General features: G+C 41.1%; 2 protein-coding genes, 2 non-coding genes and 1 pseudogene across 4 annotated transcripts in view; 3 read left to right on the top strand and 2 right to left on the bottom strand.

Annotated features, from left to right (window-relative positions):
- The window catches only part of LOC115824177 (antigen WC1.1-like), a gene marked incomplete at its 3' end in the record, with an annotated part of 4,367 nt that extends 3,838 nt beyond the window's left edge, over positions 1-529 (bottom strand). The window contains exon 1 of the mRNA XM_030788282.1: positions 418-529. Coding sequence (XP_030644142.1) covers positions 418-529 — 112 coding nt within the window. The remainder of the gene's footprint in view (positions 1-417) is intronic.
- Positions 530-8,669: 8,140 nt separating this feature from the next.
- Positions 8,670-8,833, top strand: LOC115824315 (U1 spliceosomal RNA). Its single transcript, XR_004025703.1, has one exon. It is a non-coding gene; the product is annotated as a U1 spliceosomal RNA (small nuclear RNA).
- A 12,733-nt stretch (positions 8,834-21,566) lies between these two features.
- LOC115824176 (scavenger receptor cysteine-rich type 1 protein M130-like) lies at positions 21,567-37,856 on the bottom strand (the record flags this gene model as incomplete). Its single annotated transcript, XM_030788281.1, has 8 exons — positions 37,745-37,856; positions 35,786-35,982; positions 32,454-32,516; positions 30,277-30,305; positions 29,982-30,109; positions 22,945-23,259; positions 22,391-22,693; positions 21,567-21,793 (listed from the first exon to the last, which is right to left on the bottom strand). Coding segments are annotated over exons 1-8 (1,374 nt in total), but the record flags the coding sequence as incomplete, so codon positions are not given.
- Positions 37,857-45,998: 8,142 nt separating this feature from the next.
- trnaq-cug (transfer RNA glutamine (anticodon CUG)) lies at positions 45,999-46,070 on the top strand. Its single transcript has one exon. It is a non-coding gene; the product is annotated as a tRNA-Gln (tRNA).
- A 16,765-nt stretch (positions 46,071-62,835) lies between these two features.
- On the top strand, positions 62,836-67,685 carry LOC115824175 (antigen WC1.1-like; annotated as a pseudogene).
- The last annotated feature ends 4,404 nt before the right edge of the window (positions 67,686-72,089 follow it).

The raw sequence follows: 72,089 nt of genomic DNA, 5'->3' as shown, positions 1-72,089 counted from the left end.
AAATTTAACCAGCACATAATTAGTATTCTGTTAAAATGCCAAGAAAAATGAGAATAGATTTAAAAAGACATAAGTTGTAGTGCAATTATATGACTGCTACACTCACTACGATCTGATGAGACTGATCTTAATGAGTGTCACAGTAAAATCACTCTCTCCCATTAAACCTGTATGTTACAATTTAGGAAAATGAGTGTTTGTAACCAAGAATTGTTCAGAGGAAAAACAACACTGTAAAAGCTACATGATGCAATGGGAAAATATAGACATAGGTAAAAGGATGCAAATGACAGGACAGAAATGTGTAATATAGAAATGTTTATGGTGTGGTTATGACTGAACACTGCATTAGAAGACTGCTGTAGTTATAGTTATTTATTTGACTGTTATGTATTAATGAGGTTTAGTAAAACCTACCTGAACAGATGACTCCAACATCTAGATAATGACCACAGCGTGGAATTGCCCCGTCATCTGTTCTACACTTCTTCAGTGTGGACCCTGACCCTTTACACTGCACTCCAGCCATCACGATTGGTCCTGATCCCTCTCCAAAACGAGGATCTCTCACTGCCTCTACAGCCTCCCCACATCCCAGCTCTCTACACACCACTGCAGCAGCACTCATATCCCAAACTCTGATATAATTTAAATTCATGCCGCACACTGTGCCCCACTGTCCTTCATGAAGAACCTCCACTCTCCCAGCACAGCGACTACCACCATTCACCAGCCTTACACTGTCTGTAGAGGAGAGAGAGAGAAGGAGGGATAGAGAGAGAGGGAGGGAGAGAGAGAAATCTTATTAAGTGGGAACTGGCTTAAAAGAGAAAAGATCATCAGTTATCACTTTGTTCAAAAAACATTCAATTATCTTCATATGACAAGATAATATCTCATCATTCTTATTTCTATGTTAAGTAAGAGACAAGCGTAGAAGAAAATTTAACCAGTTTCTCTTCTTCACAGTATTTGTTCAGTACATGTCAATTAGATTAACAGTACCACAAACAGAGGCACATTGTAACTTCATCATCACCCATCAGCCCCCTGTTATAGGACTCCTGACCTCAAAGGAAGTTCTCAAGATCAACTACTGTAATTCATCTGGTCTTAACAAAACAAAAGACATTAAACAAGTGGTCATCTTACCCATTCAGATGACGGTCTGTGTTATGTAAAACCACTACAATGCCACAGACAGTCCATGTATTAAATAAGTAAAAATTACTGGTTGTCAGCTTAAAATAAAGGAGAATTAAAAAACATTTCAAATCACTGAATTTTTATTATCAAAACATTGACTCTGCAGTAGTTTAAACAAATTTCTAAAGGCATTGTGATTGGTCTGACAACAGAAGAGACCATCTCTGTTCCTGAGGAAATTAGAGGCCAGTTCAATTGACCAAATCTCCAGTCATGTAATACTCACCAGTGCAGATGAGTGACAGCTGTAAACTAGAATTGCAGTTTGTAGTTTGTGGTGAGCTGCAGTTTCCCAGACGAGCTTCAGTCCCAGAGCACTGGAAACCAGTCAGACACTCATCACTGTCCCCTGGACCAGATCCAGAGGAGCCACTGAACTCTACCACAGAGCCACAGTCCAGCTGTCTGCAGACCACAGAGGCTTCAGACAAACTCCAGGAGTCCAGCAGAACTCTCCTCCAGGCCTGATGGAAGTAAACCTCCACCTCTCCCTCACACTCCCTCTCTCCAGTCAGCCTCACCCATCCACCATCAGCAGACATAGAGGAACCTGTAGAGAAGGGGTGAATTTTATATTTACATTTACTCATGTAGGACATACTTCGTTCCTAAGTGACTTAAAAGTGAGGCAAAAATATAATCCAAGTATGTAGCCATTAAGGAGCTGGCTGTGGTAGAAGTATCGTAAGTAAGTTTAGTGACTGACCCGATACCAGTTTAAGAACAGTTGAAAGAAGTAAAAGAGGAAAGTACAGAGAGATACAGGTAGAAACACTGCTAATGAACTTGGGCCTATAAAAGTGTAAGAGAAGAAGCTATTGCCCAGTGTGGGAGATGAGGCAGTGCTAATAGTTAGGATGCTGTTGGGCAGGAATTGGAGATAAATGTTTAACTTCACAGGAGCTAATACATGTTTCACTAACTGTGACATTAAAAATTGCACAGACTCTCCCCAACTGAGTTCTAATTAATGCTATCCAAACTTTGAGAAGTATTGGCTTCCACTAGGCAGAGACACCCCCAAAAGGGATAGCAAGCATCCGTTATCTAAATCAGACAAAATCCCAACACTTTGCTATCCTAAAACAGTTGGTCACTTGGCCTCAAAGTGGGTTCATGTGGTTTGAAGAGCATCACCGTGACCCCTCCTCCTCGTCCTTATGGAGATTTGGCCCAGTTTCATCACTCTGCATCATCATCAACGCAAAAGCCCTCGTCTGCCTCTGGATTCCCGTTGGCGACCATCCTGTAATTCCAGACTCTCACACTGGATTGTGGTCGGGCTGGATCTGATTCTCTTTTCCCTCTCCTCCTTTTCCTCTCCTCACTACCATTAGTGTAAGTAACTCTCCACTAGAACATCACTGAGACAGTTTCTTTTAGTTAAGTGTGCCTCTTCACCAGTAGTAATTCATACATGCATATGGTTGTTTCATTTAGGTACACTGGGGGTAGTGAGGTTGTTGTCTCTGTTACTTGTTTGTTTGTCATCCTGCGTGTAGTTTACAAGTTTGTGTGTGCGTGTGTGTGCGTGTGTTTGTGTGTGTGTGTGTGTGTGTGTGCGTGCGCATAGCAAATGTGCCTTAGTTTCCTCTAATGCCCATTTCATTCAACAACGAATTTATCCTGTACAGTTTGAATGTCGGGCGGCACGGTGGCACAGTGGGTAGCGCTGTCGCCTCACAGCAAGAAGGGTTCGGTTCCCGGCCGGGTGGCCAGGGTCCTTTCTGTGTGGAGTTTGCATGTTTGTTTGTTTCTCCCTGTGTCTGTGTGGGTTTTCTCCAGGAGCTCCAGTTTCCTCCCACAGTCCAAAGACATGCAGGTTAGGTGAATTGGAGACACTAAATTGCCCTTAGGTATGAATGTGAGTGGGTGTGTCTGCCCTGCGATGGACTGGCGACCTGTCCAGGGTGTTTCCTGCCTTTCGCCCTATGAGCACTGGGATAGGCTCCAGTACCCCCCACAACCCTTACCAGGATAAGCAGCTTAGATAATGAGTGAGTGAGTTTGAATGTAACTGTTGTAATAAAGGTTGAAATTTGAGATTCTATTCTCTGAGTATGTGATCAATCATTTTTTAGTTTACTGAATGTGATGAGGGGAGCAGTGGGTAGTGCTGTCGCCTCACAGCAAGAAGGTTTCGGGTTCAATTCCCAGCTTGGTGGCCGGGAGTCTGTGTGGAGTTTGCATGTTCTCCCCATGTCTGTGTGGGTTTCCTCCGGGAGCTCCGCTTTCCTCCCACAGTCCAAAGACATGCAGGTGAATTGCAGATACTAGGTATGAATGTGTGTGAATTGGAGATACTAGGTATGAATGTGAGTGTGTTTGTCTCTGTGTCTGCTCTGCGATGGACTAGCGAATTGTCCAGGGTGTTTCCCTGCCTTTCGCCCTATGAGCGCTGGGATAGGCTCCAGCACCCCCCGCGACCCAGATTAGGATAAGCGGCTTAGATAGTGAGTGAATGTGATGATCAAAGGAACTAGTTTATCAAAGTGAACTGAATGTGTTAATGCTAATGAAGAGTTCTTTCAAATAAGTTCTGGGTTCAGAGTGATGAGCTTTGAATAGAGTTGAGAATATCTGTAAATTAACTGGATTCAGATTCTCAAATAAGGTTATAGTTACAGCTTAGTGGTATTAGTTTCAAGAAAAATTTACATGGTGAACCATTCACTGTAATTGATCTATTATATTTGCATGACAATGCTATAAAAATAATAAACAAGACAGCTATGCTACAGCACCAACAACAAAGCACGTCTGTTGCACCATAATCTAAGGCTATAATGTACTAAAAGTGAGTTTACCAAAAGCATCCTCTTTATGAATCAATTATTAATGAATCAAGGTAGCTGAGTGATGATTAATCTGACTTTCTGCAGCATTCAGTCATAAAGTGTATGTAACTGTGTTCCTCATATAAACTGACCAGAGCAGATGACTCCAGCATCCTGCCTATGAGAGCATGCAGCTCCACTCCATGAAGAGATGACACATGCTGACAGGTGTGTCTCGTTGCCCTGGCAATCAAACACATCAGTCCGTACTGGGCCACTGCCCTCCCCAAACCAGTCCACCCCCACTACGGCCACAGCACTCCCACAATTCAGCTGTCGACAGAGGACGCTGAAGGCTCTGATATCCCACGATGCACCACACACTGTTCCCCACTCACTGAGGTACTGCAGCTCAACTCGACCAGAGCAGGAGTCAGAACCGTTCACTAGTCTGAAGTCTGTGTATCCTGTTTACACAAGACCAAGACAAACAGTGTTGTTTACATGTTTACATGAAGCAGAAAGGGACAGGGCATTCTGTTTCTCATGGACAAAATTGAACTTACTCACTGTGGCTAATAATAGATTATAGCACGTTCTTGTTATTTGTAATATGTATTCTTAACTATTTGTTTCATCATGTGGAAATCATTGTAAGAAATAAGAAATTTATTCTCAATAAATAACATTCGTCACTGTCCCAGGGTCAATAATTCATAATTCCCAATTCATAATTACCAGTGCATTTTATTCCCACATCGTTGTCATGGGAACAGTTGTGTCTCTGTGAAGATGATGTTTGACAGAAGTAAATCTCAGATTCGTTGCCTCTACACTGAATCTCCTCTGACCACACCTGACCCTCCCCTTTACCAAAAGCAGCAGCTCCCAGCACCTCTATAGGAACATCACAGCCCAGCTCTCTACACACCACCTCTGCATCCTGCTGGTCAAAGGCAGCATCACACACCGTGCCCCAAGTCTTCCCACGAAGCACCTCTACTCCCCCAGAGCACGGGTTAGATCCATTAACTAGTCTTACAGGACCTGTAGATTAAAAAAACAATAAGCTTTATCTGAATATGTTTTTGAATTAAATAACCATTTTTTATTTAATGATCAGTATAATTGTTCCAACTGCAACAAAATTAAAAAGAGTGTAGAATAAAAAAATTATGCTAGGCCTGATAACATTTCCCATGATCATGAATTTTTGAGATGTTTGTGAATTCATTTCACCATAAAAGTGTCTATGACCATGCCCTGACTTTTCTAAGAAATTTAGATGAAAATAAAGCCATTTAAGTGAATCCAAATCAATTAAGAAATGTTTTCACAAAATTAAATAGCTTTATCAAAATACAAAGTAAAAAGAATAAAGTTGAATGTTTAAAACAAACATAAGTATAATAATATAACTGCCTCACTCAGTAAGATAAGAGCTGACTGACAGAATGGTGAGTCTAAAGTTCAGGAACACAATAGAATGTTGGAGAATGAGATCTAAGAGTAATAATATGGACACTTTTGATTTTGACATAATAAATGAACAATCTGCTTTAAAGTTTTAAAAACAGCTTAGATCTGACAAGCAATATGAAGTAGTACGCATTACAAGCGGTATTAACACTTATTGTTAAAAAGTGTCCTCTTCTTTCTCAACAAAGTCTCTCCTGTTTATACACCAACTAAACTCAATCAGATAGAACCAGTTACCCCCAGACAGCAAGAACTACAGTTTTCACAACCCCACACACACTCAAATTACCAGCTAAACAATAACTATTAAATTCACAACTCCATACACATACAGCTGTCAATCAAGTAATAACTAAGTCATTCAGAGGACTACACACACATACAATTACTAATACAATTTACTGAGGATTAGTGAAGCCTACCTGAACAGATGACTCCAGCATCATCAGCATGACGACAGCGTGGAATTGCCCCGTCATCTGATGTACAGTCCTTCAGTGTGGACTCTGACCCTGTACACTGCACTCCAGCCATCACGATTGGTCCTGATCCCTTTCCAAAATGACCATTGGGCACTGCCTCTACAGCCTCCCCACATCCCAGCTCTCTACACACCACTGCAGCATCACCCATATCCCAAACAACGTCGTAATTTGAATTAAAATCACACACTGTGCCCCACTGTCCTTTATGAAGAACCTCCACTCTCCCAGCGCAGCGACTACCACCATTCACCAGCCTTACACTGTCTGTAGAGGAGAGAGAGAGACAGAGACAGAGACAGACACAGAGACAGACACAGAGAAAGACTTAAAATAAATGAAAAATAAGCTTTTGGAATGAAGGCTGCTCAAAACATTTCTTTCTGAGCAGACATTATTCAGTTGATAACCAGATAATGTCCTTTCTTCACACAGCCAGTAAGAGACAAGCTCTGTAAACAGTTCTCCTGAAAAATACATTATATTTCATTAAAATGCTTTTTTTTTATCTCTTGACCTTTTGACCATGAATCTGCACTTACCAGCTGTGGTGAGATGAACCATGGAGGACAGAAAAATGATCCACACACACGTCTCCATCTCTCTCTGCCCCAGACCACGCTCCGTTTCAACAACTAGTCACAGAGCACAACCTTCACCTCTGCTCTCTCACACTGACTGAAGGAACTGAGTCCTCTTAGCCCACCTAGAGAGAGGACTCCTCCCACCCACCAATCACACTCACTGTTCCCTTATTAGAGACACTGCAGGAAATCATCAAACAGCTCTCAGTCACAAATCAGAGGACGCTCTTTCAAATTCTCCAAATATATCAAAATAAGGTCTGTGTTTTTGAACAGGACTCCTCCTCCTGTCTGTAGACACATCTCCCTGAGGAGAGACAAGACACATCAGCTCTGTGAGAGAGTCACAAAACCACAAACACATTTATTTCAGAGAGGAACTACACAACTGTGTAGATTACAAATCTGTCACATATAGCAATATGTGGTGTCTGTGTGTGTGTGTGTGTGTGTGTGTGTGTGTGTGTGTATGAATGGGTGGAGGGTGATCACCACAACATGAACATGTTTCAGTGTCAATTTCTATTTAAAATACACCTCTCTAATCACACCTGAATACTGTACTAGCTCCATATCTCAGATTTCTGTACTAAATGTTTATGAAATGTTTCTCAGTGCTGAGTCACTCTGATAACAGCTCCAGCAGACGGGATAGCAGAGATCCTGTCAGTCCCAAACTCAAGGATAACAACAAAGAAACAAATAATAGAACAAATGATGATTATTAAATGCAATACCCTGTTAGAGTTCAAATATAAGATCAAAAGAAAATGAGCTTTTCTAGGACTATGTATCTCTTGTCCAGGAAAGATAACTCAGGATCATGCGCTTTTCTGCCTCGCTCACTGTAATTGATCATATAGCCCCATCTAGTGGTAAGAAAAAGTAAATGTTAAGACAAACAAAAGAAAGGGGTTGTCTGAAGGGCCTGTGTTGACAGAGGTTTTGCAGAGAGAGAGAGTGTGAGTGTGAGGTGTGTATTTGTAAGTGGATATGTACCTTTACACATTTTCAATTAATGCTCCAAAGTTAAATTGTATTATTTTCTAAAATTATCTTGTACCAGTTCTTTAGCCCCTGGTGAAAATATTTGTGAATGTGATATAGTGAGAAGCAAAATACAGTTTGACAGAATATAGAGATGAATTTGTGGGACTCATCAGAATGTTTACTATAAAAATGATATAAAAACAATAAAAGACAAATTAGTTGGTCTTTCGTACTCTAATGAATTCTGTGTTTACTATAACTTGTGTTTGTTAAATGAAGTGGTGTCTGTAAATGTAAAATACAAACTCATTGTGATGATGAGACGCACTGACATCACTGTTACATTGACAGCTTTTGTGCCTGATCAAGCCCACTGTTGACAATTAACCAGAAATGAATATATTCACACTTTTGATTGGTTTATAGTTAAATAGAGTATCTGGTGAGTGTCTTTGAGACATTTTAGGCTGGCGTGACCAGATTCATGTTGAAAAGGAAGTTATATGCTCTATTATGTTATCACACTTGTTCATTCCAAGTCTTGCACAGTTCAGTGTAATTCATACAGCGCCACCTAGTGGTTAATATGAGTAAGTGCTAAACTAAACCAGAAGTTCACCAGGACAGCTAAGCTTCCAACAGTTTTTCAGCATGTATTTTCGGGTATATATTACTGACTGGTTGATTGACTAATAAACAGGCAGGAACTTAGATAGACAGACAGAAAGTTAGATATATAGACAGAAAGTTAGACACACAAACAAACAGACAGACAGACAGACAGACAGACAGATAGATAGATAGATAGATAGATAGATAGATAGATAGATAGATAGATAGATAGATAGATAGATAGATAGATGAGTGTTTTATCAATCCCAGAGGGAAAATGTGTTGTTACAGCAGCCTAGGCAAGTAAATAACAGCCCATCACACTAGAGGGCAGCAAAAGAGTCCATATAAGAAATGAGAAGAGCAGGAATAAGAGCAAGGGCGGCATGGTGGTGCAGTGGGTAGCACAGCTGGGTGGAGAGGGTCCTTACTGTGTGGAGTTTGTATGTTCTCCCCATGTCTGCGTTGGTTTCCTCCAGGAGCTCCAGTTTCCTCCCACAGTCCAAAGACATGCAGGTTAGGTGAATTGGAGATACTAAATACTTACCTGGCAGGGGAGACACCATGATCACGAAGGTGGTTCACCCAGGGTGAGGCTTGGCCATTGCACTTGGGCTATGCTGACCTCTGCGAATTCCCCAAATGCGTGAATCTCGACTGCATAATTTGTGGTAGTGGGGGACTGCGTTTGCGCTCTCCTCTGAACTTTGTAGGGCAGCCGTGGTCTAACGGGTAGAGAACCGGGCTTGTGACTGGAGGGTTGCCGGTTCGATTCCCAGGCCCAACATCCACGGTTGTGTGCCCTTGAGCAAGGCACTTAACCTCCCCGGGCGCTCACCAAGGAGGCTGCCCACTCCTTAAATTGCTCCTAGGGATGAGTGTGTGTGTCAGCTCTGTGATGGACTGGCAACCTCTCCAGGGTGTTTCTCTACCTTTTGCCCTGTGAGCGCTGGGATAGGCTCCAGCATTAGGATATCCCTGATTAGGGTAAGGGGCTTAGATAATGATTGAGTGAGGAGTAAGAGCACAGAAGTACACACTGTAATTAGGGCTGAAATGAATAATGTGACACATTTTACACTAACGTACTGCAATGTTGACATATTGTACAGTGTTATTAATATAACTACTGTATCAACAGACCTGAATGTATTATACAAAACTCAATATAAATATGAAAAGGCTCTGAACTGTTCTATAAAAACAGCTATGTACACTTATCTACTGTTATGTGCTACAGAAACAGGTAAAAGTCTTTTATACGATCCTATGATAGATTGATATTCCTGACAGATTTTTGTGAATCTTTTGAGCATGTCTGGAGTGTTTGCAGTGAGTTTAAGGGAGAAAATGAAAACCTTCTTCAGTGGTGGGAAATGGGAAAAACTTTGATCAGTGTTTTTCTTTCTTTTTTTGCCAACAGTTCCCATCACAGTCCACAGTAAGTGTAAAATGCGAACAAGTTGGAACAGGACACATTTAACTCTGAGGATAACAGGATTAAGCAGAATGTCTGTAATTTGCCTTCAGTCTTGTGACAGAGAAAACAGGAGCTGGGGGATCTTTTTGCAGGTCAGGACTAAAGGGGCATTTATAAGACTGATAAGAGGTTTTATCTCTGCCTGTGACATGGATGTCTTCAACACCCCCCGCCCTTTTCTGTCCTAATCTGGAAGACTAATCATGTACTGTCTTCACTCTCCTAATGGGACAGAGACATCAGAGCCCACAGAGACACCCAGAATAACAGCTGACATCTATCCTGACCTGTTCAGAGCAGAGAGCTCTCACACTCAGTCTAATAATGACCATTTTTAACACCTTCTCTCTTTGACCCAGCCAGACCCCATAAAGACTGTTTGTCCCTCCAGGAGGTCACTGAGGGCGTCCGTCAACTCTCTACACGTCACACGCCTGAGATCATGGGATTCCTGTGGGGTCTAATCGAGCCTTCTGGGGTTTTGTTGCTTGTGACATCTTTACCACCTGTAGCAGTTTAAGGAGTAGTTCTCCTGACATTTTACCCACTGGGGGTCCTGTGCTGGAGGACTGGGTCTGTGGTTCTGCTCTGCACAGATTATGAAGCGCTGGCTGTGTCTTGTTAACAGGCTCTATGTCTTCTCAAGTGAACTTGTTCCATCAAATCAATCCTGCTGTATTCCAGATCAATTTATGACAGTCTCTCTTTACTGTAAGATTTGATGGACTATGTTAAAATAAATGGGACCGACAATGGACTGCTTTCACTGGACCAAGAAAACACTTTCAGCTGGGTTGATCATAACTACATATGTAAGACCTGGAGGACTTTTTGGGTTCAGTGAAGTGCTTTTGTCTCTGGTTAAATTGTTATGCACTGAAGGTTGGTGTCTGGTGAAAACAGGCAGTGGTTTGAGTCTTCCAGTCTTGGTGTAGAGGAGGACTAGGCTGTCCTGCCAACTGTACAGTCTGACCACACAACCACATCTGCATATTCCAGCTCAACCACTATGGGAATCAGACTGCATGAGAAATGTTATGTAGCCTTCTTATGTAACCTCCAAAATCAATTCAATTAAACAATTAAAATCAATTAAACACCAAAATCCTCGATTGCGTATGTTTGAGTCTCGCAATTTGTTACAGCCCCTATATTCTGATTGGCTGCTTTTTTTTCCTTTTTTTTTACACATGCAATCAAACATACCAACTCAGCACAAACAGCACAAAATAATTGTACTTGTAAGCTTTTTTGACACGTTTGTGACATGCTGTATTTTCCTATACTTTATTTCCTTTGATTGAATAGGGTGGCAAAGCTTGCCTTTTAGTTTGTTTTATGAAATATGTCTGTGTATCCTGTATCCTATCCTACATCCCATAAATGGCTCTAACAGTGTGTTTATATGAAGTGAGTTCACTATGTCTTAGTCATTGTGGGGCTGAGGAAACCAAGCACTTTCCCCTCATGCACTGAAAGCTCCCAGTGTCCGACTGGCAACAGCGATCAGGACCATGGACAGCACCAATCTGTCAAACCTGCACTGACAGCTGAAGACAGAGAGTGAGAACCTTGGTCAGCTCCACATTCACTCACAGCAGCAGAACCTGGCTGTAGTGGGGAGGTGGAGCTGTGTCTTGGTCCACTTTGTATTCTCTTTATACCATGTCATGGTAAACACTCCTATGAGTCTGAAAGATTTATTCTATTGGATTTTGTTCCAATTTTAACTAATTTAACTATTTTGATCATGTTATTCAGATTAACAAAAAAATAATAAATTAATAAAATACAAAACAAAAAACAAAACAGCAGCTGTGCCACTAATTCACAACAAAATAGCCAACATATCAACTACTATCATACAACTCACACTTGAACTCTCGGGCTGCCACACATGCTCCTAAGTATTTATATGCATTAACCCTTTCATGACACTAATTTAAGTTCAAGGTTACACAGATCAATATATTTTAATTGTTGTGGTACATTTTAAAACTGGTAGGTGCACTAATAAATAGACAAACAAAGGCTCTCTGTAGATTACTGTCAACACTGACCCTCCAGTCACCTCCTCATTTCTGTTTAGTTCAGCACTTGTTTTTTTCCCCTCACCACTAGATGGAGCTGTAAGATTAATTATAATGAGCAAGGTCATGACCCTGTGTGGCCCAGACAGGGATATGAACCTGACCTTTCCTGGACAAGAGAGAGCTGTTTGATGATTTCCTGCAGTGTCTCTAATAAGGCAACAGTGAGTGTGATTGGTGAGTGGGAGGAGTCCTCTCTCTAGGTGGGCTAAGAGAACTCAGTTCCTTCAGTCAGTCTGAGAGAGTAGAGGTGAGGGTTGTGCTCTGGGACTAGTTCACCCCAAATACCACTGTACTGGTCATGTAAAGTTGTGTGTAAGTAAATCCAGAGAACTGGACCTTCAGACGTCAGTCTCCATATGTTGTATTCATACCAAAATACTTTAATGACAACTCACTTTAACCCGTCTGTTGAAATTCACAAACTCTGCTGTTCATTTTATCATATCAACTAATGATGCTTCAGTGGTGATCAAACACTTATGGACTGTTTCATATTCATTTTTCCCCTTTCTTGGTATTTGTATTTCTCATAAGATAAGAATTTATCTTTTATCTGATGCTTTTCAAACACAAATTAAAATGTTTTTAATCTTATTAGTCTAGTGATTTTAATATACATCATGTAGCTGCAAACTCACAATTAAACTGGACATACTTCAGTTAGTCAAACAGCAAACTACAGGAATATTCTGTTGCAAAGGTCTGTGACAACTGACATTGTTCTTTGTCCACTAGAGGGCGATAGAGCTACATAGTTGATCGTATTGGCGTGCAATAGGACATCACACTGTCTTTCTCCTTGAACATCGGTCTTAAGAGGTTTTCAAACAAGATTTAATCACAGTGAAATTTAGATGTATTTGCCAGCAAAATCAATATACAATACTACCTCCAGATCTTGACCGACGGTAATTCTTTGATGGAAAAACACGGCAGTTATACCAAGTTATTTTCTCCCTCTAGTGGTGGAAAGGTGCAAGTGCAAGGTAGTTTCACGTTTTTGTGTGTGTGTGTCTGAGCGTGCGTGTGTGTGTGTGTGTGTGTGTGTGTGTGTGTGTATTGCACGTACCACAGAAACCCCTACTCATTTTGGAAATTTATTTACCTGTTGAATTTCTTAAGATACTTAAAATTTAAGCTCCATTACATCTGAAGTCACTGAGGCACTTCGGTCTGGAAGAGCCAAAATCATGAGGAAGATCAAGTGAGAACTGTTCATATAGGATCTATGACCATCACCTAAAAATTCTTGATACATTAAAATGTGAAATCATAACAACTTCAAACATACAAATCCTTTTGGTCTCTGAAACTATCTGACGAATCAGGAGATTCATATTAAACTCTTTACTGAATTTCATAAACAAACTTTATATGCATATATTCTGACAAATGTGTTGTGAGTCAGTGTACAAGTCTTCAAAAGTTGACAATGTTAAAGAAAAAGTAAAACAATAATACAGGGGATATTGTGACAGTCCGGTAAGATATACCAATTAACACAAACAAAATAAAATCTGTAAACAGGTTTCAAATAAATGTCTCCTAATCTTACACGAGTAAACAATAAAAAGAAACTATTTAAGTAAAACATCAATATCTCGGCATCAATGACAAAAGCACTTTTAAGTAAAAGTTGATACATTAGGTTTTGTTCATAAAAAAAGACATTTCTCTTGGTTTTGTGTCAACCATGGCTGCATTTCCCTGAGTTAATATTTGATGTGATTTGGGACAAAATAAATGTATGAAGATAAACACTGAAATTGTTTGGATGTGAGATCAGAACAAAGTCTGCAATACTAAAGCCATCTATTAATACTGAACATTATATTTCATACAAAGTTCCTTTATTCCCTTCTGTCCATCCTCATTTCATTATCTACTGTTTTCTCTCATTTGTATTTTGCTGAACAAACACCACCTTCTGCTATTCAGTATCTTCTATCATTTTGATCTAAGGTTGGAAATGCTCCTCTTTACAACACTGAGGTCTAAAGAGCAGAGCTACATACAAGTACAAAGTTCAGAGTCCTAGACTGACCTCTCAGACACTGGATAAATCTGTGTGTGAAAACTTTACTGTTGACTGCAGAGACGTGGAAATATGAATGACTATTTGATTTCAAGGCCTTACTTGAAAAAAAAGACATTTTAAAATGACGTACAAAGGCAGGAGGTGGAATTTCCATCTTTGTTATTTTCTCCATCTTCCTTAGAAAGTCTCTCCTTCCACATCATCATATTCCATCTCTAATGGAGCAGGAGATAAATTGAGGTCATTAATTTGTTACTCATAACATTTTTCAGTTCTATGTATAGAGTACTTTATACAACAGATATTGTGATGTTTGTCATTAGATGGGAAAGCCCCTTGTTAATAAAGCGGTTTGTAATCGCGAAAGCAACACAACTGTCACGTAGGGCTGAACGATTAATCGATTTCAAATCGAAATCACGATTTAAAACAACATGATTAGCAAATCACAAAGGCTGTGATTTAGGATATATGTTATGCAGCACGTCTGACCCAGGGTTTAAATTGTCATGTCAATGGTTTTACAAATTCATGTTGTCCTCCTTGTGTGACGGTCATGCTGACCAATCAGAAGTGCCGTGCTCCTCGTGTACCACTCACGCTAACCAATCAGAATTCACAATATACAGTCACAACAACATCCTCTGTACCTTTAGTATACCTGAATGTAACAGCTTTACATGTATGTGAATCATTACTCATGAAGAGGCACGCTTAACCAAAGGAAACTATCTCAGCAATGTTCTAGAGGAGTTACTTACACTAATGGTAGTGAGGGAAGGAGAGGAAAGGAGAAGAAGAAGAAGAGCAGGCCCAGTCACGTTCAGGTCTGAGAGACCAGAGTTACTGAGGTTGACTGTAGGAGACCCTGAGCGAGACTTCGTGTAAATGCTGTCCGGGAGAGTCTTTTGTTATCGTGGATCAAACTCTCTCAATACCTTTAAAGCAAAACTACAGACTTATCTATTTTCTCGAACTTATGCATGATATAATTTTGATTTGACTTTGCTATAGACATGTAAAGCCCTTTGAGACTATAAATAGTGTGGGGCCTAGCTGAATACTTTGACCATCACCAGACCCCTTTGGTCTCTTAGTGAGGTGTAGTGGTAAAATACGATCACAGGTATATATTTTGTTAAGTGAACGGAATGTGTGGACATTCTTTTCATCTTGTGTTACACTTCTCTCACTCAAACACTGGTTTATCAACCAAGCTCTCACACACCTGCCCCACAGTTTTAGAGAGCTCTCATTATCTATGGGCGTCAAGGTCGAAGGCCCTTGGCTGCACGGGTATATCTGTGTGTGTGTGAGACCTTGTTGTTAGTCTTCCACCATCAAGACTCCACCTGGGTGCCTCTCTGATGACCTCCTCTCTGCTTTTGCTGTATACTCTACCTTTTGTTCAATAAAGACAAAAGAGCTACCTTAAGTCATTGTTGTGCCTGTGTATTATTTTCAACACTTTTAAAAACATTGATGTCCAACAATAGTGATATTAGGCTCTAACTAAATATTATTATTATTATTATTATTATTATTATCTTCTGAAGTGGTGAGACTGGGCCCATTCATCACAGAGACGAGCAGGACAGAACGCACGGACTTACATTACAGCTGACACAACCAGAGCTCAACTCAAACTGAACCCAGAGCTGAAGTGTAGGATAGCAGGGAGTCTGGCATTTTATCAGATTTGGAGACAGGGGTGCTGCTATCCTTTTGGGCATGTATCTGCATGAGGGGAGAATACACTCCTTGGAATTTAGAAAGTGTTACATTAAGCTCTATTTAATAATTTAACATAACTTTTTCCAGTTATGGAATAGTAGAATTGAATTGGCCTACTCATATCCGCGGCATTTTATGCTTCCGAGCGATATCAGAAATGACACATTGCGAACGGTTTGCGTTGACTGACAGCTTGAGATTCTGCTGCGGGTTATTCGGCCTGTGGTTGTCTAAAAGCTCTACAGGTTCAATACATGTGATTATTCCATAGTGTTGTACAGGTTAGTTTAATTGTCTTTCGTTCAGTATAGTTAGTGAGTGAGAGAAGGAATGGTTTAAATTCCATTCTCACAGGAAACTAACCTCTGAGGTGCTCTGGGCTTCACTGGAATTGATCATTATCAATTTTTAACCAAATGGTACAGGGGCTGCTGCACTAAAACATTAAGCCTGGTGTCTGTTAGGTGTTAAGGCGAGTGGTTTTTGCTTTGGTGTGCACTGGTCCTGAACACAGAGAAGCTTGGGCCAAAGAAACAGAGGGGGAGGAAGAGAGAGAGAGAGAGAGAGAGAGAGAGAAACAGGGGGACATGGGGGAGAGTCTGTACAATGTTTAACCTCAGAATCAGTGAGACATTTATTAACCCACGTAGTGAAACGTAAAAAGTCTCTCCTCCCATTGCCACCTGACAACCTGTCCTGTGTACCTTTCAGACAGGTATACCTCATAAAGTGACCAGTGAGTGTGGGTCCATGGTAAGTGTTTCAGATAAAATGCACAGTGAGAGTATAGTTTCTCTATACACACAGCATGAAGTGAGGGTTTACAAAAACATTTCTCTGAAACTCACCTGCTAAACTGCCTTGAGTAGTGTCCACATCATCATAATCCTCTGGTGGGTCTTCCACAGCTGTCTCTGAAACAGTAATCAACACAGTCATTACTAACACCCCAAACTTACATTAAAAACACACTGAACGTGGTTCATGTTTTCTCTTTTGGGCCACATGTTTGTTCAGGTGGATATTTTCTTTCATTTGAAGATAAAGTAAAAAAAAAAATAAAATAACATGGATCATCAGAGAACTGTTAAACATCTTGTATCACTCCAGCGCTGCTATCTAAAACACTATAGTGATTTTTTTCCATTCTGAATGAAAGAGGCTCTCAGTGTGGTCATGTGATCACTGATTTCTGTCAGTGTGACTGAAATAAGAGAGAGTGACCGTATCATACTCACCAGTTAAACTGCCTGGATTCGGCCCTGATGTGATGACATCATCATAGAGCTCCAATGAGACCTCAATTCCAGCCAGCTCTAAACCAATCACAGAGATACCTTATTTTAAATATTGTCTGCAATGTGAGCATAATGTGATATGGAAATGTAGCATTTAATATAAACATCTAGAGAAATCACCTGTCATACTTCCAGACTTCTTCCCTATGGTGATGACATTTTCATAGCCCTCTGGTGGAGCCTCTGTCACATTTTCCTCTGCATTAAAATACAGAACCAAATTCCCCTCCATTCACAGCAGACACTGAACAGTAATGTAATTCCAAAGTGCATGTGTTTGTATTAAGAAAACATTATTAATCTAGAAACAGAGACACACTCATCACACTGTCTGGGTTCAGTCCTGAAGTGACATCATCGTAGCTCTCTGGAGAGTCCAGTGTCAGCATCTCCTCTGAACCAGATAAAAACAGAGAGACTTTTGAATATTGACTCGAAACCACCTGTCAACAACATTTCCACACATCTGGTTAAACAGACAGTAGACAAAACTATGTGATCCATCTATAAACACACTAACCTGTCAGGTCACTGGTAGTTTTCGCATCATCGTAATACTCGATTTTCTCCTTCAAAGACTCTGCGGAAAAAAAAACACTTCATGTACTACACGGAAATTTCGAGTGTAACACTTTGACACAGTCACACTGAATGGACTATCAGACATTTTAAAATCAAAAAGCGAGAAAACCTTCCACACAATTTGAAAACTTTATGTCGCTTGATACGCTGGTGACAATTAAGTAACAGCACTACAAGGACATGCAGACGAGACGCCGGACATTTACAGGAAAATACATCGCACAAGAAAAATATGTATTCTTTTAGCAGATTTCATAACATGTCATGCTCTTTTGTCTGATACACAGACTATTACATAAATATTACTAAAACGCTATTTTGCGTCCCACGGACAATACGCTGTCAGGCTGATCGCTGGACACTCCTCGTTCGGCTGCGTAAAAGCATGAGTCAGTCTCAAAGTTTTTTTTTTCCTTCTTTTCTTTTTCATTATGTTTTTAGCAGACCATCGAACTAATCATAGTCCCGTTCCGTCAAACGACGGTCTGCTAGCTCAGTTTTGACCAACCAGCATTTGCTAGCCTACCTGCTCACCGCTTATTTTTTCCCACCTCGACGCCTGTCAGATCAATCGATGCAGCGACCGTTCTGCCGGTGGATCTCCTGTGGACTCCCTGCGTTTCTTTCAAGTTGACGATATTTGATCTTGCCAGTTAGCTGTGACTACGCTTCCCTGAACGCGCTGCGGTGAAGTTAAACTCAGCTTCCGTCACTTTTTGAGCCGATGTTTGCTACAGCGTGACTGACTCGGGGGTCAAATAGGCTGCGCAAGCCAGGAGTGGAGACCGCATTTTGCTTTTTAAACCGGTGGTTTTAGTGCAGTTAACGCGCACGGATACTGGTGCTGTTTTAAAAGTTTGTGTCTTGTTTAACCGTACGATACAGTGTCTCATCTCCCCATCGGTTACGTTCAGCCTCCGCGTACGTGCATTTCCAAAGCGCAAACGGAATCGAAAGCATAAACTATTCCGAGTTCTGTCCCTCTGAGAGAGCACGCCCTGTTAGAGGAGAGCGGTGCAGTCGTCAAATACGAAATTATAACACACACACGTGCTCTCGTTCTCCCGCTCTCTCTCACTTGTAAGCCACAGACACTCCCCGCTGCCCCCCTCTCTCCTTCTCAGACATGTGCTATGTCCCTCTACTTTACCCGGCCCCCCTCTCTTCTCTCCTCTCCTCACACACACACTTGGGCACATAAACACTTCCGCTGCAGCTGTGACTCTCGTGGTTTTTTATGCTGAACTCTCTGGCTGAACAGGAGCAAACCCGTTTAACGGCCTGACAGATTCTTATTATCAAACTTAGATCACACCAGTAAAAATAATACCCACAGTAACACCACAGTGAATTTACAAACTCCATCTTCTCTTTCATAAAATAAGTCGTTCTTTGAGTTTTCTCTGCAATTCATATGCCCCCTCATATACGCCCCTCCCCAATAAAATAAAATATAAATCAAGAAAAAATTTATATATGTCTTGATTTATGCAAATCATAAAATCCTCCAACAATGACAAGGTTATGTCAGAGAATGTCTGGTTATGATTAGATTAAGTGTCAAACCATCATGGAACGTCCGGAATCCCATCCCTCACTTCTCCAGTCATTCTGCACACTATGGATTTGTTTCGATATAACGTTAACGTGACAGTAAATGAAAGCGACCTTAGAGCAAGGGAAGTAATTAAATTCGCTGGGGGCAGTTCTGTTATCTCAAAACACGTTTTGCTGATGTTAATAAATTAACGATGTATAGAATTTATACCTCGTAGGGCAATTGCTTCGATAATAGTCTAGTTCCGTTTAGATCTAGTTTAGTTGTAGGCTTTCACTTGAGTAGGCGATATAGGGTATTGGTTGTGTAACGTTATGTTAAAATACATGGGTTCAAAACGACCTAGCGAAGAACAGTAAGCCATGCAATTGTGTGGTCCTTTTCGTCTGCTTGAAAGTTGTGTGTTCAATTGCTACAACAATCTGCGCCATTTTTTTTAACCATTAAAAAATAAATCGTCTTTGATGGCCCCACCCAACCACTGTTTGCGCAGTTTCGAGTTACCGAGAGTAGGCTACATAGATGAACAGTATTTTAGTGTAGGCCTACTGTTAATAATCTATCTGCACCTGTAGGCCCCCCTGTTCTCCAGATCGCTTTCTTCTCCTGTCCAAGCAGAGACATCCCAGTAGGCTATAGGGCCCGCCGCCCCCCCGCTACAAATTCTGTCCCCCCTATGTCACTGCTCTGACAATCACACAGCCTGCCCTGCAGATCGTACATACATTACAGAACTGATGGATTATTGAAAAAATGGTCGTGTCGACTGCAAAGAAATACTTTAATCGTGATAGTCATAGTTACAGGATTAGTGGAGTTTACATTCAATTAACGATGTCACGCAATTAACGATGCACGCAGTCACCGAATAATTTGTGCGTAAATGGCAGTCGACTTTTAACTCGATGTACAGCGGGGAAGACTATGTTCGACCCATATCAATATTAAAGAATATTTTATTTTATTTAAAGAACAACCTAGAATGTGTTTGAAATGAAACATGATCATGATGGAATCTTTAGCAGTCTGTCTCTACATCCACGTCCCAAACCAAGCTGATGCGTGTTACAGTGGGTCGCGTGTTCAACTGGGTGTCTGTTCCGAGTGAGCAGTTATGGGAAGCAGCGAGAATTTACGAGCACTACTCTCTGCTATTCTTTTAAGAAACATGCATCTCTATTAGTCAAATAATTCATACAGGAAGATGGCATGATGGCAGATGACACACAAATACAGAAATACAGAAACTCTCTCTCTTTATGTGTGTATGTATGTATGTATGTATGTATATATATATATATATATATATATATATATATATATATATATATATATATGTATGTGTGTGTGTGTGTGCGTGTGTGTCCCTGTAAAGAGACTCCTTGCACCTCTCTGAACAGGGTCACTGGTTCTCTCAGTGAGCAGTCTGTGGTCAATCTCCTCATAGATGGCATCAGGCATGTGTTTTCTCTTAGAGAGGGCTGTGTGGGAAAACACACACACACACACACACACACACACACACACACAGTGTCATATTTGTGGTGATACAGATGCAGGGTAACATACTATTGTTTCACTCTGTAAAATGAGATGGAAGAAAAAAAGTTAATTTCTGCAGTTTTTCCTCAATGTTTGTCCTACCTCTCCTCAGAGCTCTGTTCTGGTAAAACAGCACAAACAGAAACACCAGCAGTAGCAGTGCTCCTAGAACCAGGAACACCACTGAGGGAATGGACACACCAGTCTGTGACTGAGTCTGTGAAGGACTGGTCCGTCTGCTGGTGGTTACTAGAGACATTCCAGGATATGATTTATAGTTAAACCAACCATACATCAAAACAGACACAAGTCAGATTAAATGAGACAAACAAGCATATAGATATTACCTATTGACGCTGCAGAAGTAACAGACACAGCTGTTGTCTCTACAGCACACACACACACACACACACACACACACAGGACTGAGACATTTTGTATTGAAATGTTACGAGTCAGAAGTTGATAACTGTTTAAGCTTTTGGGCCCATAATGCTGATAATGTTTCATGAGAAGAAATGAGAAGATAAGAGTGTACCTGTGGAGGTTTGAGGATGAGCAGATGGATCTGTGAAAAGGTCAGAGTTCATTTATTCATCAGTGGTGGACTTGAACTTAACTCTGATATCCTAACATGAACTCGTGGGGCATGTTTTACTGTCATTTTAATACATTTCCATTACAAATATATGACAATCATCAAACAAGCACAACCTGGGTTAAACAATTATTTGAGGTATTTCAGTGACTGGGCCCTGTCCCAATTCTTTTCAGTGCTCTGTTTCCTTGTGACCTTTCTCTCTCAGATGGCAGTTTTAATGACTCCTCTAAAAGCATTCATGTCATTTTTGTTCTGTATGACTTCAGTACACTCAGTTCTATTTAAAAGTCAGTAGAAAAGGACACAAGGTAAAGGAGACATGTAAGAGTGCTGGGACAGGGCCCAGTCATTCAAATACTTCAGATAATTCTTTGACTCAGGTCTGATGACAGTAGCCATGGGAACCACTGTCTCACTCCTACCTGTACAGGTGACTCCAACGTCTTCCTTATGTGAGCAGTCAGTGTTGTTCTTCAGGGAGAGAGAGCAGTCAGACAGGTGGATCTCACTTCCTCTGCACTCCACCCTGCTCAGCCACACAGCTCCCTCTCCACGCCCAAAGGCAGCATTCCCATCAGCCCTCAGTGCCGGCCCACAGCCCAGCTGTCTGCACACCACCTGAGCATCTCTAATGTCCCAGTCATCATCACAGACTGAGCCCCAGGTACCGTCATGATAAACCTCCAGCCTCCCAGAGCACTGGCCTTCTCCCTCCATCAGTCTGAAGGGTAGATGGTCTAGACAACAAATCGTGTTAACTGAAACATCTGACTATCTTCATATTAAATAAGGATTCCATTTTTTAAAAAATATTTGCATTCCAAATGTTTTCACTGGTAAATTGCTTACTTATTTAAGCCATTTTTAGGGACTGGTGAGTGAACAAATATAACCAAAAACATATTTTATAACATATTATATTTAAGACTGTTCTATTGTAGATCACTGATGTATAAAGGTGACGGACATATAGGAGAGAAATATAATGTAAATGGGGGTAAGCTGTTCTCACCTGAACATGGTCTGTGATGTGGAGACGCTGCACATGGCAAATGACTTCGAGTGACAGTTTTTTCCTCTGTGACCGAAGGAGAAATGTGATGATTTTTAAATAGTGAGTTATTCATTGACGCTGTAATTACTTGTAACAGCACATTCTTCTCCATTATCCTCATGCCTCACAGTGAAATTATTTCATGGTCTTCATCAGAGCACGAACACACAAAAACAATTTTACCTTTAGAAACAGAACAAATTCATTTTAACCTAGAAATTTACATCAGTAGTGAATCTTTCTTCCCCTGGGTTTGGTGAGAAAAGTGAAGGTAATTTACCTGAACAGGTGATTTTTGCCACTTCAAACGCACTACATTCGTTCTGACCCCAGGGAGAAGACGGACAGTTCCATAGACTGATGTCGTTTTTGCGGCATTGTACACGGTCAAGCCAGTTTGGAGCTGAAGCCAGTCTTGGTGTGCTTGAGTCCACACTGCCACTCTTTCCACAGTTCAGCTCTTGGCAGATTAAAGACACTGTGTCTGAGTCCATCTGGTCCATGCAGACATTACCCCAGGTTCCATTGTAAAAAACCTCCAGGTTCCCAGAGCAGCCTTCAGTCAGTCTGATCTCTTTAAACTCTGAGGACAAAAACAGGATTTGAAGTCCACATGGTTGAGTGACACTGTCACATGACCCCAATCCCAAACAGTCTTTTTCTCATACAGGCAAAGATGGAAAAAAAGGACAAATATTTTAGGAAATTTTCCATCAGTTTTCCTTTCACAACCACAGACCAGTTTATAACAAAAAGATGCATTTACTCAAACCAAATACCTCAATCTCATACAGCTTGAGTGTGTGATATTGATGATGCATTTGAGCTGAATACCTGAACACAGCACTCCCACGTCCTCCTTGCGTCCACAGTCATGTCGGCCCCATCCCTCTGACGGACAGCTCCACAGGGACGTTTCATTCCCCAGGCAGTCCACCTTATCCAGCCAAATGGGTCCAGTTCCAGGACCAAACCAGGCTGGAACCGGTCCGCTGAGGGCCTCTCCACACTGGAGCTGTCTGCACACCACCTGGGCGTCCTTCACATCCCAGGAGTCGTCACACACTGTTCCCCATGAGCCTTTGTGGAAAACCTCCAGACGCCCTGCACAGTCACTCCCAGAACCCACCAGTCTGAGGGACCTGTGACCTGAATTAAAGCATGAAGAAGACATGGTCCATCTCTAAACATAGAATTTTTCTTTTTTTTTTTTGTCTGTCTTTAAGTCGAATTTGTAGGTAAGTCAGAACAGGTACATACAGTCCTTATTTAATGTCAGTTAGTCAAATGTTTGTCTTAGTATTAAAGTGGATGGCGTTCTCCTTCCTCAAGCCATCAAACTGCTGAAGCCGCACAATGTTTTCGCAAGCGTCACAAAGTAGTACACACGTTTGTTATTACAAACCATTGTGGTTAGACTGAATTTTTAATATAATAAGGTTTATGGCAGTCTGTTCGTAAGTACGAGTTGTCCATAGGTCAAATGTTCCTAACCCAGGGACTGCCTGTACTCTCTTTTTCATATCAAATCCTCAGTACTGAATCTGCCATGTTTCAAACAGCTGTCCATAGGCATTGTGATTGGTCTGACAATAAAAGAGACTGTCTCTGTTCTTGTGGAAATTAGAGGCCAATTCAAATGACCAAACCTCCAGTCATATAATACTCACCAGAGCAGATGACTGACAGCTGTAAACTGGAACTGCAGTTTGTAGTTTGTGGTGAGCTGCAGTTTCCCAGACGAGCTTCAGTCCCAGAGCACTGGAAACCAGTCAGACACTCATCACTGTCCCCTGGACCAGACCCAGAGGAGCCACTGAATTCTACCACAGAGCCACAGTCCAGCTGTCTGCAGACCACAGAGGCTTCAGACAAACTCCAGGAGTCCAGGAGAACTCTCCTCCAGGCCTGATGGAAATAAACCTCCACCTCTCCCTCACACTCCCTCTCTCCAGTCAGCCGCACCCATCCAGCATCAGCAGACATAAAGGAACCTGAAGAGAAGACTTTAATTTTTACCAAAAGCATCCTCTGTATGAATCAACTATTAATGAATCAAAGTACCAGAGTGATAATTAATCTGAGTCTCTGCAGCATTCAGTTATAAAGTGTATGTAACTGTGTCCCTCATATAAACTGACCAGAGCAGATGACTCCAGCATCCTGCCTTTGAGAGCATGCAGCTCGACTCCATGAAGAGATGACACATGCCGAGAGGTGTGTCTCGTTGCCCTGGCAATCAAACACATCAGTCCGAACTGGGCCACTGCTCTCCCCAAACCAGTCTGCCCCCACTACAGCCACTGCACTCCCACAATTCAGCTGTCGACAGAGGATGCTGGAGGCTCTGATATCCCATGATGCACCACACACTGTTCCCCACTCACTGAGATATTGCAGCTCCACTCGACCAGAGCAGGAGTCAGAGCCATTCACTAGTCTGAAGTCTGTGTATGCTGTGTACACAAGACAAACAGTGTTGTTTACATGTTTACATGATGCAGAAAGGGGCAGGACATTCTGTAATGGACATAATAGAACTCGCTCACAAAGGACAGGTCAATAATTTATATTTACCTGAGCATTTTATTCCCACATCACTGTTATGGGAACAGTTCTGTCTCTGTGAAGATGATGTTGGACAGAAGAAAATCTCAGATTCGTTGCCTCTACACTGAATCTCCTCTGACCACACCTGACCCTCCCCTTTACCAAAAGCAGCAGCTCCCAGCACCTCTACAGGAACCCCACAGCCCAGCTCTCTACACACCACCTCTGCATCCTGCAGGTCAAAGGCAGCATCACACACCGTGCCCCAAGTCTTCCCACGAAGCACCTCTACTCTCCCAGAGCACAAATGAGCCCCATTGACTAGTTTGGGTGCTTTATGACCTATGGATTTGGAGGACAGAAGTATTTATTTGACATTTCATTTTATGCATTTCATATATTTTATCTCAAGCATATATTTAAATTTAAATCATTGGTTGTAACTGGTCCATCAATAAGGCAAAAAAAAAAAAAAAAACCCCACACACACAGCCTGAAAATTTCACTTTAAAATGACAGCAGATCAGAAAGTCATTCTCTACAAACAAATTAAATAATTTAACAAATGTAACCAGTACATAATTAGTATTCTGTTAAAATGACAAGAAACATGAGAAGAGATTTAAAAAGACATAAGTTGTAGTGCAATCATTTGACTGCTATACTCATTACGATCAGAGGAGACTGATCTTAATGAGTGTCACAGTAATATCATTTTGTCCCATTAAACTTTTATGTTATAATTTAGGAAAATGAGTGTTTGTAACCAAGAATTGTTCAGAGGAAAAACAACACTATAAAAGCTACTTGATGCAATGGGAAAATATAGACACAGGTAAAAGGATGTGAATGACAGGACAGAAATGTGTAATATAGAAATGTTTATGGTGTGGTTATGACTGAACACTGCATTAGAAGACTGCAGTAGTTGTAGTCATTGTTTGACTGTTATTTATTACTGAGGTTTAATAAAACCTACCTGAGCAGATGACTCCAACATCACGACTGTGACTACAGAGTGAAATTGCTCCCTCATCTGATCTACACTTCTTCAGTGTGGACTCTGACCCTGTACACTCCACTCCAGCCACCACGATTGGTCCTGATCCCTCTCCAAAACGAGAATATCTCACTGCCTCTACAGCCTCCCCACATCCCAGCTCTCTACACACCACTGCAGCATCACTCATATACAAAACAACGTAGTAATTTAAATTTACACGACACACTGTGCCCCACTGTCCTTTATGAAGAACCTCCACTCTCCCAGCACAGTGACTACCACCATTCACCAGCCTCACTCTGTCTGTAGAGGAGAGAGAGAGAAAAATCCTCTTAAGTGGGAACTGCCTTACACAGAGAGATCATCAGTTGTCATTTTGTTCAAGAAACAATCAATTATCTTTATATGAAAACATAATATTTCTTCTTTATTCTTTACACATTAAGTAAGAGACAATCGTGGAAGACAATTTTAAACAATTTCTCTTCTTCACAGTATATATTCAGTACATGATAACTAATTAGAAAAATGTAACCAGAAATAGAGGCACATTGTAACTTCATCATCTGTCACGCTGGTGGTGTGGTGCAGGACCCAAGTGCAAAGACACGATGGTTAAAGGTGACAAACAGAGGACTTTACTTGAACTGAAGATCAAAATACACGTGCAGAACAGGAACAAAAAAACCAATAACAAAAAGGTGCAGCGTAACAGAGTGCTCTAAAACACAAACAACGATAGACAAAGGACAAGGAAAACACTAGGACTTAAATAAAGGGAGAACTAAACAGGGCAACACAGGATTGGTAGAAATTAACAAGGTTAATAATTAGACAAAAACGGGAACAGGTGGGGGGCGGAGACAGACACAACAACAGCACAAAGACATAGCAAACTAAAAGTCCAAAATGGTGGTGCAGGTTGTGACATCATCACCCATCAGCCCCCTGTTATAGGACTGCTGACCTCAAAGGAAGTTCTGAAGATCTACTGTAATTCATCTGGTCTTAACACTAGAATGTGTAGTGTTAAGACCAGATGAGCGCCGGTCATTTTACCGTTGTGACGTCTTACTAGAAGCGCCGTGCTGGTTTGACCTACTTCTACGTAGAAGCGCCGAGCGCCGGTCATCTGACCGCAGTGACCCCCCCCCCCCCCCCCCCCCCAAAAAAAAATTGTTTCATGTAGGCCCACGTGGGCGTATCAATTGTCACTAATTTTTGCACTAGCCTACTTGATCGTGCGTAATTAGTCATAATATGACTGATAGTTTGTGTGTAGACTATGGTAAGCTTTATTCTCATGTCATGACATTACATTATTTTAGAGCTGCAACAATAATTTACAATATTAAAATACAAATGTTTTGTAAAGCGGATAAACGTATAATAAACGCGTTTTTGTTTCACGTAGGGCGTAACTAATTATTATATGACTTAGATAGTTGGCAGGAATTTTGCGAATGCAAATACATTCATTATAATAACACCCTACGCAAGAGACGGCACAGTACGGGTTGAACTGCTGGCAACCCTCGGGGTAGAGCGCGAGAGTGCAATATGAGAGAAACCCCAGGGCCCACATGTCATACCAAGGACAATATTACGTCCAGTATTAAGTCCATTGAGCAGTTTAGTGTGTTTGATTGACACAGAAATGTGGTGAAAGATTCAGAAATACTCTGAAGCAGAAACTGATCGAAATGATGCTGATAAGTTCAAACTGCGGGTCTCCTTTATTTGAGAGATATTACGGGCGGTAAAAGCCTGAACCCGGATGAGTACTGGTCTGCTAACGTGGGAAATCCCATTTTCAGAGACAGATGTCTTGATAGAGATTCCAAGATATCATGCGCTATCTGCGCTTTGATGACAAGAATATAAGTGCTGCCTACCTTGTGACAGATAGATTTTCGATATTAGATTTTCGATAAAGTATTGCTTCTTACACACCTAGTGAGAACATAACTGTAGATGAACAACTGTCCCCTATCAAGTCGTTACTGTGTCGTTTCACACAGTACATGGCCATTAAACCGGGCTAATTTGCTATTAAATTCTGGGTGGCCGCTAACGTTGAAACAAAATACATGTTGAACGCAATTCCCTATCTGGGGAAAGATGACAGTAGGCCGGCAGTAGGCTGAAAATTTCTTCACCTCGTTGGCACTGGCAAACAATCTTTTGGTCTGCGTTGAAGGGAACTTCTGGGTTGGTCAGTTGACCAAGTGATTCATGAGGCGGTCGTTAGGAAGGGGTTGGGATCACACCTATGCTATTGTTCTAGGCTGTCGGTCGAATATCTCTCCACTTGAAATGGGAACACAAAACAGCGAGGTACAACATTCCCTGCTTGAACAGGCTGTGAAAAGGGGTTACAGCATCCCGACACATAGGTTACTAAATAAGTACTCGAAAAGTACTTTGTTATCTATTTATTTACTTAATACATTTTTCACTGCATACACTATCTCGTGTATCTATAATGTATAATTCATTCTTTCTTAAGTAGGCTATTTACTGTAAATAAACTACACAGCTGTCAATTTACCAAATTTCGTGCTGTAATTTAGTTTCAGTAAATGGTAAAAAATCGCCCATCTTATGCTACACTATTTACTCTAAAACACTACACACCCGACACAGCTTTGTTTACGAAAATCCATTGCGACATACATATTTTGTAAAAACAACATCCATGCACATTTATTAATTTCCGAGCTGTGCCTACATTTTCTATTATATGTGTGGAATTAGATCTAACTAAGACTCATGGTAGGTGGTCGTAGGCTGCTCGTGGTATGAACTAGTTTTGGCCAAGAGAGAGACTAACAATAGACTATGGCACTTTTTTGGGAGGGGGTTGGGAGGTGTTACTCGTAGGGTTACTTGGCAGGCTAGGTATCAGGCTACTCATAGCCCACTGAATGCCTTGAAAAGTCGCAGCGTTTGCTTCTATCATTGCATAGAATGATCTGTTAGTTGTGGTAGATAATTCATTTATTAAAATGCAAGTGTAAAGTTTGATATGTTCGGCTGGGCTTATTATGTGGTATAAGCGATAATTTCACGGAGACAGACGAGTTCGGAACTGAAACGCTTTAGTCTACTCCTCCAGCGCCACCCAAAGCAGTCTCACACTCTAAATTTCCGCAAATTGTGATGTAGACGCATTGTAATTCTCACCCAATTACTGCCTGTCTTGTCATTCCGATAGGTTGTTCTACTGAGTAAGCATAAATTCCAGTTTAGAGCTTACTCCGTCACCCGACATGTCGCCCAACAATTAGAACGTCCAAATCTGTAATCGCTCCCTGCAATAGTTAATTCACAATCACAATTGTCTCTAATTTTTGCACTACCTGGACCGTGCCCTTACAATAAATTAATCACTAGGGACAACGACGTGATCATTGTCAGTCGACAATTGAATGTTCATAAAGTCGGGCTACGCATTTACAGACCAACCGCAGTCTAACTCGCAACGTGTGTGACATCCCTTATAATAAACTAATTCTCCAAGGTAGATGATTAAATATTAAAAAACAAATACTATGAAAAAGTTGCCTGAACTAGTCTTGTTCAAATGGTTTTCTCAGTCGAATTTGGTCAAGACGTCTTCTGGAATTTATGCCTTTGGAAACTCGGTTGCCACAAATTAATAATCAAAACATTACGTTGAATGATGGAAGGGCTGGCCAACAAACGTTCTATTGAAATAATAACCGACTATTAACACTGAAATGAATGATACACAGGCCGAACGCGAGTTGATCTTGTAAGCAAACTATTTGCTGCGTGCAAGAAGCGCCATCTGGCGATCATTATGTGTCAGTAACAGTGTCCTTGTCTAATGACTCGGCGGTCATTTGACCACCTAGCCGCGCTATAAGTAGGTAAAACCAGCACGGCGCTCCTAGTAGGTAGTCACTGCGGTCAAATGACCGGCACTCGGCGCTTCTAGGTATAAGTAGGTCAAACCGGCGCGGCGCTACTAGTGTTAACAAAATAAGAGACGTTAAACAAGTGTTCACCCTACCCATTCAGAGGATGGTTTGCTATGTAAAATCACTACAATGCCACAGAGAGTCCTTGTATTAATTAAGCAAAAACTTACTGGTTGTCAGTTTTAAATAAAAGAGAAATAGAAAACATTTCAAATTACTGAATTTTTATTATCAAAACACTGACTCTGCAGTACTTTAAACAAATTTCCAAAGACATTGTGATTGGTCTGACAATACAAAACACCATCTGTGTTCTTGTGGAAATCAGAGGCCAATTCAAATGACCAAACCTCCAGTCATGTAATACTCACCAGAGCAGATGAGTGACAGCTGTGAACTGGAACTGCATTTTGTAGTTTGTGGTGAGCTGCAGTTTCCCAGATAAGCCTCAGTCCCAGAGCACTGGAAACCAGTCAGACACTCATCACTGTCCTCTGGACCAGACCCAGAGGAGCCACTGAAGTCTACCACAGAGCCACAGTCCAGCTGTCTGCAGACCACAGAGGCTTCAGACAAACTCCAGGAGTCCAGGAGAACTCTCCTCCAGGCCTGATGGAAATAAACCTCCACCTCTCCCTCACACTCCCTCTCTCCAGTCAGCCGCACCAATCCACCATCAGCAGACATAGAGGAACCTGTAGGGAAGGGGTGAATTTCATATTTACATGTATTTATGTAGGAGACATTTTCATCAAAGTGACTTACAAGTGAAGCAAAAATATAATCCAAGCATGTAGCCGTTAAAGAGCTAGATGTGGTAAGAATATCGTGGGTCAGTGACTGACCCAGTACAAGTTTAAGAACAGGTGAAAGAGGTAAAAGAGGAAAGTACAGAGAGATACAGGTAGAAACACTGCTAATGAACTGGGGCCTATAAAAGTGTAAGAGAAGAAGCCATTGCCCAGTGTGGGAGATGAGGCAGTGCTAATAGTTAGGATGTTGTTGGGCAGGAATTGGAGAGAAACCTCTTACTTTACAGGAGCTAATAAATGTTTCACTAAATGTGACATTAAAAATTGCACAGACTCTCCCCAACTGAGTAGAGGTGTACAGAAATGTCATTATCTGTATGTGTTTCTGTTCAGCTAACAACATTATCTGTCTCTGTATTCGGATAGTAGACCAGAAGCAGGAGTGGTTTATACCCGAAGTCATGTTAAATCGGGCAAATGTATTTTCTAATCTAATATGGCAATGCAATTTTTGTGCTTTCCATCCATCAAATTCATTTAATATTAGCATATAATTAATTGTGAAATATATTTCACATCCTCATAATGTACTTTTCATCTCTCTCTCTCTTTTATTTTTATTTTTATTTTTAACTAAACTAAGTTTTAGGAACTATCTGAACCCCACCACCACCATCCCTTTTAACGGGGAGACATTGAACAATCAGAAAATGAAAAAAAACTTTTATAAATCTACAGATTCTGTTTCTGTAAACTATTTACAGTAAGGTTATGTAGAAAATATCTGTCAGTTGAAGGGAATAATCTTAAATTCCCGTGATACTCCGTTTTTGTTTCTTGATGTGTTAACTTAACTGCAGTTCGATGAGGAAACGTTAATTACTATTTTACAACAGTAATTACATAACAGTAATACATGAACTTTTGCCTCTTCTATTTTTTCCCGTACTGAACTAAGCCCACTGCCTGGTTTGTGCTGACTTGGTGGGGGAGACTACAGAATATAGCGATCACTTTTCAATAATGCATAGTAAATGAAATGACTAGTTAGTGAGGTCACATGTCAATCATGGCTCTTTTTTCCTGAACAATAACAAGCAACTTTGGGTAGAAAAAATATCTGTTTCCATCGCACTATTTGTGCTTTCCCAAATAACATATTCGGATCCGGGTACATCCCTACAACTGAGTTCTCATTAATGCTGTCCAAACCTCGAGAAGTATCAGCTTCCTCTAGGCAGAGTTGATCCAGAAGGGACAGCTATCCAAATCAGTGTGTGTGTGTGTGTGTGTGTGTGTGTGTGTGTGTGTGTGTGTGTGTGTGTGTGTGTGCGCGCACACGCACACATGCTTCACAGTTGTGCCATAGCTTCCTCTAAAGCCCATTTCATTCCACAATGGATTCATCCTGAACAGTTTGAATGTAACTGTTGTAATAAAGGTTGACATTTGAGATTCTATTCTCTGAGTATGTGATCAGTCATTTTCTACTTTACTGAATGTGATGATCAAAGGAATTTGGTTGTCTAGGAGAATATGTTAATGCTAATGAAGAGTTGTTTTGAATAAGTTGTAGGTTCAATGTTCAGAGGGATGAGCTATGAATAGAGTTGTTCAGAATATCTCTAACTTAACTGGATTCAGATTCTCGAATAAGGTTATGGTTACAGCTAAGTGGTATTAGTATTCAGGAAACATTTACATAGTGAACCACTAACTGTAACTGATCCATACCACCGGCATGACAACACTATAAAAATAATAACCAAAACAGCTATGCTACAGCAACAAAAACAAAGCAGGTCTGTTGTACCATAATCTAAGGCTTCAATGTACTGAAAGCAATTTTACCAAAAGCATCCTCTGTATGAATCAATTATTAATGAATCAAAGTACCAGAGAGATGATTATTCTGAGTCTCTGCAGGATTCAGTTATAAAGTGTATGTAACTGTGTCCCTCATATAAACTGACCAGAGCAGATGACTCCTGCATCCTGCCTATGAGAGCATGCAGCTCCACTCCATGAAGAGATGACACATGCTGAGAGGTGTGTCTCGTTGCCCTGGCAATCAAACACATCAGCTCGTACTGGGCCACTGCCCTCCCCAAACCAGTCCACACCCACTATGGCCACGGTACTCCCACAATTCAGCTGTCGACAGAGGACATTGGAGGCTCTGATATCCCATGTTGCACCACACGCTGTTCCCCACTCACTGAGGTACTGCAGCTCCACTCGACCAGAGCAGGAGTCAGAGCTGTTCACTAGTCTGAAGTCTGTGTATCCTGTTTACACGAGACAAATAGTGTTGTTTACATGTTTACATGAAGCAGAAGGGGGCAGGGCATTCTGTTTCTCATGGACAAAATTGAACTTACTCGCTAGGCTGAATAATAGGTTATAACACATTCTTGTTATTTCTAATACTCACTCACTCACTTTCACTCACTTTCACTCACTCGTTTTCAAAGCTGCCGTGCTGGAGCCTATCCCAGCGTTCATTAGGTTAAAGGCGGGGAAACACTGACAGGTCGCCAGTCCATCGTAGGGAAGGCAAACAAGCAAACACATTCACACAAACATTCATACCTAGGGGCAATTTAGTGTCTCCAATTCACATAGCCTGCATGTCTTTGGACTGTGGGAGGAAACTGGAGCTCCCAGAGGAAACCCACACAGACACGGGGAGCACTACCCACTGTGCCACCATGCAGCCCCATTTCTAATATGTATTCTTAACGATTTGTTTCATCATGTGGAAATCATTGTAAGAAATAACAAATCATTCTCAATAAATTACATTCACTACTGGACTAAGGACAGGTCAATAATTCATAATTACCAGTGCATTTTATTCCCACATCATTGTCATGGGAACAGTTCTGTCTCAGTAAAGATGATGCTGGACAGAGGGAAATCTCAGATTCATTGCCTCTACACAGAATCTCCTCTGACCACACCTGACCCTCCCCTTTACCGAAAGCAGCAGCTCCCAGCACCTCTACAGGAACCCCACAGCCCAGCTCTCTACACACCACCTCTGCATCCTGCTGGTCAAAGGCAGCATCACACACCGTGCCCCAAGTCTTCCCACGAAGCGCCTCTACTCTCCCAGAGCATGGGTTAGATCCATTAACTAGTCTTACAGGACCTGTAGATTGAAAAACAATAAGCTGTTTATACACCCCCTAAACTCCATCAGATAAAACCAGTTACCTCAACACAGTAACTACAATAACTACAGTTCTCACAGCCCCACACACACAAATTACCAATTATATAATGATAAAACTCACAACCCCATACACACACAGCTGCCAATCAAGTAATACCTAAATCACTCACAGCACCACACACACATACAATTACCAATACAATTTACTGAGGTTTAGTAAAGCCTACCTGAACAGATGACTGCAACATCACGACTGTGACCACAGAACTGAACTGCCTCTTGTTCTGATCTACACTTCTTCAGTGTGGACTCTGACCCTGTACACTCCACTCCAGCCATCACGATTGGTCCTGATCCCTCTCCAAAATGAGGATATCTCACTGCCTCTACAGCCTCCCCACATCCCAGCTCTCTACACACCACTGCAGCATCACTCATATCCCAAACAACGTAGTAATCTGAATTTATACGACACACTGTGCCCCACTGTCCTTCATGAAGAACCTCCACTCTCCCAGCACAGCGACTACCACCATTCACCAGCCTCACACTGCCTGTAGAGGAGAGAGAGAGAGAGAGAGAGAGAGAGAGAGAGAGAGAAATACTCTTAAGTGGGAACTGCCTTACACAGAGAGAAGATCATCAGTTGTCATTTTGTTCAAAAAACATTCAATTATCTTTATATGACAAGATAATATTTCTTCTTTATTCTTTACACATAAAGTACGAGACAATCGTGGAAGACAATTTTAAACTATTTCTCTTCTTCATAGTATATATTCAGTACATGATAATTAATTAGATAAATGTAACCAGAAATAGAGGCACATTGTAACTTCATCATCACCCATCAGCCCCCTGTTATAGGACTGCTGACCTTAAAGGAAGTTCTTAAGACTAACTACTGTAATTCATCTGCTCTTAACAAAACAAGAGACATTAAACAAGTGCTCACCCTACCCATTCAGATGATGGTTTGTGTTATGTAAAATCACTACAATGCCACAGAGAGTCCTTGTAATAATCAATTAAAAACTTACTGGTATGTCAGTTTTTAAATAAAAGAAAAATAGAAAACATTTCAAATTACTGAATTTTTATTATCAAAACACTGACTCTGTAGTAGCTTAAACAAATTTTTAAAGGCATTGTGATTAGTCTGACAACAAAAGAGACTGCCTCTGTTCTCGTGGAAATTAGAGGCCAGTTCAAATGACCAAACTTCCAGTCTTGTAATACTCACCAGAGCAGATGAGTGACAGCTGTGAACTGGAACTGCAGTTTGTAGTTTGTGGTGAGCTGCAGTTTCCCAGACGAGCTTCAGTCCCAGAGCACTGGAAACCAGTCAGACACTCATCACTGTCCCCTGGACCAGACCCAGAGGAGCCACTGAACTCTACCACAGAGCCACAGTCCAGCTGTCTGCAGACCACAGAGGCTTCAGACAAACTCCAGGAGTCCAGGAGAACTCTCCTCCAGGCCTGATGGAAATAAACCTCCACCTCTCCCTCACACTCCCTCTCTCCAGTCAGCCGCACCAATCCACCATCAGCAGACATAGAGGAACCTGAAGAGAAAGGTGAATTTTATATTTACATGTATTTATGTAGGAGACATTTTCATCAAAGTGACTTACAAGTGAGGCAAAAATATAATCCAAGCATGTAGCCGTTAAAGAGCTAGATGTGGTAAGAATATCGTGGGTCAGTGACTGACCCGATACCAGTTTAAGAATAGCTGGAAGAGATAAAAGAGTAAACTACAGAGAGATACAGGTAGAGACACTGCTAATGAACAAAAGTGCAAGAGAAGAGTTATGGTTACAGATAAGTGGTATTGGTATTCAGCCCAAAACACATGGTGAACCATTAACTGTAATTGGTCTATACCACTGGCCTAACAATGCTATAAAAATAATCAACAAAACAGCTATGTTACAGCATAACAACAAAGCTGGTCTGTTGCACCATAATCTAAGGCTCCAATGTACTGAAAGCAAGTTTACCAAAAGCATCGTCTATATGAATCAATTATTAATGAATCAAAGTATCAGAGTGATGATTAATCTGACTTTCTGCAGCATTCAGTCATAAAGTGTATGTAACTGTATCCATCATATAAACTGACCAGAGCAGATGACTCCTGCATCCTGCCTATGAGAGCATGCAGCTCCACTCCATGAAGAGATGACACATGCTGAGAGGTGTGTTTCGTTGCCCAGGCAGTTAAACACATCAGCCCGTACTGGGCCACTGCCCTCCCCAAACCAGTCCACTCCCACTATGGCCACGGCACTCCCACAATTCAGCTGTCGACAGAGGACATTGGAGGCTCTGATATCCCATGATGCACCACACGCTGTTCCCCACTCACTGAGGTACTGCAGCTCCACTCGACCAGAGCAGGAGTCAGAGCCGTTGACTAGTCTGAAGTCTGTGTATCCTGTTTACACAAGACAAACAGTGTTGTTTACATGTTTACATGAAGCAGAAAGGGGTGGGGCATTCTGTTTCTCATGGACAAAACTGAACATACTCGCTCTAGGATATAACATTTTGTTGTTATTTCTAATATATATTCTTAATTATTTGTTTCATCACGTGGAAATCATTGTAAGAAATAACAAACAATTCTCAATAAATTACGTTCAGTACTGTCCTAAGGACAAGTCAATAATTCATAATTACCAGTGCATTTTATTCCCACATCGTTGTCATGGGAACAGTTGCGTCTCTGTGAAGATGATGTTGGACAGAGGTGAATCTCAGATTCGTTGCCTCTACACTGAGTCTCCTCTGACCACACCTGACCCTCCCCTTTACCAAAAGCAGCAGCTCCCAGCACCTCTACAGGAACATCACAGCCCAGCTCTCTACACACCACCTCTGCATCCTGCTGGTCAAAGGCAGCATCACACACCGTGCCCCAAGTCTTCCCATGAAGCACCTCTACTCTCCCAGAGCACGGGTTAGATCCATTAACTAGTCTTACAGGACCTGTAGATTGAAAAACAATAAGCGTTATCTGAATATATTTGAATTAAATAGCAATTTTTTGTTCAACCTTCAGGATTGTTGTTCCAGTCACATGACAATGACCGTATAATAAAATATTTTTGTTGGGCATCATTTTATATAAATATGTATATGTGTATGTGTATATATATATATGTGTGTGTGTGTGTGTATGTATTTATATGTGTGTGTGTGTGTGTGTGTGTGTGTGTACATGGGAACCGGGCTCATGACCGGAGGGTTGCCGGTTCGATTCCCAGGACTGACATCCACGGCTGTGTTCCCTTAGGCAAGGCACTTAACCCCAATGCCCCCTGGGCGCAAGGAATGCTGCCCACTGCCCCTGCATCTGGTGTGTGTGTTCACTACCAGTTAGATGGTTTAAATGCAGAGGACAGATTCACTGCTCACTGTTCACAGTGTGTGTATGCAATCACAGAGATTTACATTTACATATATATTTCCTCAGATCAAGAAGTTTTGGGACGTCTATGAATTTAATTTGAATTTCACCATAAAAGTATCTTTCACCATGTCCTGATTTTTCCAGGAAAATTAAGTTGAGAATAAGGCCAGTTAAGTGTATTCAAATCAATTAAGACCTGCTTTCGCAAAATTAACTCGCTTTTTAAAAATTCAAAGTAAAGAAGAATAAAGTTGAATGTTTGAAACAAACACAAGTATAATCATATTACTGCCTCACTCAGGAAGATAAGAGCTGACTGACAGAATCATGAGTCTAAAGATCAGGAACACAATAGAATGTTGGAGAATGAGATCTAAGAGTAATAATATGGACACTTTGACTTGGACACAATAAATAATCCGTTTTCAAGTTTCAAAAATAAGACCTTAGATATGACAAAAATATGAAATAATTAGCATTACAATCATTTATAATAAAAACTGAATCATGACTTATTGTTAATAAGTTTCTTCTTCTCTCTCCTCTCAACAAAGTTGTGTTTATACATCAATTAAACTCCATCAGATAAATCCAGTTACCTCCACACAGCAATAACTACAATTCTCACAGCCCCACGCACACACAAATTACCAATTAAATAATAACTATAAAACTCACAACCCCATACACACACAGCCGCCAATCCAGTAATACCTAAATCACTCACAGCATCACACACACATACAATTACCAATACAATTTACTGAGGTTTAGTGAAGCCTACCTGAACAGATGACTCCAACATCATGATGATGACCACAGCGTGAAAATGCCTCGTCATCTGATCTACAGCTCCTCAGTCTAGACTCTGACCCAGTACAGTCCACTCCAGCCATCACGATTGGTCCTGATCCCACTCCAAAACGATGATCTGTCACTTCCTCTACAGCCTCCCCACATCCCAGCTCTCTACACACCACTGCAGCATCACTCATATCCCAAACAACGTAGTAATTTGAATTTCTATGACACACTGTGCCCCACTGTCCTTCATGAAGAACCTCCACTCTCCCAGCACAGCGACTACCACCATCCACCAGCCTCACACTGTCTGTAGAGGAGAGAGAGAGAGAGAGGGAGAGAGAGAGAGAGAGAGAGAGAGAGAGAGAGAGAGAAAGAGAATGAATTTCAGTTTTTCTCAAAAAGAGAACTAACTTAAAATAAACAAATGAAAAAGAAGCTCTTAGAATAAAAATTGCCCCAAACATTTCAGTTTAAACACATGTTTTTCACATGATAACCTGATAATGTCCTTTCCCTACACAGCCAGTAAGAGACAAGCTCTGTAAATAACTTCTCTCCTGAAAAATCTATTATATTTCATTAAAATTATCTTTTTTTTTTACCTTTTGACCCTTTCATCATGAAATTGCACTTACCAGCTGTGGTGAGATGAACCATGGAGGACAGAAAAATGATCCACACACACGTCTCCATCTCTCTCTGCCCCAGACCACGCTCCGTTTCAACAACTAGTCACAGAGCACAACCTTCACCTCTGCTCTCTCACACTGACTGAAGGAACTGAGTCCTCTTAGCCCACCTAGAGAGAGGACTCCTGCCACCCACCAATCACACTCACTGTTGCCTTATTAGAGACACTGCAGGAAATCATCAAACAGCTACAGTCACAAATCAGAGGACGCTCTTTAAAATTCTCCAAATATATCAAAATAAGGTCTGTGTCTTTTGAACAGGACTCCTCCTCCTGTCTGTAGACACATCTCCCTGAGGAGAGACAAGACACATCAGCTCTGTGAGAGAGTCACAAAACCACAAACACATTTATTTCAGAGAATAGGTACAGAACTGAGCAGATTACAACTGTATCACCTATGTATGTTTGTGTGTGTGTGTGTGTGTGTGTGTGTGTGTGTGTGTGTGTGTGTATGTGTGTTTGTGTGTGTGTGAATGGGTGCAGGGTGATCATCACAACATGAACACATTTCAGTGTCTGTTTCTATGTAATGCACATTTCTCAAATCACACCTGATTACTGTTTAAGCTCCATATGTCAAATTTCTGTACTAAATGTTTATGAAATGTTTCTCAGTGTTGAATCACTACAGATCCTGTAGATCACAACTTCAAGGATAACAGTGGAGAAATTAGAAAATAAATGAATAAATTCAGTACCTTGTCAGAGTTTGAAACAGAAGGTCAAGTGAAATGATCTTTCTATGATTATGTATCTCTTGCCCAGGAAAGGTAACTCAGGATCATTCTCTTTTCTACTTTGTTCACTGTAATTGATCATATAGCTCCATCTAGTGGTAAAAAACATAAATGCTTATATGAACAAATGAAGTGGGTGTCCAAAGGGTCAGTGCTGACAGAAGTTTTGTGTCTGTGTGCATGGTGTATATTTTATAAGTGTATATGTACTTTTGTACGGTTTTAATAAACACTCCAAAGTTAAATTAAATTACTTTGTTAATTATCTCATAAGCATGATCAAAACAGTGCTTTAACCCATGCTGAAAATGTTTCTGAATGAGACATGAGAAAAGAATAAAAGACAAATTAGGTGGTCTTCGTACTCTAGTGAATTCTGTGTTTGTTTTAACTAGTGTTTGTTAAATCAGTTGGATTCTTTAAATGTAAAGTACAGTTTTCTTTTGATGACGAGACGCACCGACAGTCTTCATCACTGTTACACTGACAACTTTAGAACCTCATCAAGCCCATTGTCAGCAATGAACCAGAAATGAATATATTCACGCTTTTGACTGGGATCTAATTAAGTAGAGGCAGAGGTCTCTAACTGGAGCTTCTTTGAGGCATTTTATGCTGGAGGAACCAGACTCATGTAGAAAATGAGATGGTTCACACTGCCTTGCATAGTTCAGTGTATTTCATACAGCCCCATCTAGTGGCAAGTATGCAGTAAGTGCTAAACTAATCAAGGGGCAAGGAGTTTACCAGGACAACAGCTAAGATTCCAACAGTTTTTCAGTGTATGTATTTTTGCTTATGTTACTGATTGATTGACTGATTGATTGACTTGATTGATTGATTGATTGATTGATTGATTGATTGATTGATTGATTGATTGATTGACTGATTGACTGATTGATCATTGGTCGGTTCGGTCGGTTGGTCGATATAGATAGATAGATAGATGGATAGATAGATAGATAGATAGATAGATAGATAGATAGATAGATAGATAGATAGATAGATAGATAGATAGATAGATAGATAGATAGATAGATCGTTGTATTAATATAATTACTGTATTAGCAGACCTGAATTTACTACAAAAAGCTGTATAAGGCAATATGAAAAGGGTCTGAACTGTATAAATGGATATATACTGTAAAAACATGTACTATAGAAACAGGTGAAAGTCTTTCATATGATCCTGATGATCATGGGATTCCTGTGGGGTCTGATTGAACCTTCTGGGGTTTTGTTGCTTGTGACATCTTTACCACCTGTAGCAGTTTAGGGAGTAGTTCTCCTGACATTTTACCCACTGGGGGTCCTGTGCTGGAGGACTGGGTCTGTGGTTCTGCTCTGCACAGATTATGAAGCGCTGGCTGTGTGTCTTGTTAACAGGCTCTATGTCTTCTCAAGTGAACTTGTTCCATCAAATCAATCCTGCTGTATTCCAGATCAATTTATGACAATCTCTCTTTACTGCGAGATTTGATGGACTATGTTAAAATAAATGGGACAGAGAATGGACTGCTTTGACTGGACCAAGAAAACACTTTCAGCTGGGTTGATCATAACTACATATATAAGACCTGGAGGACTTTTTGGGTTCAGTGAAGTGCTTTTGTCTCTGGTTAAGTTGTTATGCACTGAAGGTTGGTGTATGGTGAAAACAGGCAGTGGTTTGAGTCTTCCAGTCTTGGTGTAGAGGAGGACTAGGCTGTCCTGCCAACTGTACAGTCTGACCACACAACCACATCTGCATATTCCAGCTCAACCACTATGGGAATCAGACTGCATGAGAAATTTTATGTAGCCTTCATATGTAACCTCCAAAATCAATTTAGCACCAAAATCCTCGATTGCGTATGTCTGAGTCTCGCAACTTCGTTACATCACCTATATTACTGATTGGCTGCTTTTTTTCCTTTTCTTTACACATGAAATCAAACATACCAACTCAGCAGAAACAGCACAAAATAATTGTGCGTATAAGCTTTTTTGACACGTTTTTGACATGCTGTATTTTCGAATACTTTATTTCCTTTGATTGAATAGGGCTGCAAAGCTCGCCTTTTAGTTTGTTTTATGATATATGTCTTTGTATCCTGTATCCTATCCTACATCCAGTAAGTGGTTGTAACAGTGTGTTCATATGAAGTGAGTTCACTATGTCTTGGTCACTGTGGGGCTGAGGAAACCAAGCACTTTCCCCTCATTGCACCGAAAGCTCCCAGTGTCTGATTGGCAACAGTGTTCAGGAGCATGGACAGCACCAATCTGTCAAACCTGCACTGACAGCTGAAGACAGAGAGTGAGAGCCTTGGTCAGCTCCACATTCACTCACAGCAGCAGAACCTGGCTGTAGTGGGGAGGTGGAGCTGTGTCTTGGTCCACTTCGTATTCTCTTTATATCATGTCATGGTAAACACTATGTGTCTGAAAGATTTATTCTGTTGGATTTTCTTTCAGTTTTCACCATATGATAGTCAGAATGTGAAATATTTTCAGCAGGGATTAAAGGACTGTTTTGATCATGACATTGAGGTTGACCTCATTAATTAATTAAAAAAACAGCAGCTGTGAATCCAGCTAATTCACAGCAAAATAGCCAACATATCAACTACTATCATACAACTCACTTTTGAACTCTCAGGCTGCCACACATGCTCCATAGTATTTACATGCATTAACCCTTTCATTACACACAAAGAGGAATATATTTTAATTATGGTGGTACATTTTTAGCAATGGGATGTACACTAATAAATACACACACAGGCTCTCTGTCAGCTGCTGTCAACACTGACCCTCCAGGCACCTCCTCATTTCTATTTAATTCAGCACCTGATTTTTTTCCCTCACCACTAGATGGAGCTGTAAGATTCATTACAATGAGCGGGGTTATGACCCTGTGTGGCTCAGACAGGGATATGAACCTGACCTTTTCTGGGTGAGTGGGAGGAGTCCTCTCTCTAGGTGGGCTAAGAGTTCCTTCAGTCAGTGTGATAGAGTAGAGGTGAAGGTTGTGCTCTGTGACAAGTTCACCCCAAATACCACTGCACTGGTCATCTACAGCTGTGTGTAAATAACTCCAGAGAACTGGACCTTTAGATGTCACTCTCCATGTCTTTCATTCATACCAAAATACTTCACAACTCACTTTAACCCGTCTGTAGAAATTCACAAATTCTGCTATTATATTAATAGGATTTATTATTTAAAGAATTTATCTGTTGTCTGATGCTTTCAAAAACAAATTAAAATGTTTCTTATTAGTCTAGTGACTTTAATATACATCATGTAGCTGCAAACTCACAATTAAACTGGACATACTTCAGTTAGTCAAACATCAAACTGAAGGAATATTCTGTTGCAAAGGTCTGTGATAACTGACATAGTTCTTTGTCCACTAGAGGGCGATAGAGCTACATAGTGAGTTGACCGTATTGCCGTGCAATAGGACATTACGCTCTTTCTCCTTCAACACCCGTCTTAAGAGGTTTTCAAACAAGATTTATTCACAGTCAAATTTAGATGTATTTGCCAGAATTTATATACAATACTACCTCCAGATCTTGACTAACGGCAATTCTTTGATGGACAAACACGGCAGTTATGCCAGGTTATTTTCTCCCTCTAGTGGTGGAAAGGTTTAAGTTCAAGGCAGTTTCACGTTTTTGTGTGTGTGTGTGTGTGTGTGTGTGTGTGTGTACTGCATGTACCACAGAAATCCCCTACTCATTTTGGAAATTTATGTACCTGTTGAATTTCTTTAAATATTTTTAAATTAAGTTCCGTCACTGAGGCACCTCGGTCTGGAAGAACCAAAATCATGTGGAAGATCAAGTGAGAACTGGTCATACAGGAGCTATGACCATCACCTAAAAATTCTTGATACATTAAAATGTGAAATCATAAAAATAAATCATAACAACTTCAAACATACAAATCCTTTTGGTCTCACCAGCGGTTTCCCGGAAAAAAATAACAGAAGGTATCTGACGAATCAGGACATTCTTATTAAGACTCTTCACTGAATTTCATAAACAAACTTTATATGCATTTATTCTGACAAATGTGTTGTGAGTGAGTGTACAAGTCTTCAAAAGTTGACAATGTTAAAAGAAAAAGTAGAACAGTTATACAGGGGATATTGTGACAGTCCGGTAAGATATACCAATTAACACAAACAAAATAAAATCTGTAAACAGGTTTCAAATAAATGTCTCCTAATCTTACATGAATAAACAATAAAAAGAAACTATTCAAGTAAAACCTCAATATCTCGGCATCAATGACAAAAAACACTTTCAGTAAAAGCTGACACATTCGGTTGTGTCCACCATGGCTGCATTTCCCTGAGTTAATATTTGATGTGATTTGGGACAAAATAAATGTATGAAGACAAACACGTAAATGGTTTTGAATGTGAGATATGAACAAAGTCTGCAATACTAAAGCCATCTATTAATACTGAACATTATATTTCATATGCAATTCCTTTATTTCCTTCTGTCCATCCTCATTTCATTATCTACTGTTTTGTCTTATTTGTAGGGATGTAACAGTACATGTATTCGTCCCAAATCGTCACGGTATGGACGTTACGGATCTGTGCATGGAGTGATATGGAGAATACATGGTAGACTGTGTGTGAAGATTGATGATTGTAATGTGGAACCAAATTTCACAAGTGTGAGTCTCTCATTTCACTCTCTCATAGTTGGTTTGTTCTCTTCTCTCAAAGATTTGGGATCTGATGGTGGTGAAAACACATGACAACATAAGGTTTCAAGGACCTTATGACCTTGTTTACCAGTGCATTGTAATAAGAAGTAAACTGCGTTTCTTAATGAATAATAGATGGCAATGCTGGCCGTCAATAGCCTACGACTGGCTACACACTGCTGCAGGTGGCCATGTGCAGTTGTGGCACCACAAACATACGGAAATCTGAACGGGCTGTAGAAAGGCTTTTCTTTACATAGATCATACAGCTGTAGGAGGAGAATGTATGTTTTCATATTTTGACAATGTTTCCATAGCACATTCATCTCAGTGAATTCAAAAGGGCAAGGAAAATAGTGATTTCCATTCTGTGCCAGCTTTAATGCACTACAGGCTGTACCAACTACCTCAGGGGGGACTATACGATACTAGGAAACGCTCCTCTTTACAACACTGAGGTCTAAAGAGCAGAGCTACATACAAGTACAAAGTTCAGAGTCCTAGACTGACCTATCAGACACTGGATAAATCTGTGTGTGAAAAGTTTACTGTTGACTGCAGAGACATAAAAATATGAATGACTATTTGTTTCAAGACCTTATTTGACAAAAAAGACATTTTAAAATGACATACAAAGGCAGGAGGTGGAATTTCCATCTTTGATACTTTCTCCATCTTCCTTAGAAAGTCTCTCCTTCCACATCACCATATTCAATCTCTAATGGAGCAGGAGAAAATTCAGGTTTTTAATGTATTACTCACATTTTTCAGCTCCATGTATAGGAACTGAAAAATGTCAGGACACACTCACTGACCTAACAGCTTTTCTTTGTCCTCATCCACACTCTCCACATCATCAGACTCATCCAGTCCATTCACTCAAACACACGTCTCACACCTCACAGACTGTCTCACTCTCTGTCATACATTCACTGGCCACTTCATTAGAAACACCAAGCTGATAGTTACACTTTGTAAGTGGACAGATAGAAACTAAGACCCATCTGCTGCCATGCACAGTTAGCGTTAACCATCCTATAGTCCTTCATCAGTGGTCAGGTTCTGACCACAGGACCACTGGATATTTTGGGGTGGGGGACCACTCTTAACCCAACAGGCTACAATCTGTAATTGTAAACCTATAATCACAGGCTCTAGTCTATAACTGTACACCTTGTCATGCCAATGGTATAGGGAAATTCTTAATACTAATATCACTTAGAACTGTGACCAAAACCTTATTTCAGAACCTGAACCCAGTGAAATTACAGTTATTCTGATAAACTCTATTTATAGCCCAGCACTCTGAACACTGGACCTACAAATGATTCAGAATAACTCATCATTATCCTTAACATATATTAAATAACAGCATTAAAGTAGCAAGTACAATATGACACTTCAAATTCAATACCTCTGGCCAAGTAAGCTCCTGGATCACCACATTCATTAACTTGGAAATAATTTGTCACATACTCAAAGAGTAGAAATGCGAATGTACCCATGTAACAGTCGAATTCAAAGAGTACAGAGTATATGAATAATATTGAATAAATGGGGATTTAGGTGGAACTAAGGCACAGCCACTATACACACACATGCAACAGCATCTAAACTATACACGAGAAGACAAACAACTGATGACAGACAGTCACAACAACATCCTCTCTACCTAAGTATAGTCTGTACAATGTTTAACCTCAGAATCAGTGAGACATTTATTAGCCCATGTATTGAAACATAAAAAGTCTCTCCTCCCATTGCTGCAGAAACTCAGAATAATCATCACACTGGTACTTTAATTCATTAATAAATGATTCATACAGAGGATGCTTTTAGTAAAATTGAACTCTTCTCTACAGGTTCCTCTAAGTCTGCTGATGCTAGATTGGTGAAGCTGACTGGAGAGAGGGAGAGTGAGGGAGAGGTGGAGGTTTACTTCCATCAGGCCTGGAGGAGAGTTCTCCTGGGCTCCTCCTTTTTCTCGAGCTGGCCATCAGAGTGCGTGGACTACATTGGACGCTGAGCTGCACCTCTCCAGTTCTTTGCCTGCACTCCCACTGTCTGAGGCAGCCAATGCGTTGGGAGGTTTCATGGTGTAATGGTTAGCACTCTGGACTCTGAATCCAGCGATCCGAGTTCAAATCTCGGTGGGACCTTTGGCTGCCTTTTTGCTGTGACTGCGCACGCTGCGCTGGACTGCAGCAGCTTGAAATGTGTTACAAAAAAAGGAACATGCGGGCATCGATCCTGCTATCTCTCGCATGCTAAGTGAGCGCGCTACCGTTTGAGCCAATTCCCCTCACCTGCCGTGTTCCTCGGCAGAAACTTGCCAACACGCACGAAAGACGCAAAAGTCTGCTTCACTTGACTTAGGTCCGCAGGCTGTGGTGGTGCCGGAAGGAGTCAAAAGTAATTTCCCTGACCGGGAATCGAACCAGGGCCACGGCAGTGAGAGCGCCGAATCCTAACCACTACCACTTTCTCAAAGTTCCTTTGAAGCTTCTGTGGTCTGTAGACAGCTGGACTGTGGCTCTGTGGTAAAGTTCAGTGGCTCCTCTGGGTCTGGTCCAGGGGACAGTGATGAGTGTCTGACTGCTGTTCCAGTTCACAGCTGTCACTCATCTGCTCTGATGAGTATTATGTAACAGCATGGATTTGTGGTAGTGTGAGGGTGTAATTGCTGGACCAGTGCAGTGGGGGAGCCAGTGCACATACACCCTTTAGGAATAGAAGATCATCTAAATAAAGGGTGCCAAAGGGTGCCTTCTTTGTCTTCATCTGGTGTAGGGGTAAGGTGGATGGCGTGCAGTTTTGTCTGTTGTCTTTGTGCTGCTGTAGTTCTTTCATTTGGATTGACAAGTTTTTGTGACTGTCTTTGTTGTTTGTTTGGTTTGGTTGTGTGGATTCTTGTCTCTTCCTTGTTAAGTCCCAGGCAGGGCGGCTGACCTGTGCTGAGACTCTGCACACCCTCCACTTCTCCCCAGGCGGCTCAGCCAGTGGCAAGGGCTAAAATGCATGTGCTGAATTATACCTTCCAGTAGCAACATTGATTTTACTTTGATGTTTGTCTACTTTTAATAGTTTTTACACCAAAATAAACACTTTTGTTTGTTTTTGTTTGCTTTAAGTGTGGTCTCAAACCCTGGTAAGTAGACAGCTACCCTGGATGTCCCTATTTGATGTTGGTTACAATAAAATTGTAATTGACTGACATCCTCCCACTGACTCCTCTGTGGTGCTTTACATCCGATTGGTCAAAAAGAATCTTGTTTCAATTACATGACTGGAGGTCTGGTCATTTGAACTGGCCTGTAATCTCCACAAGAACAGAGGCAGTCTCTTTTATTGTCAGACCAATCAAAATGCCTTTGGACACTTGGTATAAACTACTTCAGATTCAATATTCAGTCAAAAAAGTTGGTAAATAAATTCTTGAGTTTAGAGGTTGAGCATGTCTTCTTAATGCTTTAATTCAGGTCACAGGTCCCTCAGACTGGTGGGTTCTGGGAGTGAGTGTGCAGGGCGTCTGGAGGTTTTCCACAAAGGCTCATGGGGAACAGGGTGTGATGACTCCTGGGATATGAAGGATGCCCAGGTGGTGTGCAGACAGCTCCAGTGGGGAGAGGCCCTCAGCGGACCGGTTCCAGCCTGGTTTGGTCCTGGAACTGGACCCATTTGGCTGGATAAGGTGGACTGCCTGGGGAACGAGACGTCCCTGTGGAGCTGTCCGTCAGAGGGATGGGGCCGATATGACTGTGGACACAAGGAGGACGTGGGAGTGCTGTGTTCAGGTATTCAGCTCAAATGTATCATCAATATCACACACTCAAGCTGTACAAATGAGGTAATGGGTTTTATTGTAAACATTGCTGATTCTGGGTTATGACAGGAAAATGGGTGAAATTTTCCCAAAATTCTTTTTCCCCTTTATTCCATTTTTGCCTGCATGAGTGAAAGACTTTTTAAATCTTGTTTTTGCCCTCAGAGTTTAAAGAGATCAGACTGACTGAAGACAGACTAACAGGTGGTTTCAAGTCAATATTCAGACGTCTCTTTGCTTTTATCTGGTTCAGAGGAGATGCTGACACTGGACTCTCCAGAGAGCTATGATGTCATCACTTCAGGACAGAACCCAGACTAGGGCTGCGTCCAAAACCGCATACTAACGTACTAAATAGTACGTCAAAACAGTACGCCACCATTAGTAGTCTGTCCAAATGCATAGTATGCATAGAGTTGTATGTGAATAGCACCCGGATGACATACTACTTCCGTTGGAAAAACGAAGTATGCGAGCACTGGACACTTTTCAATCCCATAAGGCTATATGGAAAAAAGGGGCGTTTCTGATGCGGTGTTTAAATGTACTGCTGTGTCTGTTTACAGGTAGTCGTCATTAAACCGCGATTATAAAGCTCACGCGCAAAATGTGGCGCATTTTGATTACCTCATTAGTGCGTCCAAATTCTAACATACTTTCTTGTCTAAAATCTTTTAGTACGTACTCCGCACTACGTACTTCAATGCAAGTTTAGTGTGCAGTATGTAGTATGCGGTTTTGGACGCAGCTAGTGTGATGGGTGTGTCTCTGTTTTTAGATTGATAATGTTTTCTTAATTCAAACGCATGCACTTTGGAATTACATTGCTGTTCAGTGTCTGCTGTGAATGGAGGGGAATTTGTTTGTGTATTTTGATGCAGAGGAAAATGTGACAGAGGCTCCACCAGAGCACTATGATGATGTAATCATTGTAAGGAGGAAGTTTGGAAGTGTGATGGGTGATTTCTCTAGATGTTCATATTAAATGCTACATTTCCATATCACACTATGTTTCCAATGCAGATAATATTTAAAATGATCTTTCTTGTTTAGAACTGACTGGAACAAAGGTCTCACTGGAGTTCTATGATGTCATCACGTCAGGGCAGGATCCGGGCAGTTTGATTGGTGGGTTATGACCTGTATGATACTGTCACTCTCTCTTCTGTCAGTCATACTGAATCCAGTGATCACATGACCACACTGAGAGCCTCTTTCATTCAGCAACAGACAAATCACTGTAATGTTAGGAATAGCAGAACTGGAGTGATACAAGATGTTTAACAGTTTTCTCATTCATTTTATTTTTTTTACTTTATGTTTAAATGTTAGAAAATGTCCTTCGTAACAAAAATGCAACCCAGAAAAGAAACCATAAACCATGTTCACCTTGTTTTTGATGTAAGTTTGGGGTGTTAGTAATGACTGTTCTTGATTATTGTTTCAGAGACAGCTGTGAAAGACCCACCAGAGGATTATGATGATGTGGACACTACTCAAGGCAGTTTAGCAGGTGAGTTTCGGAGAAATGTTTTTTTTAACTCTCACTACATGCTGTGTGTATAGAGAAACTATACACTCACTGTCCATTTTATTTGAAACACTTACCTTTGGTCTACACTCACTGGTCACTTTATGAGGTAAATCTATCTTAAAGCTACATTATACAGGTGTACAGTTATAGACTAGAGCCTGTGATTATAGGTTTACAATTAGACTGTAGTCTGCTGGGTTAAGAGTGGTCCACCACCCAAAAGTATCCAGTGGTCCTGTGCTCTGAACCTGACTATTGATGAAGGACTATAGGATGGTTAACACAAATTGTGCATGGCAGCAGATGGGTCTTAATTTCTCTCTGTAAGAGTGTTTCTAATGAAGTGGCCAGTGAATGTATGACAGAGAGTGAGACAGTCTGTGAGGTGTGAGACGTGTGTTTGAGTGGATGGACTGGATGAGTCTGATGATGTGGAGAGTGTGGATGAGGACAAAGAAAAGCTGTTAGGTCAGTGAGTGTGTCCTGACATTTTTGTCACTTTCACAATTACAAACCACCTTATTAAGAAGGGACTTTCCCACCTTCCATTCCCATCTAATGACAAACACAACATCTACTGTGTTAAGTGCTCTATCATCAGCACTGAAGCAAGTTACGAGTAACAAATGAAAAACCTTAATTTTCTCCTGCTCCATTAGAGATGGAATATGATGATGTGGAAGGAGAGACTTTCTAAGGAAGATGGAGAAATTTGTGAAATTTGTGAAATAAATATCCAGTAATAATTGATGGCCTTTGTATTCCAGCCTTTGTTCTGATTGCACATTTAAAACCATTTATGTGTTTGTCTTCATACAGTAATTTTGTCCCAAATCACATCAAATATTAACTCAGGGAAATGCAGCCATGGTGGACACAAAACCAAGAAAATGTCATGCTTTTTCTGAGCAAATCCTAATGTATCAACTTTTACTGAAAGTGCTTTTGTCATTGATTCTGAAATATAGATTTTTTACTTCAATAGTTTCTTTTTATTGTTTACTCATTTAAGATTAGGAGGCATTTATTTGAGACCTGTTTACAGATTTTATTTTGTTTGTGTTTATTGTTCTGTCTTACCTGACTGTCACAATATCCCCTGTATTATTGTTCTATTTTTTTAACATTGTACAAGTCTTCAAAAGATGACAATGATCCACGAAACAGTTATCAGTATAAATGCATATTAAGTTTATTCACAAAGTTCTGTAAAGAGTTTTAATACAGATTTCCTGTCAGATAGTTTCAGTTCCTTTGTGCTGGGAAACCTATGACAGAACTCAAAGAATTTAAAGCTGTTCGAATTTTCACTCAAACATCCCAGTCCATTTTCTTAGACACTATATGACCAGTTCTTATCTCATCTTCCACATGATTTTAGTTATTCCAGACTAAAGTGTCTAAGTTACTTTATCTGTGATGTAACTCAATTAAAAAATATACAATATTTCAGCAGGTAAAATCATTTCCAAAATATCTAAGTGCTTCTGTGTGTGCATAACACACACACACACATATTCTGAGAACACTTGCTCTTTCCTACCCCTAGAGGGTGAAAACGACTTGGCATCATTGGTAAATTTGTCAAACCAAGACTAACAATTTTATGTTAGTCTTATTAATTTTGACAATCTCTCCTGTTTTATGTCCCTTGAATTATGTGGTTTATTCTTGCTTTTTTATTGTGTGGTCTGTTTACTACCATTTTATTTATTTTATTACTTCTTCTTCTTATCATTATTATTGCTATTTTCTTTCTGCTGATATGTAAAAGCACTTTGAGCTACATTCTTTGTATGAAAAGTGCTATACAAATGAAGTAGAACTATTATTATGATAAACACTGAATTGTCATTATTCAAAATTCCCAATAAAATGCAGAACTGAGTTTCTAAATTTGAACAGGCTGGTGAAAGTGAATTGTCACTATAATACATCTTTTAGAAAGCAGAAGATAGAGACTGAAGTCCATGAATCCAGTTCACTGATTTATTTACACACTAAACTTTAAATGACCTGCTCAGCAGAGTTTGAAGTAAATTGGAACATCGCCAGGAGTTTAATAAGGTGGGGATCTCGTTTCATTTTTTTAATAGAATTATGTTTCTTTTTCCAACAGGATTAGTTCTGTTAAATACATCTAAACTGTATTGAGCAAGGAGAAAGAGTGGGTGATATCCTACTGCACTGGTTCTCAATCCTGCTCTGCACCTTTTCCATCTCTCCCTGCTCCACCTACCTCACTGAACTCATCAGTTGCACTTTTGATTGGCTGAGCACACCTGATTTAATCAAGAGCATGTTAATCACAATAATCAGGTGTGCTCAGCCAATCAAAAGTGCCACTGATGAGTTCGGTGAGGTAGGTAGAGCAGGGAAAGATGGAAAAGGTGCAGAGCAGGGGTCCCCCAGGAGCAGGATTGAGAACCAGTGTCTACTGCACAACAATGCAGTAAACTGACTATGTAACTCTATCGCCCTCTAGTGGGAAAACAACTATTTAAGTCACCACAGTTCTTGGCAACAGTTGTCTGTTTGGCTAACTGAAGTATGTCCATTGGGATGGTGAATTTACAGGTAAATTACACATACTAAAGTCTCCAGACTAATAGGATTAAATCCATTGTAATTTGTGTCTGAAAGCATCAGAGAAATGATCAATTCTCCAAAAATAAAAGAAGATAAATTTGGAGGGCAATGATGAAAAATGAATAAATGTTTTAACCATCCTACACCTGTTGTTTAAAAAGATGAATGTTTTTAACATCATTTCTTAGACTGTTAAAAACAGTTTTCTTTTTAACAGTTATAGTATGAATGTTTAGATGAGAACTCCATCCAGACAGAATATTTCCTCACATTTAAAACATATTACAACAGTGGCCCTGTATGTTCTCGCTCATGGTTTTGGCTCCATTCAAATTTTATTTCTGTCTTGGAAAAGATGACAAACATTCTCTGATTTAAGAACTACACTGGATGAAGGCAGTGATTGAAATGTGACACTGATTTCTGTGTTTTCTGATAACTGGTATGAAGGGGAAAATTTCTTCAAAGAGAAGTTAAGGCCCAGACTAAAGCCTGTGGCCCTCAACCTGTAATACTCTCTCTAACAGACTGTTAATGTTTGGTCTAAAAGTCCCCAAAAGAAACCAGAAATGTGTGTGTGTGTGTGTGTGTGTGTGTGTGTATGTGTGTGTGTGTGTGTGTGTGTGTGTGTGTGTGTGTGTGAGATTCAGTTCTGATCAGTTGGTGCGACCCACTACCCTGTGCACTAATGCCCTCTAGTGGTGAGAAATATTACTACCCAAAATACAGAACATGGTACAATAACATATCAAAATAAGACACCTACAGTGAGTGTTTGTTTGCAATAAGTTCACTTTGTCTGGGTTACTGGGGGGCTGAGGAAACCAAGTAATTTCCCCTCATTCACTGAAAGCTCCCAGTGTCCGATTGGCAACAGTGTTCAGGACCATGGACAGCACCAATCTGTCAAACCTGCACTGACAGCTGAAGACAGAGAGTGAGAGCCTTGGTCAGCTCCACATTCACTCACAGCAGCAGAACCTGGCTGTAGTGGGGAGGTGGAGCTGTGTCTTATCTTTACTGGACTCCACCTCAGGGTGTAGCTCTGCAGCAGGAAGGTTGTATTTGCTTTTCTTTCCTTTCTACACCTGAGCTCCATCCAAACGATTATGACAAGACTATTGTAAGAGGAATTAAATTATGATGTCTTCATTTTGTTTTATTTTCTTGAGATCCCTCTTTTACATTCACTCCCTCAGTCATTCTCTGTGTCAGGTAGATGAAGACTTGCTGTGAAGTCTGAATCAGTGCAAACAGGTTTATTCTGGGTTACCATGGTTACTCAGTACCTGCTACTGCTGTTACATGGTGTTACATACTGATACATGGTGTTACAACCACTTTTCTGTAAGACAGGATGACAGGATTTCAACACTGGACTTACAGAGCGCATACTACCAGGTTCTCCTTCATGAAGAGAGTAGGGACCTAACATCATTCATCACTCATGAAGGACTGTTTAGCTTTAAAATGGTTCCCTTTGGACTGGCATCAGGACCAAGCTGCATGTAACACATGATGTCTTTCATGCTGAATGGAGTAGCCGGAGCTCACTGTTACCTAGATGATGTCATAGTTGTAGGTGACTCACGTGAGGTCCACGATCGCAACCTTGCAGCTGTGCTGCAGGCCATCAAGCTGAACATGGTAAAATGCACACTCAGACAAACAGAACGGAAATTCCTGGGGCACATGGTTACCTCATATGAGATAAAGCCGGATCCATCGCATGTGGAAGCAGTTCTGCACACGCCCCCACCCAAAGATGTTTCCAGTCTCTGCTCCTTTTTGGTGGCTCACCTCATGGTCTGCAAAGTTCATTCCAAACTGTGCATCAGTGGTAGAGCCCATGCGCAGCCTACTACGGGGGTCAGCTGCATTTGATTGGACAGATGACACACAGAGGAACTTTGATGCAGTGAAACAGCTCATAGTCAGTAGCCCTGCTCTGACTGTGTTTGATCCAGAACAGCCTATGATAGTCACTACGGATGCATCGGACTGTGGGGTCGGTGCTGTGCTCACCCAAATACACAAAGATGGATCTGAGAGAACAGTGGCATTTGCATCATGTACCCCGTCATCATCTGAGTGTAAAGACTCTACAGAGGAGAAAGAGGCACTGGCTTGTGTATGGGCGACTGAAAAATGGAGGACCTGTCTATGGGGGTGGGGGTTCACATCATGGATCACAGCCCCCTGACCACATTGCTCTCCTCACAGGGTCTCGACAGAGCTGGCATGGGAGTGGCACGGTGGTCAGCACGGTGGCTGTCTTTTAACTATGACGTTGAGTACAAGCCTGGTTCAGACAATGTGATGGTCGACTGTCTCTCTAGGCTGCCGTTACCTGTGATGGATCACCCTGAGGAGGACATCGAGGTGATAGCACTTATCACAGGCCTAACAGCTGTCTCCTCTGAGGACTTCAAGGCTGCCTGTCAGGCATGCCCAGTGCAGGCTTAACACTGTGATCTGATAGCCACTTGGTGGCCCAGAACAGGCAAGAGTGTGGATCCATCACTGTCACCATACTATAAAGTACAGACTGAACTGTCTATTGTATAGGGATTTGCCATGAGAGGGCATTATAGACTATTTGCTCCTGAGAGTATACAGCCTCAACTGATACAGCTCACTCATGATACACATCAAGCCATAGTGCAAACCAATCAGAGACTCCGGGACCTTTATTGGTGGCTGGGCATGGACAAGCAAGTTGAAGCGGCGATCAAGGCCTGTTACACCTGTCAGCAGCATGACAAAACTTGCAGTCACACACACCGTGTCTCTTACATCTGTCCCACTCCCTACTGCTGCATGGGAAAAAGGAGCTATAGATTTAATGGGACTGTGTGAGAAAGCTGTCCCAGGTTGCTGGTCTGCCATCACTCTCATTGATTATTACAGTAAGTGGCCAGAGGTGGCGCCCACCTCCCACGTTGCTTCAGTAGTGGTGTTTCAGTTTCTCTCATCAGTCTTCAGCAGAGAAGGGAATCCCAAAGAACTGGTCTCAGACAATGACAGTCAACTTATCTCACAAGAAATGGAGATGTTTCTTAAGGACGGGGCAAGTCACACACAAGAGATCTTCCTTATGTTTTGCACAGGCCAGTGGAGAAATGGAGAGGTTTAATAGGAGTCTGAAAGACAGCCTGCAGACAGCACAAACTGAGGGAAAGGAGTGGGTGATGTTCATCACAGACTTTCTCCAGGTGCACAGATCAACCAAGAACGCAACCACTCAATGCACTCCCTCTGAACTGTTACACGGCAGGCAAACGCACAGCAGACTTCATATGGCAGGACTACACAAACGGCAGAAGCCACCTCAGATGGTCCAGACAGCACACACAGTGAGAGACAAACAAAGGAAGATGAAGGACTACACTGATAAGAAAAGTAATGCTCAACCAGTACATTTCCAGCGTGGCTCCTGGGTCAGAGTTAAGAGGCCTGGTACAGTGCACAAGGAGCAGTCAAAATATTCCCAACCCCTACAGGTGTTGGAGCGACGTGGACCTCACCTCACACATATAGACTATCTCATGACCGCACATGGAACGCATCACACATGGCTCCAGCGTAACCCCAGGAGAAGAAACGTGATCCTAATGGACACCTTGGTCTTCATGTGGGAGGTCAAATGGATAGACAGGGAGACACAAGGGTTCCCCCAGATCAGCCTCCTCAAAGAGAGGTCAGGATCAGACAACCACCAGTATGGACTAAGGAATATGTAATGTAGAAAAATAAAGAGAAAGGTATTGGTATAGACTGAACATAATATTCTACAGGGACAGTTCAAATAATGTTCTAGACATTTCTAGTCAAATTATTTTGAAGAAAAGTTCCGTTTGAGTATTTTGAGACTACTTGAGTGATTCTTTGAGTTGACATTATATTTTAGTACTTTGAGACTACGTAAATGATTCTTTGAGTTGACACTATATCAGCACAAATTTGGTAAAGGCAAACTGTTGATTGTTGTTTTGCAGACAAAGACCTTTTAGGTATCCCTTTATCTCTTGGTATGTATGTTACTTAAGAAGAGGGGATGTGTTGTGTTCGTGTTAGACTGTCAGACAGAAATGGACACTAGGGGGTGAATAAAGGATGGGAAGGATAGAGAGGGAACAGGAAGGAGGTGAGAGAGGTGTATGCATGTGGAAAAGAAGGGTACGGCCAAAAATAAAGAGGCTGAATCTAAAAGCACGGTATCGGGGATTATTGCAGCATTAGAATTGTTTATTTACATGTTTATTAATTTGCTATTTATTTTCCCTTTCCTTACAGGGGCAGCCGTGGCCTAATGGTTAGAGAGAGACGCTTGTGACCAGAGGGTTCAGTCCCAGGGACCGGCAGGACAAATGTGGGCAGGGGGAGTGGATGAACAGCGCTTTCCCCTTCCACAGCATTCACGGCTGAAGGCTCTTAACCCCCAACTGCCCCCCGGGCGCATGCATGTTCCCGACTGCTTCTGCTCACTATAGGATGGGTTAAATTCACTACTCGCTGCTCACAGTGTGTGTGTGCGATCACAGAGATTATAAATTCTAGTGTTTGTACTGTATTTTGTGTATTTTGAGACTAGTGAATTTGTTCTAATGTTATACTGCATGGGTTTATAAAGGTTTATAATGACAATAAACGAACTTCAACTAATTAGCTAATTTACTGTGGAGCGCTTTGTAATTACGTATTTACAGTTGTATTCCACTCCAAATGAGAAGTGAATCTGAATAAGCACAAGTTAGAGAAAATCTGAAATGTCACCTAAATATCTCAACAAAGAATGACTGAATAAACAATTAAAACCATGACAACAAATATGTTGTGCCCTTGCATTAACATTTAATAAAATATCATAAATATGACACAACAAAAATAATAATAAAGATCTAAACTTGCTAATTAACATTTAGGTACTGGCTTTCCCCCGTCAATGCCAGCGAAACAAATTTCAGCATAAGCGAGAAACTGAAAAAAACGAGAAAATGAAGTACAACAAAGCTACTCTTAAGGATTTAAACAACCTTCCCTGTTAAAAGTACCCTCAATGTTCAGTATGTTTTCATTTTACTTATAATCCACGTTGCCTCCCTCAGGTCATTTTTTACTGCTTTGGGTCGTCCTGTTTACTGCCGTGATTGTAAATGTTTCTCCACCTCATTTTCCTTCTCTAGTCTGCAAATTTTCACAAATAAAAACTATATCCATTAGGCCCACACAGTAAAATGCAGTTTTTGGGTTGGACCAGGGCAGTCAGACATGCGTCGTTATGGTGATTACCAAAGTAATAGCCGGTTCCTCCCTGAACAGTTTGAACAGAAATGGTCTGTCTGTGCCCTCGTTATATACAGAGAGAAATAAGGAACTTCCCTTGTCCACCATCTGATATAGTGTAATAATATACAGCCTAATATATTTCAGAAGTCTCCATTGGGTTTTCTTTTTCAGCTTTAATTCACATTATTAACATGTGGAAAATGTGACAGGGCTCACAACCAAAGTCAAAATGAACAAGAAATGGAATTTCTTCTTCTTCTTCTTTCACTTCTTCTTCTTCTTCTTCTTCTTCTTCTTCTTCTACTTCAAAATCAGCAAATCAGTTTAAACACCATCGGCCCATCATCCATGTGTATTCCACGTTGATTAAGTTAAATGAACTGGGTAAAGAATCTGACGCGGTGACATAAACACTGTCTTGGACTGTCCTGGCATTTCTGAGTCTCAGTGCTTCCACTCTGTACTGTTGTTGTGACGGAAATGAGGCACTGAGTTAGTAAACTCTACTTTAAATTTGAATCTATAATGAGATTTGTCTTGACCTTGTGATTGCAGACTTATACCTCCAGTGACGTCTTCCTGCTGTAAGGGTTAGTATAGAGACTATGTTCTACTATGTTCTAGTGGCTGATGTGTTTACTGCAAATTCTTTGAGCTACAACAGCTCTCCTAGTCATTCTGTTTTTCCTTCCAGTTGTAGGAAACTGTCTTACACTATTGTTATGGTTTTATCATGTCTACTATGTCCAGTTCTTACACCTCAGACCTTTGGCCTAATTCATTAATGGAACTCCTGGTTCACTTGCTGCGTTCCAACAGTATACCTTATCCCCACCACAAAAACAGACTATTACAGATGTAGGTTTTATACGTTTGTAACTATACTCTACACAATATTGTGATCTCTTTTGTGTAAAATTCACAGTCATAAACACACACACACACACACACACACACACACACACACTAGTACACATTGAACACAAAATTCTGGAGACAATCCATTGACTTCCATAACAACAAAAGCAGAGAATAACAACCGAACCTAACCTTGACCCCAATCCTAATCCCCCCAAAAACCTTCACATTTTTAGTTTTATAAATAAAAACTATGCCTTATATATATACATATATATATATGTGTGTGTGTGTGTGTGTGTATATATATAAACACTAATGAAATTCATTTAACCTGTAGGGACTACGATTTTGATCCCAGTCTGACGTGATGTCCTCAATAAAGTAATGTGCTATCAGTAAAATGTCCTTCTAATTAACAAAAATAAATAAACACACACATGCACATGTGGGCATGCATGCACACACACGCAAACACACACACACACACACTAGTGCAGATCTTTAGCTGTAGATCAAACACTCCTCATAACTGTAAGGTCGTCCAGCTTCCCTCAGCACAGCAGTGTTCCAGTGTCAGTGTGAGTTCACTCTTTTATCCTTTATCGCCTCCTCTGTGTTTTTCAAATCATTTTGTCTCCCTCTGGGCTTCAGATGCATCTCTTTATTTTCTTTATATTCATTATATCACATTCAGGTGTCAGGATCGAAGTACTGTTTTTGTGGTATTCTCAAAATTATGAACAAAGTAAAGGACTTGTTATATCATTTTTAAAAATATTGCAGGCAAAATATTGCACTCTCAAAAATTTCTAAGGAAGCCCACAATATACACAAATATGTACAAATACACGAAAAAGCATGCACTAGTACACAAAGTGAAAAAGTGCTGAAAAATGACCTGCTGTCAATGCCTCATTTTTTCATTTATTTAGCACTTCTTATATTTTACCACTAGAGGGGGCTGAATGATTTACACTGAGCTAAGCAGAAACGCGCGTGATACAACGTGGTATCTTAACAGAACTTGTGACATCATTATCCATATTTTTTAGTTTTTCCGATGTGAAAATCCTCCAGGAAACTCTTCGCTTATCTCTCACCCCGTTGACACTATGATTAACTGGATCATCGCGGCCAGTGGGTTTGGTCAGTCACAGGACGTGTGTGTATGAACGGTTATGACGTCTGTCAGTAAGAAGTAAAGATTTTTTTTTTAATTATTGAACCAAATGACCATACAGATAGATATTAACACGTAGTACAAAGGAGAAGAACAGGGGTATTTATCTTAACAAAGAAAATAAAGTACAGTGGTATCACAGGAAGGATAGACCATATTTGTTGAAGATTTGTACTGTTTTAACAGCCTTTCAGTTTTTACATTTTTCAATTGTACTGAAATAAATGCTTAAATCAGAACTAAAGAAGTTAACTGAGGGTTTGCTTTCTGACCATTTTGCCTTATGAATGAAACACCTTCCCAATAAAATAAAGAGATTAATAATAAGTGACTTCATTGTTATTGTCATTACAGAAATATAAAAGAATGTCCCTTTTTTGAGGTTAACATTCAGGATTGTCTTTGACCATAAAAGATCCTGTAACCTACTACAAAATTCTTTGACATAATGACAGTTCCAATATAACTGTTCTGTTACACTTAGGATTTAAAAAGTCCATTCCTTCTCACTGTAATGTAGCAGTAGAATCTAGAGTGGAAAAAGAAAGGAGGTTTCTATAGTTTCTGTAAAGGTTAATCATACCAAGTGGAATGGCTTCAGTTATGGTTTGTGTGAGAGAGACATTATACGTGGTTAAAAAGTCTCCATAGCTGTATAATTCACCCATGTCATTAATAAATTGTCTAACAAAGATTATAACCTGGCTGAACAGGAGAAAATTGATTTTCTTTTGTATGTTACATTCCTGTTGTTCCACATTCTACATGTATGTGGAGAGAAATTATGTTTGTACACGAGATTCCAAATTTTAGACAATTGTCTATGAAAACTGGAGGGTTTTACTGGGATTTTCCAACATCAAAAGAGCATTTTCACTAAAACTCTAAACCACCAACTTCTTGAAAAACATATCCATTTAACTTTGTAAACTTTATTTGAGGAGTTAACGTCTAAAGCATTCATACCCCCCCTCTTTTTCTGACCACAGCATAACATTTCTTTTCTTAAATAATGAGGTCTATTCCTCCAGATAAACCTAAATAACATGGCATCAACCTGTCTGACTACAATGTGTAGATACATCTAAGGTAAGGCAAGTGTAGACTAACTCTTCTGTTTTATATAATAATATGCAGCCACCCAAGGGCAGATCTCTTAAAAGACACATATCAAAATTTGCCCCTAACTTTTTTTAACAATGGGTAGAAAATTGAAATCAGACCTTTTCTTCTGATCTTTACAAATCTTAATTCCAGGTGACAGTGACTGTCTCTTTAACAGGTATATCATATTGTGACATCATGTGACCTGAGAGGTAATAATTCACATTTCTTAATGTTTAAATGTAGTCCAGATACATACAGTAATACATTCTGTGTTTTTCTTTTTTTTTATAATTTCATACTGGTCCCTTAAAAAGAGAATTGTGTCATCGGCAAACTGTGAACATTTAATTTCTTTATTCCTAATCTGAATACCTTTAAACAGATGTGTATTAATGTGAACAGCCGTGTGTGACAGGCAAGAATAAAAATGGAGAAATTGGGCATCCTTGTTTAATTCCACGATTTATGTCAAATCTCTGTGATGTCCCTTGACCCAGTCTAATAGAACTGTGCCAGTTATGAAAAAGAGCTTTGGCAGCTTTCTGAAAATATTCAGCAAAATTAAAAAAAGTTTAATGTCTCCACATAAAAGTGCACTGGACAATATCAAAGGTTTTGTAAAAATCCACCAATAATATGTAACTATTTTCTAAAATAAAGTGATTATAGTCACATGGGTCCAGTGCTGGTCTAATGTTGTCGTGTATATGACTGCTCCTCATAAGGCCTGATTGTGAGGGGTCAATGATCTGATCAAGACCTGACTTCAGTCGCTCTGCAAATACAGAGGCAAAGAGCTTTCCATCACAGTTCATCAATGTGACTGGTCTCTGATTATCTATTACCATGTGATCCTTATTTGGTTTTGGTGTTAGTGTAATAAGACCCTGTGTCATAGAAGCTGGAAGTGTTCCCAGCTCTGTTGTCTCTTTAAGGAGTAAAGACTCATCATGACAGGGAGGTGTGCACCTGTCATTGTCATTGACAGAAGTGAATTTCTCAGTCAAACGCTGGTTTAATAACTTCTGTTACAAGATGAAAGTTTCAATTGTATGTCTTTTTTCCCTCTTTTATGGCAAATATCCCTACAAATTCAACAAATTCAGTCAATTCAGTCAAACTTTATTTATTTTTCACTGCATCTCAAACAGGAATGTTTTCAGTGCAGAATTACATATTGTTGAGTTCACATTGTTCAGATTAAACACAAAGCAACATTCTTCAGTTGTACTGGGTAGTATATAAGGGCACACATACACTTCCTAAAACACAATGCTCTCTGCAAATATGCTGTCAACACTGACTCTTCAGACACGTCCTCACTTTCATGTAATGTTGGCACTTACTTTTCTAACCACTAGATGGTGCTGTAGGATTAATTACACTGTGTAAAGCAGCGAGGGAAACGACCCTAAGAGACATCTCCTGAGTAACATATGGGTAGGACTTGAACACCATATTTTAAACTCTGACACAGAATATGTAACTAGTCTTGGACTTGTTTTTACATGTTGAATAATTATTATCTCTTCATATTTTTCAGAGTTACTCCAATTGAGAAAAAAAATCAAAACTTTCTAATACAGAAGTTTGAGATATGAAGCCAAGGCAGTAATTGGGTTTGATTAGGAGTTTTCTTTGTAACACACACACACACACACACACACGCACACACACTATTCTGCAGCTGATACAGTTGCAATCTATTCAGTTGTGAACCTCCTCTCGGAAATAAATGTGCTTGTGGTTTTGTGACTCTCTCACAGAGCTGATGTGTCTTGTCTCTCCTCAGGGAGATGTGTCTACAGACAGGAGGAGGAGTCCTGTTTAAAAACACAGACCTTATTTTGATATATTTGGAGAATTTTAAAGAGTGTCCTCTGATTTGTGACTGTAGCTGTTTGATGATTTCCTGCAGTGTCTCTAATAAGGCAACAGTGAGTGTGATTGGTGGGTGGGAGGAGTCCTCTCTCTAGGTGGGCTAAGAGGACTCAGTTCCTTCAGTCAGTGTGAGAGAGCAGAGGTGAAGGTTGTGCTCTGTGACTAGTTGTTGAAACGGAGCATCGTCTGGGGCAGAGAGAGATGGAGACGTGTGTGTGGATCATTTTTCTGTCCTCCATGGTTCATCTCACCACAGCTGGTAAGTGCAATTTCATGATGAAAAGATCAAGAGATCAGTAAAATGTCATTTAAATTAAAAAATATGTCATTTTAAAGGAGGAAATTTACTTGACTCAGACATCTGTCTTACAGTGTGTGTGTGGACAGGACATTATCCTGTTGCTTACAGAATATGTGTTTAAAATGGAATGTTTTGAGCAGCTTTTGTTCCAAGAGGATATTTTTCATTCAGATATTTTAAGTTAGTTCTCAACTGAAACTCTCTCTCTCTCGCTCTCTGTCTCTGTCTCTCTCCCCTCTACAGGCAGTGTGAGGCTGGTGGATGGTGGTAGTCGCTGTGCTGGGAGAGTTGAGGTTCTTCATGAAGGACAGTGGGGCACAGTGTGTCTTATTAATTCAAATTACTACGTTGTTTGGGATATGAGTGATGCTGCAGTGGTGTGTAGAGAGCTGGGATGTGGGGAGGCTGTAGAGGCAGTGACAGATCTTCGTTTTGGAGAGGGATCAGGATCAATCGTGATGGCTGGAGTGCAGTGTACAGGGTCAGAGTCCACACTGAAGGACTGTAGATCAGATGACTGGTACATTCAGTGATGTCATCATTATCATGATGTTGGAGTCGTCTGTTCAGGTAGGCTTTACTAAACCTCAGCAATAAATGACAATAATCTACTGCAGTGTTCAGTCATTAACCACACCATACACATTTCTATATTATACATCTCTGTCATCATTCACATCCTTTTACTCATGTTTTTTATTTTCTCATCACATCATGTAGCTTTTATACTCTCACCTTTTAACAGAATGATTATAATGATTATAATATTAAATTCAGCCTGAGAGAAATCCACTAATTTAAGTGAAGTTTTTTCATTTGTTTGATTATGTTAGGTAGTATTTTATAAATGATTGTGGTTATTTGTGCATTTGCTGTATAAAGTTGATCAATGAGTGTCTATGTACATGGGGTTTGGAGCGTTATTGTTAAATGGGTAGTTGTGTGTGTGTGTGTGTGTGTGTGTGTGTGTGTGTGTGTGTGTGTGTGTGTGTGTGTGTGTGTGTGTGTGTTTGTGTGTGTGTGTTTGTGTGTGTTTGTGTGTGTTTGTGTGTGAATGTGTATGTAGCTGTGAGAGTTATAGTTATTGCTGTGTGGAGGTAACTAGTTTTATATGATGAAGTTTAGGTTGTGTGTATATATGAACAGCAGAGACTGTACTGAGAGGAAAGAAGTAAAGACAGATTATATGTCTTGTCAGGCTTGTTGTAAATCAACTTATTTTTCTGGGTTTATCTTTACATGTCACAGTTATTGTTTTTAAATCGTTCAGAGACACTGGTCATTTACTGTGTCCAAGTCACAGTGTCCATGTTACTGATGAAAATCTCTGAGACTTCATTCTCCAATAGTCTATTCTGTTCCTGAACTTTACACTCATCATTCTGTCTCTCTACTCTTATTTTAGTCAGTGTTTCAGTTATGTGACTGCATAACAGTGTTACTGACCTTACTGTATAATCAGAATATTTTTAACGTCCATAGCGGACAAAAAGAATTGATCGTTATCAACTTCTGACCAAATGGTTCCTGGGGGTTCCTGTGCAAAAACTTCGAACCTGGCGTCTGTTAGGTGTTACAGTGAGGGGTTTCTGTTTTGGTGTGCATTGGTCCTGAACACAGGGAGGTCTGGGCCATAAAGAGAGAACTGGGATCAAAGGGGATGGGGATAGAGAGGCAGAGTGAGAGTGATAGAGAGAGATAAGGAAGGGTGAAAAAGAGGGAGAGAGTTTACACAACTGCAACTTTAATTACTAAGGAACACTAAAGGTTAACAAATATCCTATTCTCTCTGAAAGCTGCACATTGTCCGCCTGACACTGTATAATCAGAATATTTTTAACGTCATTAACGGACAAAAAGAAAAAAGTTAAAAGCTCATGAAAAAAATGCTCTGAAAGAATATGTCACTTTCCTCAGAATCAGTATTTAGTCAAATCTTCACTCAGTTCTCATAAAACAGATTTAACATTCTCTCCAAAAAGGAGCAATATAAGTTTCACTCTATCTCATAAAAATGTTTTATAATTTCATAAAAGCACATTTGTGAAATAAACCACTGTTTAATTGACAGGTAAGGGGACCAGACTAGTTGCTGGTTCTAGTCTGTGTTCTGGGAGAGTGGAGCTGTTTCGTGGAAGTAAATGGATGACGGTGTGTGATGCTGCCTTTGACCAGCAGGATGCAGAGGTGGTGTGTAGAGAGCTGGGCTGTGGGGTTCCTGTAGAGGTGCTGGGAGCTGCTGCTTTTGGTAAAGGGGAGGGTCAGGTGTGGTCAGAGGAGATTCAGTGTAGAGGCAATGAATCTATGATTTTCTTCTGTCCAACATCATCTTCAAAGAGACGCAACTGTCCCCATGACAACGATGTGGGAATAAAATGCACTGGTAATTATGAATTATTGACGTGTCCTTAGGACAATAATGAATGTAATTTATTGAGAATTATGTATTATTTCTCACAATTATTTACAGATGATGAGACAAATTGTTACAAAAATAACTAAGAAATAACTAAATAAAATTATAGTCTGAATCTAAACATAGTGAGTAATTATATTTTGCTGTATTTTGCTTTTTTGTTACATGTTTACTTGATGTTTTTGGTCACTTATGATCACCTGTTCTCAGTCACTTTATTATCATTGCTTTATTTTTTTACTAACTTAAACATTTTATTAATTCCTGGGAAGAAGTTCACCTCATCACAGCAAAAGGAATCATACAAGAGAAGAAGGAGCAAATTCTACAGTGCAGAGATAAGGAGAAGATAAACATAAATAATGAAGTGCCATCTTATGTTTTATCTTAACAGGATACACAGACTTCAGACTAGTGAACGGTCCTGACTCCTGCTCTGGTCGAGTGGAGCTGCAGTACCTCAGTGAGTGGGGAACAGTGTGTGATGCATCGTGGGACATCAGAGACTCCAACGTCCTCTGTCGACAGCTGAATTGTGGGAGTGCTGTGGCTGTAGTGGGGGTGGACTGGTTTGGGAAGAGCATTGGCCCAATACGGGCTGATGTGTTTGACTGCCAAGGCAACGAGACACACCTCTCAGCATGTGTCATCTCTTCATGGAGTCGAGCTGCATGCTCTCATAGGCAGGATGCTGGAGTCATCTGCTCTGGTCAGTTTATATGAGGGACACAGTTACATTCACTTCATGGCTGAATATTGCAGAAACTCATCACTCTGGTACTTTGATTCATTAATAATTGATTCATACAGAGGATGATTTTGGTAAAATTGAACTCTTCTCTTCAGGTTCCTCTATGTCTGCTGGTGCTGGATGGGTGAGGCTGACTGGAGAGAGGCAGTGTGAGGGAGAAGTGGAGGTTTATTTCCATCAGGCCTGGAGGAGAGTTCTCCTGGACACCTGGAGTTTATCTGAAGCCTCTGTGGTCTGCAGACAGCTGGACTGTGGCTCTGTTGTAGAGTTCAGTGGCTCCTCTGGGTCTGGTCTAAGGGACAGTGATGAGTGTCTGACTGGTTTCCAGTGCTCTGGGACTGAAGCTTATCTGGGAAACTGCAGCTCACCACAACCTACAAACTGCAATTCCAGTTCACAGCTGTCACTCATCTGCTCTGGTGAGTATTACATGACTGGAGCTTTGGTCATTTGATCTGGCCTCTAATTTCCACAAGAACAGAGACAGTCTCTTTTATTGTCAGACCAATCACAATGCCTTTGGACACTTGTTATAAACTACTTCAGATTCAATATTCAGCTAAAAAAGTTGGTAAATAAATTCCTGAGTTTAGAGGTTGACTCTTTCTTCTTCATGCTTTAATTCAGCTCACAGGTCCCTCAGACTGGTGGGTTCTGGGAGTGAGTGTGCAGGGCGTCTGGAGGTTTTCCACAAAGGCTCATGGGGAACAGTGTGCGATGACTCCTGGGATATGAAGGACGCCCAGGTGGTGTGCAGACAGCTCCAGTGTGGAGAGGCCCTCGGTGGACCGGTTCCAGCCTGGTTTGGTCCTGGAACTGGTCCCATTTGGCTGGATAAGGTGGACTGCCTGGGGAATGAGACGTCCCTGTGGAGCTGTCCATCAGAGGGATGGGGCCGACATGACTGTGGACACAAGGAGGACGTGGGAGTGCTGTGTTCAGGTATTCAGCTCAAATGCATCATAAATATCACACACTCAAGCTGTAAGAGAATGAGGAAATCAAGTAAATGCATCTTTTTATTATAAATATTGCTGACTCTTGGTTATAACAGGAAAACCGATGAAATTTTCCTAAAATGCTTTTTCCCCTTTTTTCCATTTTTGCCTGTTTGAGGGAAAGACTTTTCAGGAGTCATATGACAGCGTTACTCACCCATGGGGACTTCAAATCCTGTTTTTGTCCTCAGAGTTTAAAGAGATCAGACTGACTGAAGGCTGCTCTGGGAACCTGGAGGTTTTTTACAATGGAACCTGGGGTAATGTCTGCATGGACCAGATGGACTCAGACACCGTGTCTTTAATCTGCCAAGAGCTGAACTGTGGAAAGAGTGGCAGTGTGGACTCAAGCACACCAAGACTGGCTTCAGCTCCAAACTGGCTTGACCGTGTACAATGCCGCAAACACGACATCAGTCTATGGAACTGTCCTTCTTCACCCTGGGGCCAGAATGAATGTAATGCATTTGAAGTGGCAAAAATCACCTGTTCAGGTAAATTACCTTGTTACGGCTGTGGTGTTGGGGTGTGTTTTTTTTTCTCTCTCCATGTCTCTCTCCAGGCACCGCCCTACCCTGTCCTCATTGTCGCCATGAATGGTTAACAGCGCGGGTGCTTAATTGTTCACCGGAACCGGCTGTTTTAAAAGTCCTGGGAAGACCGATAGACGGGGCCAGTGGGCCAGACGGCAGGATTAATGCTGTGTGTGCGCGTGCGCGTGCGCGTGTGTGCGTGTGTCTTGTAACAGGGATATATCGCTGTGTGTTTCATCCCTGTGTGTATATTGGCTGGTTACAGCAGTTACGCTGTGTGTTTAATTCGGATGACGTGACTAAGTAGCTTTGAACATTACTTTTGGTTTTGTTGTAATCCCTTTCTTTCTCTTTTCTTCGCTTAATAAATTAACAATCCACATATCCCTGTTTTCTTTTTGAGTTTTTTATTATGTTACCTCCCCCAGTCCCTAGATTTTACTCGCGGGGACGTAACATATTTGGGGGCTCGTCCGGGAGACTGAACGTGATTGGTGAGCGGATTTTTTGAATTAGTGTTTTTGTTACTGTTAATATTTTATCTATTGATTAGCCTTCGTTAGGCATTGAAACAGCTCCCTCGGATTAGGTAGGTGAGTGTCCAGCTAGGTTGTACCAGCCTCTCCTTCGGGCACTCGTTTATTATTTTGCCTTTCTTATTTTCGGGGTAAATCCTGGGCGGGGATCAAGTTCTCCGGCGGGGGTAGGCGTTTCAGGGCTTCGGCCGCTGATGTTAAGCCTTTCAAGTTGCCTCGAGCCCGGCACGCTCCAGAAGATAGGTAGGTATAGTTTGGGTTAGGCAGGATCTGGGGGCAGTTTTTCTGGTAAGGCTTGGCTTGGTATTTGTGTGTTGTGTGTGTGACATCTGACAATAGTGTAATTGCGTGGAAGTAAAGTGAAAGTGAGTTAAAGTCATCCATATCGATGAGGTGTTCTAGCTAGGCTACTTGTTTTTAGCTTAGCTTGGCGTTAGTTTTATTAACTTTGATCTACGTATTTGGTTTCGTTTCGTGGTGAGTATGGCAGCATTTAATTTGGAGGAGTTTGTGCTTAATCCTACTCTGAGTCAGCTTGATGATTGTCGGAAGATTGACTTATGTATAATCGCCGAGCACTATGGTATTCCTTTCTCGACTTCCCTTGTTAAGAAAGAACTGAAAGCTGTTGTTTTAAATGGATTAATGGAAAAACGTATCATCACTTCACATGACGATTCGGTGGCTGGGGCTATGGCAACAGTGTCCACAGGCGAGGGCCGTATTAGTATGGCGGAACCCTCGGGTGAAACCTCCTTTGAATTTCAGGAAGGACAAGCGACAGAGTCGCAGCCGGTTACTCTTACTCCCGGTTTAGAGAAGAGCGAGGTGGAAGGAAAGCCGTTCACCTTGCCGCGGTTTGATCCCCTCTCTGTGGGCTCGTCTTCTGGCTCTAGGCTAGATGCCCGGTTAAAAGTGCGTCTAGCTCGTCTTCAGTTGGAGGCACAGGAAAAGCTGCTGGCTCGTAGAGAAGAGCGCGAATTTCAGCTCCGGAGGGAGTTAGAGATAAAGAAATTGGAGGCGGACACAGCTATTAGGATGCGTCAGTTAGAGTTGCAGAGGGGTGAAGCAGACTTTAAGCCTACCTCAGCGATGATTTCTAACGTGGGCGAACGGTTGTCATCAGATCCCGCTGCTACATTTGACGTGAGTAAAAATATTTCTTTGGTCCCGGTTTTTCGAGAATCTGAGGTTGAGTCCTATTTTGGCGCGTTTGAGCGCATTGCTGCTGCTCTGCATTGGCCTAAAGATGTTTGGGCAATACTTTTGCAATGTAAGCTGGTTGGTAAGGCTCAGGAAGCTTGTTCTTCTCTCTCTATTGAGGACAGTCTTGTCTATGAAAGAGTAAAAAGTGCTATTTTGCGACTGTATGAGCTAGTGCCAGAGGCATACAGACAACGTTTCCGAGGCCTCAGGAAAAGTTCCGGCCAGACTTATGTTGACTTTGCTAGGGAGAAAGGGATTCTCTTCGACAGGTGGCGTGCAGCATGTAAGGCTGAAGACCTGGCCTCATTGCGTGAGCTGGTATTGTTAGAGGAGTTTAAAAGCTGTGTGCCTGAGCGTACTGTTGTTTATTTAAATGAACAGAAAGTAACTACACTACAGCAGGCAGCCACTCTGGCGGATGAGTTTGCTCTCACTCACAAAAATGTGTTTAATAAACCTGATTCTTCTTCCCATCGTGGTTCTGCCCATAGATCTGGTGACACACAGGCCCATGTATCTTCATCAGGTGCTAAGGCTGAGAAACAGTGTTTTTTTTGTCATAAACCTGGTCATGTAGTTGCGGACTGCATGGCATTAAAACGAAGACAGCAGGCTTCAGCTTCAAGGCAGCCAAAGGGTGTGGGGGTAATTAAAACAGTGTCTCCCAGTGATCAGTCTGCCGCTCAAAAAGTGTCTGAGTGTTTTAAGCCTTTCACATTCACTGGATTTGTGTCTCTCACAGGAAAGTCTGAGGACCAGCGTCCAGTCACAGTGTTGCGAGACACCGGTGGCTCACAGTCTTTCATCCTCTCCAGTGTCCTGCCCTTGAGTGCTACATCTGCCTGTGGCATGAGTACAATAGTGAGGGGTATTGGGATGGATTTCGTGCCTGCACCCCTCCACCGTATTCATGTGAAATCTAATTTGATCACTGGCTTCTTCCCAGTAGGGGTTCTCACTCATTTTCCTATTGACGGCATTGACTTTATTATGGGAAATGACATCGCTGGAGGTAAAGTTTTTCCTGCTCCTGTAGTGGTAGATGCTCCCATTTCTGTGGGTGGACATGATGACCTGGCTTTGTGTCATCCAGATGTTTTCGCAGTTAGTGTGCTGACGAGAGCTCAAGCCAGTAGGCAGGCCCCAGATGTTGATTTGTCTGATTCCCTGTTTGCTTCTGTCTTGTCAGAGGAAAGGCTGCTACCAGTTGGTGAGTTGAACCCCACTGGAAGAAAGCCTAGAGGTTTTATAGACACTACTACTGCTCCTGGGGTATCACTGCCACTGACCCGTGAGGCACTCATTGAGGCCCAGAAAGATGATCCATCATTAGCCAAGTGTTTCACAGCAGTTGTTACGGACATTAGCGAGTGCAGGGAAAAGCAGTCATTTTTTGTGGATAACGGCATGTTGATGCGCAAGTGGGTTCTACGACCAGTTGAAGCAGCAGATGATTTTGGTGAGGATTGGGGCACGGTATATCAGGTAGTCATTCCTGTTGGTTATCGGCAGCATGTACTTGAACTAGCACATGAGCATTGGTGGTCTGGTCATCTAGGTGTTACTAAAACATATGATCGAATCCTGAGATATTTCTTTTGGCCAGGAATGAAGACTGATGTTGTGCGCTTCTGTAAGACTTGCCGTACCTGCCAGATTGTGGGAAAACCTAATCAGGTGGTGCCTCCAGCCCCTCTGCACCCCATACCTTCTGCTGGTGAACCCTTTGAGCATGTTATTGTCGATTGTGTTGGCCCATTGCCTAGAACAAAGTCTGGAAACCAGTTTTTATTAACTGTAATGTGTGTTTCCACTCGATTTCCAGAGGCTGTTCCCTTGCGGAAAATCACAGCATCAGCTGTCTCAAATGCTTTGACCAAGTTTTTTACCACCTTTGGTTTACCGAAGAAAGTGCAGACAGACCAAGGGACTAATTTCCTCTCCAAAATTTTTAAGCAGACTTTGCAATCTTTGGGTGTTTCTCACTCAGTGTCTAGTGCATATCACCCAGAGTCGCAGGGCGTACTTGAACGTTGGCACCAAACGCTGAAGTCGATGCTACGGAAGTACTGTCTTGATACAGGGAAAAACTGGGATGAGGGGGTCCCTTTTGTTCTCTTTGCCATACGGGATGCAAAACAGGAGTCCCTTGGGTTTAGCCCAGCTGAGCTTGTATTCGGTCACAATGTTCGTGGCCCACTCAAGGTATTAAAAGAGAAATTTATGTTGAGTGCTTCTCCAAAATCTAGCATGCGAGATTTTGTTTCTCAATGTAAGGAACGTCTGCATCATGCATTTTCTCTGGCAAAAGAAGCCCTCTCCTCCTCGCAGGAGAGTATGAAGAAGCGCTTTGACAGGAAAGCAGTTGAGCGACAGTTTCAGCCTGGTGATCAAGTTTTGGTCCTATTGCCAATGCCTGGGTCTGCTCTTACTGCCCGTTTCTCAGGCCCGTATGTGGTGAAAAGTAAAGTGTCTGACACAGATTATATCATCTACACCCCTGAACGGAGAAAAAAGACACGGTTGTGCCATGTTAACATGCTCAAGCCCTATCATTCCAGGGAAGCTGCTCAGGGGGAGCAGGAAAAAACTCCGGAGACTGCTGCCCCTGGTAAGACATCTGCCTCCTTGGTTTGTGTAGGATCTTTGTCTGAGGATGGCTTGAGAGGGCCAACTGATGGTCAGCAGTGTGGTAGCTTTTCAAATTCTGAGTGTCTGTCTAAAATAGAAACCCACTTATCCTATCTTCCCAAGTGTCAGAGGGATGATGTAGTCACTTTACTTCACTCCTACCCCACTTTGTTTAATGACGTACCGTCACGCACAAATGTAATATGCCATGACATCAATGCTGGTAGTGCTGCTCCCATTAAACAACATGCTTACCGCTGTCCTGTACAGAAGAGGGAAATAATGAAGAAAGAGGTTGAGTACTTGGTGGAAAATGGTTTAGCCAAAACCAGTTGCAGTCCCTGGAGTTCCCCATGCTTGCTAGTTCCCAAGTCTGATGGCACCCATCGTTTCTGTACAGATTTCCGTAAGGTTAATGCAGTTACTGTGCCAGATTCATTCCCGTTGCCTCGTATGGAGGACTGCATTGACAGCATTGGCCCAGCAGTGTTTATCACTAAGCTTGATCTCCTGAAAGGGTACTGGCAGGTTCCTTTAACACC

The sequence above is a fragment of the Chanos chanos genome, chromosome 11, assembly GCF_902362185.1.
Source record: "Chanos chanos chromosome 11, fChaCha1.1, whole genome shotgun sequence".
NCBI lineage: Eukaryota > Metazoa > Chordata > Actinopteri > Gonorynchiformes > Chanidae > Chanos > Chanos chanos.
This window is presented reverse-complemented; position numbering and strand designations above follow the sequence as displayed.